Genomic DNA, 72,089 nt, shown 5'->3' with positions numbered 1-72,089 from the left:
TGACTAATGCCACACAGATGGTAAGTAATTGAGCTGAGACAGAGTCATAGGTCTTTCTGACTTTTAGAGCTCTCAGAGCTTGGCAATGCCCTTGTTAGCTACGCATCCCTGGGGTTGATGTGTTCTATTAACCAGCTCCATAACTTTACATGAGTCAGGCCCCTTGGTTGTTACTCCAACCTTGACACTCACTATAAAAATTGCAGCCTCCTGTCTGATGGTTGTTAAGCACCACTATCTGGTCTTTATTGTTTCAAATCTTATCCTCCCAGTTGCTATCATGAGGCCAATTCCATAATGGCCTCTTTTACAAATCGGCCCTAATGCAGAGAGCTACCACTGAAATTCTCATGGACGTCAGGGCCTCTCTAACCTATGTTACATTTAGCCAGCCTCACAGGGAGCTCTAGAGCAAAACAGGTCCTGTCAAAGTTGTCCCCCACTGGAACTAAATAACTCTACCTCCAACAGCTGTTAGATATGGGCTTTCAGCTGTTAGATTTTGACCCTTAGTAAGGCAGCTTTCTGCAGATGAGATGACTCTGAAAAATTCAACAGCTGAAGGGTCTGGTACAGGATAGCTGTACAATTAATGTGTAATAAATGAATGAATGGGTAAAGAAGGTGTCATGGAGATTTTTCAGTAAATACAATAGATTAAGAAAATATTAAATAAAATATTAAAAGTTAGCATGCCATCTCTACCAGTATTTATTCATCAAGTGCTTATTTAAAATGTCAAAAACATTTCCAAACTAATTCAACCATAGCCAATATAATGACATAACAATGAATACAATGAAACATTTAGTGAGCATCTGAAAGCTTGTCAAGTACCTCACATCTGGCTACTTGGGACTCTGTAAATTCTGTGTTGAATGTAACTCTTCATCATGGTGTTTTGGCTCAATGTAGACACAGCTGTGTAATCCTGCTGGCAAGTCCCACCTGTGAACACTAGATAGTGAAATCCTTATTTTCAAATAAAATACTAAGATTTATGCCAGCACTTCATAAAGTTTCTAGGTGATATTTTAATTATTAAGACTTTTTGCAGTCATTTTCATCTTCATTCAATTTCCTTTCATTGAGAATAATAAAAGGGAGAGGAAAAAAACTCTCTGAAATTGACAATGATCTTCGTTTACACCTTGTGTTTTCTTTTAGAGGCCGCAAGCTCAAGTTCAAGGTACTGGCAGGGTCATGCTTTCTGTAATGTCCCTAGGAGAAGATCCTTTCTTGCCTCCTTCTTGCTTCTAGTGATTGCTAGTAATTCTTGTCTTATAGATACATCACTCCAGTATCTGCCTTCCTGTGGGCTGAAAGTTTGTGTTCCCTCAAAATTCATTTGTTGAAACCTAATCCCCCATGTGATGGTATTAGGGGGTGTGCCTTTGGGTGATAATGAGGCCATGAAGGTGGAGTCCTCATAAATAGAATTAGTACCTATACAAGTACCTATACAAGCTGAAGGGGCTAGAGTTCTTTTTTTAATTATACAAAGACAGAGAGAAGGCACCATCTATGAGGAAGTAGGCCATCACTAAATTGCCCAGTATCTTGATCGTGGACTTCCCAGCCTCCAGAACTGTAAGAAATACATTTCTGTTGTTTATAAACCATGAAGTTTAAGGTGTTCCGCTGTAGCAGCACAGAGGGACTAAGACATGTCTCTGTCATCACATGACACTTTTTCTGTTGTGTCTAAATTCTCCTCTTCTTATTAATATGCCAGTCATTGGGACAGGGTTCACCCTAATCCAGTATTGTTATAACTTGATTACATCTGCAAAAACCTATTTCCTAATAAAGCCACATTCACAGACACTGGGGTTAGGACTTCAACATCCTTAGGATAGGGGATTGGACACAGTTAAACCCACAATAGTGGGCTATTCACATTTATACTTGAAATTCATACAGAGTTCACAGACAATCCATCTCAACTTTTCCATTTCCTGTATATTTTTACTTTTAGTTATACATACAGTTGTACATAAATAGCCTTTAAACAGCTCTTCCATTTTATTCTAAAATGTTTCTAAAATCAGAACAAAGACTGAAACTAAACTTCTGTGGATAAACAAATTGCATTGTGGAAAGAAAATCCGATCCGCAAAGCTTCAAAATTGTATTTTTTGTACATGAAAAGAAGAATGTATTAGCTTATTCATGTTTTCATTCACTTCTTCAAAATTTACCTTTGAATAATACTTACTGGAAGCAATAGACTCTCTCATGAAACTTCCAATCTAATTGTGCAAGACAGTAGAGATCTTTTTTTTTTTTTTAAAAAGAGATGTACACCTACAAATTGTGACTAAACAGGGAAAAGAGCATACACTGTGGGAATAATGTGCAAAATCTTCACAATGAGAAGGAATATGCCACACTAGATGAACGCAAAGAAAGTTATTGGAGGCAAAGGAAGTTTGGGTGAGCCGAGGAAGGGTGAAGAGGCAGGATTATGGAGAACATTCAGAGCCTAAGAAGGCTGAAGTGTCACCTACTCAAGCCATTATCTGGCTGATAGTTGATAATGATAATGACACAGGAACCTGTAATTAACTCTTACGAAAATGGTAGTATATGAGTTATTATGACACAATGCAGGCCTCTTTAAATGGAACATTAAATCAGAAATTATAATACAAATAAACTTCCATTATGCTAAACCTGGAATGTTTCCTTCAGTGTATCCTGTATTTTTTAAATATCCTTCGATTAAATTTTAATAAACATTTCTAGCGCAACTACCAATCATTGCCAGCAATGTTTTCTTTATTTTTAAGCTTTGATGTATAATTGACAAAAAAGATATATATACATACACACACACACACTCAAATATACATATATATACACATATATGTATTCAAGGTGTACAACACAATGCTTTGATAAAGGTTCACTGTATCAAGTGGATTATCACAATCAAGCAATTAACATAGCCGTCTCCTTACATAGTTTTCTTTGTGTGTGTGTGTTAAAAATACTTAAGGTCTACTAGCTATTTCAAGTATACATTATTAACTGTAGTCACCATGGTGAACATCAGATCTCTAGAACTTACTTACCTTAGAATTGCAAGTTTGTACCGTTTAATCAATATCTCCCCATTTTCCCCACCCTGTGACCCCTGGAAATTGCCCTACTAATCTGTTTCTATGAGTTAGACATTTTGAGATTTCACATATATGTGAGTTAAAAATGAAATGTTTGGAAAGTACATGATGGAGTAAATAAATGTCATATATATTTTGCATTTTACATCTAGAAATACATGGTAGAAGCTGTTTTTATTGCTTTATTTTTACATTAGTATAGAAATCTACAAGGTTATGATGAACTAAGTCTACTTACTTTTATACACTTCTGTTTCATTACAAAGTCTTAGAATTATTTTCATATTCATACTGCTAGATTTTATTATTTACAGTTGAGAATTAAAGTCCACTATGACTGAAGTGAGTTTCACAAGGTTGTAAAAGATATGTATCAGCAGAACCAGGCCCTCTGCTAGCCAATATGCCACCTTTGAATGAATTAGGAAAAGGCATCCTGCTTCCTAAGAGTTACAGGCAAAAGGATGGGTGGAGCTGAAACCTAGTATACACACCAGTCATCAAGCACACCTCCCAGTGCAGGGGTGCATTTGTATTCTTGCCTGTGACACAACCTACCCAGCTAGCTGGGTATTCCTAAGCAGAAGAAAAATGAGAACTCAACTGTCCCAATTATAATCCGACATGGTACCCTCATTTCTGTAACTTTACTAAGGAAAAGTGTTTTTCACATAGAGGATAAATAACAGTGGTCATTGCCAAAGTAACTAATAATTTGCTAGGCACTTTGGTCAATTTTTTAAAACAAAGCATAACTATTGCAACCATACTTATTCCTGCATTCATATCTACGTACATTCCTTCAACAAGTACTGTCCTAGATGCTGAATTAAATGTATGTGACTCTAAATCTTGTGAGAAATATTGGAGAGACTGTACACCTGAGAATTACAAAATAACTCTAGGCACATAATTACTTCATCCAACTCCTGCACCAAGAGACTTGACCAAACTTTAACACGGTTTCTAGTAGCCAAAGGTTATCCACCCAGCCTTTTTTTGAGTTTGTACTAGACCATTCTTTCATTGCTATAAAATAACTGAGACTGGGTAATTTTTAAAGAAAAGAGGTTTAATTGGCTCATGATTCTACGTGCTTTATAGGAGTATGGAGCTGGCATCTGCTTGGCTTCTAGGGAAGTCTTAGGAAGCTTATAATCATGGTGGAAGCTAAAGGGGGAGCAGACACATCACATGGCAAAAGTAGGAGCAAGTGAGCATGAGAGAGAGAGAGAAAGAGAAAGAGAGAGAGAAGGAAGAAGAGGAGGAGATGCCACACACTTTTAAATGACTAGATCTCTATAGAACTCATTCACTATTGCAAAGACAGCACCAAGCCATGAGGTATTTTTCCCATGATCCAAATATCCTAATGCTGTCAGAGCTCCTGTCTAAAACAAACAAACAAACAACAAGAACAACAAAAAACCTCAAGGCTGTCAAAAAACTTTTCTGTTTGTTCCAGCCAACACCTGATGATAGGCCCCTTATTTCCCTTGCTCAGAGCACTTACTATAAAAGTCTTACAATTATGAACTCTTCCCCCATCTCGTTCAGATGTCTATATATCTCCTACCCCTCAGGAGTGTCTTTCTCAAGGACTTGAAAAACTATTTTAAGTGTAATCATAAGGAAAGATGGGGTCTCTGTCTTCCAGCGTCTGTGAGAAGACAGGATTACCAGCTAACAGACATGGTTGGCCTAACCTCGCTTACACTGAATAGCCCTTTGTGCATGTTCACTTTTTTAAAGCTAATTCAGCTCCTGCTTCTCTCTTCCTAATCCCCTTTTCTCCCTTTCAAATGCCCTATCACCTCCGTGCAAATTGGAATGGAGTTCAAATATTTCACTGAATAAAGTCGGTTCTCACCACTTTAATACCTGGCTTTTCTTGTCTTTGAAATACCCCAACAGCCTTCTGAAGGAAGCAAACATACTTTGAAACATGTGACCTTACCATCCTGGCAGCAGATACTGGAACCGGAGGTAATATACCTGGTGCCACGATAAGAATCTACTGTATATGTTCAGGGGAGCCCATGGTTAGCCTAAAATGAATGCTCTTCCCGAAAAGGATGCTTTATTTTGGAAGGAGATGATGACCGATCACATCCTCATTTTTTAGAAGGCTGAACGTAGATACAAAAAAAGTGGGGCCCTCTATGTAGAGCTACACAAGGAGAAAACAGTACGTTGAAGCAAGGAATGGGAGGAAGTAAGTGAAAAAGTAATGAAGCCAAGAGAAAGAAAAAACCATGAGGGTGGAAAAAAAAGAAAAGGAATAAGAGTTAATTGCGATAGGAAGGAAACATGGCAGAGAGAGAAGCAGGGAAGGAGTGGGGAACTGGGTCATGTATGACTCAGCATAAGAACGAGTTTGTATCCTGAGATGAAATCCAGGGAAAGTGTTCCATGAGTTCAGGACGCACAGTTCTTCCTAACCTTTTACTTCTCCACCTGTCCTGATAGTGTCTGTTCCAAACCAAAGAAACTAGATGATTTTAAGACTTGCATCCTGACAGAAGCTAATTAACACACTCAGAAGGTAAGTACAAATAAAACACATCTCCTGCCCAGAGGAGCTCTGAGGTTAATCAGTGAGAAATTACCCTAATTATTATCAATAGCTGAGTCCACATCGGGATCTCTGGACACTGCAGCAACTTGTCATTTTGTCCTTCCCAGAACAAAGTTCTCAATTCTCATTCATCCATCAGGATTGCTACGGTGCAATCGCTGATTTGGAGTTGGGTAGACAGGAGGCCTGATTGATTATGCAGAGCAGTTTATAGCTCAGATAAAAGGTCAGTCTAACTCACAACAATTATAAAGTCACTTTATATAGCCTTCATGGTTTATTGCTGATTTTAAAAGTATGACAAGAGCATATGAAGATGTCAGAAACATGCAGATTTCATAATTTAATCACTTGCTTGCCTGCCTAACCTGGCCAAGTTTTTAGAAAAAAAAAAGAAACATTTAAAATGTCCATCTACTCAAAACAAGGAGTACCAATCTGAAAGAAACAAAGAAAGAAAGAAAGAAAGAAAGAAAGAAAGAAAGAAAGAAAGAAAGAAAGAAAGAAAGAAAGAGTCTATTGCTTGAGGCAAGTCTTCAGGATTTGTTTCAAAATTATATGTAACAAAACCTACATGTTGTGCACATGTACCCTAAAACTTAAAGTATAATAAAAAAAAAAAGAAAATATAAACATGATTTCCTCAGCTGGAGTGTAAGTCTCCTGAGAGCAGAGGAACTATGCAAGCAAATAGGAAAGGTGTAATGGTTGTGACAAAACTAACATATATATCTTGTTGTTTAGATGAAAATGTACCTTTTACAACAATAGCATGTATTTCCAAATTGGGCCCCAAACAATACCTTTTGTGTGAGGTTGATAGTCATCTTTTAGCAATAAATGCATGATTGTACTCAAAAAAAAAAAAAAAATTACCTCAATCCCTTTTCAGTCACAACTGCTCAAGGTAACGGCCCCAAATTTGACCATCCCACTTTCTTTCAATAAAAACTCATCTGCCTTATTTCTTGTTCTTTCAGAGAGTAAATAATTGGCTACTATTAGCATTAAACAGTTTTGCTTTATCTGTGAATTTAAACATCCTAAGTCCTAGAATATTAGTAAGAACTTAAACCACCAATAAAAGGCATTGTTAGGCTGGGCATGGTGGCTCACGCCTGTAATCTCAGCACTTTTGGAGGCGGAGGTGGGCAGATCACTTGAGGTCAGGAGTTCAAGACCAACCATCCTGGCCAACATGGTGAAACCTGTCTCTACCAAAAATACAAAAATTAGCCAGGTGTGGTGGTGGGTACCTGTAATCCCAGCTACTTGGGAGGCTGAGGCTGGAGAATCACTTGAACCTAGGAGGTGGAGGTTGCAGTGAGCCAAGATTGCGCCAATGCGCTCCAGCCTGGGTGACAATAGTGAAACTCAGTCTCAAAAACAACAACAAAAAGGTATTGTTAGGCAGGATTTGAAAACATTGGGTTGAGTGATAGCTGCTGCTTGAAAAAGCATATCCAGAAATAATGTCTCATCTGCCCTTTGACTACAGAGAGCAAATTTAACTTCTGATTTCTGTGACAGACATTTTCACAAGTACCCTATTATTATCATTATGGTCAACATTAGAGAAAAGACCTATTTTTATTTTTCATAGTTTTCACTACTAATTATATTTCATCCGTGTGTGTGTATATATATATATATTTATATATATACACACATATATATACATATATATGTGTGTGTGTTTGTGTGTGTGTGTGTAAATTCCCATTTTGGAAAAACTCAAATTGGATCAAAAGAAGTTCAAAGTTTTTTGGAGGTCGCAAAATTAAGAGTTAGATCCATAAATCCAACTTCTACTTTTCTGGTATTTATGACAATAGAAGGTTTTATCAGGGCACCATAACTTCGCTCAGGCTTAAAATTAACGATCTAATAAAGTTGGAAGTATATGCTCCTTTTGTAAGGGCAAACAGAAGCTGTTCTGTAGGAGAGAGATAGGCAAAACAAAAGATTATATTTTAGTTATTTTTATGTTTTCAGATGGAGTGGATAAGAGAGACTTATGTACTGCTACGAATAACTAAATATTTTTTAAACCCCATTTTAGAAACTATCCCTACTTTGATCATTGATAAGTAAAAAATCTATCAAGTTAATACAAACAAAATAGTAAAACGAAAATCCAAAGTAAGTTCTCATTGTGAGCTGTTAATTGATCCACACTGTATTATCCCAAAGGGTTTCATGAACACATTAATGCAACCTTTTTCAGGTTACAAAGCATTTTTATATAAGCGTTTATTTTATCCTCATAGTTTTTATGAGGCAGAGGCAGAGATCTGAATACTGTATTGTAGAGATGAGGAAATGAACTAAAAGAGGCTGAGAAAATGATTCAATCAGGTAACGACAGAGGCATGGTGAGGACCTTGGTCTCCAGACTGCTTGTTGGTAAATGGTGACCCAGGAACCTGCAGCAGTGACGCTCACACCTTCTGAAACCTGCTGCCTTCTACGTATAGGGGTGCCCACTCCGCATCTACACATTCTCTTCCTTCAAAGTCAGAATTGTTTTTTAAATGTTTCTCCAGCTATTCTTCATTTTGAGTCTGTGGTTCCAGCCAGATGGAGCACTCCACTTTGTGGTGATTTCATTGTCCCTGAGTTGTCAAATAAAGGAAGATTTTCTATGCAGTGGAAGCTGTGATGGACCTTCCAGGCCACATCCCTTCAGGAATGAAATACTTGCTACCCCAGAAACTGGAATTGTCATGAGCAGACTTCCTTCATCTCTTAGACCCTTTCATAGTGACCTCAGCTAAACAGAACTTCTTAGTCAAAGTTGTTCCACCATTCCAGGCCAATGGCATTCGAGGATTATTCAATCAAGGCTTATAAAGGCCTGGCCTTCTCCTTAGGACATCTATGAATGATTATCTGTCTTCAGAGACTCCTCTAGTGTTTGCTGAGACTACCATTGAGAGAGCATTGAAGCTTGACCTCTCCCACTGCCCACTGTTCTGCCTTCTCTTCCCTAGTCATTGCTCTCAAGAGTCTCCCTAATAAATTTCTTACACTTTAATCTCTGCCTGAGTTTGCCCTCCTTGGGACCCAACCTATTTCAGTACAGTGAAAAGCAATGGGCAGTGAGTGAAAGCAGATGATCCATACATGAGGATCTGCTGCAATTCACTTGATTTCTCTGAGTCTACATTTTCTTATTCATTAATATACTCGTTATATCATATGAGTGCTAATTTTATATGGTTCAGAAAAACTATAAATGTTTGTTCTGTTCTGCACTATGAGCAAGACCAATCATTAGCAAAACTGAAAAATATACACGTCCCATGTTTTATTTGGGCCAGAGAATGGGGCAGTAGGATCCTCTATATTTTATTTTCCTTTCCGCTTCCTCTCCCTGGTATTCTCAAAGTCTGCCCAGTTTGAACAGTTGTCTCTTAATTTTTATTTCCATTCACATTGTGCTCCCACCTGGGTCTCTGCCAACCATGGTCTTTGGCTTTCTTAATTGCGCTTAGCCACCAGCCCTGGAGACCAGCGCAGACTCCGTCCCTTCCAGTTCAAGAATCTTTAAGAACAAACCTGGTGTTGTATTGGTTACTCTAGTCTTGATTTGGGGTTAGACTGGGGAAGGGATGTACATACAATGAGTCTGAGTAAGCTATTCCCTTTCATACTTTCTTCTTACTCTGTCTCCAGCACCCATGTTCCTGATTTTCTCTTTTGTTTCTATGATGTATATCTCCTTCTCCCTCCAGAAATGAAGCTTTACTCATTCTGGTTTAGCTGTCAGGAGCCATGATAACCATACCCAGAAGCACTCTTCACTAGGGAGATGATTTCTGCTCTTTCTCACCCCATTGAATTGTATTAGTATGTAATATTAGTTAGCTTTTTATAGATTCACTGAAATTATGAAGACTATTCTAAACCATGGATCTGATTCTGAGTCTCATCTTTGAATACAAACTGTCACATTACGTGTACCTACCAGCTCAGACCTACCTAGATTTAGTCCTGGTCATTCTACGATTTGGATAGCTGGCTTTGCCCCTCCCAGGGAGTATTCCTATAGTCAGGTTAACTGTTTGGAGTTCTTTTCTCTTCAGTCAATTGTTTATAGTTAATTTAGTCACATTAAGGGGGTAATATTTCATAACAAAATGTAAATGACTGGTACAAGCTTCATCCATTTCTGCTTTTAACCAGGGAACTATTTTATATGGGATTGATTAGACACTGGTACCTGAAAAAATGCCTTTCATCTTTACTGGTAAAATTTCACACACAGTGTCATTTGAAAAAATAAGTAATATTGCAATATGTGTGGTTTACTGCATACCTGGGACCAACATAAGCTTACAGTGCCAAAAAAAGAGGGTAAAATACAAGTATATGCCTGACAGAACTACGTATGGAGAAGAAAAAAATCTCTAAAGTTGTAGCTCAAATACAAAATACATCAATAGTCAAAACAGTATAGTTACATTCAACTAACAGTGCCAGAAATCCAAAGTATTGTAATATAAGGACCAGATACATTTGGAGTTAGAGATAAAGTAGATAAATGTAGCTTCATTTTTCAGGGAGGGTTTTGGCCAAGGAAGCTGCTAAAACAGACAATAAATTTCTTACTTTGATCTGCTGAAAATGTCGGTCAGTATCTTTAATCAACACAGTAGAGATGTTACTTCATACAGGCCTAAGTTGGCACTTCTGTGACTTCAGGTCAGAGGCGATGCTAAATTTAGAGAGAGCAAAAAATTCTCTTTCTGTATGTACTACCTATCTCTGCTATAGATAAGAAAATGATGGCTAGAAATATGGGGACATTTGTAGAGTATGAGCAGTCGCTGCAAATATATTGATGATAATCTTATTTCTTCTCTTAGAAAATGAAAGGAAGAGAATACTCTGTCAGTACTGACCTAGGTGTATCCATTAGTTTGAGCAAAGACTTTGTCCCTTAAATAAAAAACAGACTAATCTTCAGTTAGAAATATTGAGTACACCACAGGAGCTGATAATCAAACATTGTTCACCATGTCAGTTTCAGGAGTGGGAAGTATGATCTTGAGCTTAATCCAGACTCCATCCTCAAGAAAGCCTGATTTTGCATAATTACACAGGCTGGAACTAGGGAGCATAAATGTTAAGCTTTTTTATTATGTTGCAACTACTGGCTAGGGATAGATATATATTTTCTGTACAATAACTGAGAAAAATTCCCCCATTATCTGCCTGGTGCATTGCAAAAAGCTGAGGGGGAAAAAAAGACAGAACATTGTGTGGATAAGAGAAAGAATAAGAGAACATAATATGGAAATCATTTCAGTAACAAAACGATAGATCATGAGTGAAACTCTATAGCAGAAAAATCTCAGTTCCTTTGAAAAATGCAGTACTAGAGAAAAAATGCAGCCTGAGTGTGCATGTTAAAAAGATAGAGAATCCCAGCATCACACAGCCACAACTAGCATTGTGAAGAACATATTAGAAAGAAGAAAAAACACACACGCACGAAACAAAGTTATTTAAAGCAAAAGTGTAAATAGGGACACAAGCTTTCACCAAAGAAGCAAATACCTTCAGCATATACGACCTGCTCAAAAGCAACTCAATGGAATTGGAAGCGAATATTTATATGTAGTTGGATTAATATCTGCCATGTTCATACTGTTTTCTATTCATTTCACTAGTTCTTTGTTTATTTCTTATCTTCTCCTTTGTTTTGTCTTTTCTGAGTTTAACCAATCATTTTATATGAGTCCATATTCTTAGCATGTCAATAATAATTTCTAAAAATTTTAATGGTTGTGTAGTTTGCAATATATATTTACAGCTAATTAAAATCTACTTTCAAATAACACTATACCACTTCACAGGTAATGAAAATATCTTATAACAGAGTATTTACATTTCCTGTGTCCTGCCTTAAAACATGACTGTCAATCAATCTATACAACATGTGCATGGTCTCAATAGACCAATTAAAAGACTACCTTCATCACAGATATTGTGATTGTCTATATAGATAATTCCAAGGAATTGACAAAAATCAGTTGGAATTAGTGATCACAGCCAGGTCAATTGCTTTTTTTTTTATACCAACAATGAACAACTAAAATTCATAATTAAATCATAATACCATTTGCATAGCATAAAAATACTTTGTTGTGAAACTAACAAAATATGTGTATGGATCATCTGCTTTCACTCACTACCCATTGCTTTTCACTGTACCGAAATAGGTTGGGTCCCAAGGAGGGCAAACTCAGGCAGAGATTAAAGTGTAAGAAGTTTATTAGGGAGACTTTTGAGAGTAATAACTAGAGAAGAGAAGGCAGAACAGTGGGCAGTGGGAGAAGTCAAGCTTCAATACTGTCTCAATGGCAGTCTCAGCAAACACTAGAGGAGTCTCTGAAGACAGATAATCATTCATAGATGTCCTAAGGAGAAGGCCAGGCCTTTATAAGCCTTGATTGAATAATCCTTGAATGCCATTGGCCTGGAATGGTGGAACAACTTTGACTAAGAAGTTCTGTTTAGCTGAGGTCACTATGAAAGGGTCTAAGAGATGAAGGAAGTCTGCTCATGACAATTCCAGTTTCTGGGGTAGCAAGTATTTCATTCCTGAAGGGATGTGGCCTGGAAGGTCCATCACAGCTTCCACTGCATAGAAAATCTTCCTTTATTTGACAACTCAGGGACAACGAAATCACCACAAAGTAGAGTGCTCCATCTGGCTGGAACCACAGACTCAAAATGAAGAATAGCTGGAGAAACGTTTAAAAACAATTCTGACTTCGAAGGAAGAGAATACGTAGATGCGGAGTGGGCACTCCTATTCACAGAAGGCAGCAGGTTTCAGAAGGTGTGAGCATCACTGCTGCAGGTTCCTGGGTCACTGTTTACCAACACATACTTTACTGTAGATGGGCTGTAACAAAGAGTCTGGAGACCAAGGTCCTCGCCATGCCTCTGTTGTTACCTGATTGAATCAGTTTCTCAGCCTCTTTTAGTTCATTTCCTTATCTCTGCAATAGAGTATTAAGACCTCTGCTTCTGCCTAGAAGACTTGTCTTTTCCTCAAGTATGAATTTCTTCAATCACCTATATCAGGAAAGGCTCATGGGTATATTTTATACTTTGGGTTATTAAGATTGGGTTGTGTGTACATGTATATTATATATTAGTGTTATTTATATACATATATGTGTATGTGTGTATACATATATATGAAACTGAATATATATATATGCATATACATATATATACCCCACAGTCTTAATATTTGTCTGTATGCATATAAATATATAGAGAAAGTGAAATGAAATATAGAACCTAGAATTATAATAGCACAAATAAAATAATTTCATTTATAACAGACAACCCTGCAACTTAAGAAAATTTTGTATTTTGCTTTTTTTCTTAGTAAGTGATGTTGGGGCAATTGGAATTTCATGCTTAAAGGAAGAACACTGACCTTTTCATGAAAATAAATAAAATAATAATTTTGGTTTGGATCATAGATTTAAAAGTAAATATAATTAAATGCAAGGAGAAAACACAGAATAGAGAATTTATATAGCATGAATCCCAAAACAAGTAATACATTTGATTTTGTTAATATCATGAATATATGTTTAGAAAAAGTTTGTTAACACAGTGAATTAGAAAGCCAGAGGCTAGAATAAGATATGTGCAATATACACATTGATTTATATACAGAATTATAAAAAATCAGTAATAAGAAAAATCAATTTATAAATGGTGAAATTTTTTAAATAGCTAATAAGCATGTAAAAATAGACTTAACATTATTACTGATGCAAACCGAATGCAATTTCAAACAATGAGATGCCATTACATATCCAACAGAACAGCAAAAATTCAATTGTTGAGGATGTGGAACAACTGGAATCTTCATTCACTGCTGGTGGGAGTGATCATTACTTTAAGGACTTTGAAAAAGTACCTGACATGTGGGCTAAACCTAAGCATGTGTCTTCTCTATGACAAAACTATCCACTTCTAGGTATAAACCTAAAGGAAATGGGTCTGTTTAGTTGCAAAATCCAATCACAAGAATATATATATATATAGCAACTTCATTCATTACTGTCAAAAATCTAGAAATAGCCCAGATGTTTATCAATAGGAAAATGGATAAACAATCTATGTTGTATTCATAGACCAGAATATTACATAAAGATAAAACAAAAACAAAGTTAAGTTACATAAATGGATTTCAAAAAATATTAAGTAAAATGAGTGAGAGACATAAACAGTCATAGTTTATGATTTCTTTCACATGAAGTTTAAGAGCAGGCAAAACTAGTCTGGAGTAAAAGAAGTTAAAATAGTGATTACTTCTGAGACAGGAATATTGACTTCAAAGAGACTTGAAGGGAACCTCTGGGGTTGTGGCAATTTTCTTTTTTCTTTTTCTTTTTTTTTTTTTCTTTTTTTTTTTGAGACGGAGTCTTGCTCTGTCGCCAGGCTGGAGTGCAGTGGCGCGATCTTGGCTCACTGCAACCTCCGCCTCCCGGGTTCAAGTGATTCTCCTGCCTCAGCCTCCAAGTAGCTGGGAATACAGGTGCATGACACTATGCCTGGCTCTTTTTTTTTTTTTTTTTTTTTTGTATTTATTAGAGACAGGGTTTCACCACGTTGGCCAGGATGGTCTCGAACTCCAGACCTCGTGATCCACCTGCCTTGGCCTCCCAACGTGCTGGGATTACAGGCGTGAGCCACTGTGCCCAGCCGGTTCCAGCAATTTTCTATACCTTCATCTGGGTGATAGTGTACATGTGTGTATAAATTGGTAAGTATAAATTGGTAAGTATTCACAGAGTTGTATGTTATTGAAGCACTTCACTTCAATAAGGATATAATTAGAAACAATTAGTATCCAAATGCTGGCCAAGAGCATCATTATGGTCAAGTTTAAGTCACATCCACCTCCCTGCCCTCCTGAGGTAAGAAAGAATAATATGGCAACTTTATCTTCTGAGGTGGAAGTGAAATTGCCTTTCACAGGTAGAAGGGACAAGGTCATTCACATACAAAAAAAAAAAAAGAAAAAAAAGAATTGCTTGGTCATTAAAAATGGAACGCAATTCTAAGTAGTCAAAGTTATAAGGTCTCTGTAGGTATTCTGGAAAATTACCCCAGAAAAGGCCACACAAATTATTTTGATTTAGGACACAAATACCTTTTCAGATAGTAAATTCATTTTCATAAAGACTGAAATTTGGTGATCTTTCTGAGTAAAGACTTACTGGAATTGTGCTCTGAACTTGCATTGGAGATTAAATTAAACTGGCTATTGCTGATAAAACTATCTTCATTTTGGAAGTCTTAAAAATGGTTTAACCACTGTGAGAAATAAACTGTGTCATAAAAAAACTAATAACTGTGCTAGAGAGGGCTAAACAGAGTTAGAATATATATAAAATACATAATCCCCAGCCATGTGTGTGTGCGTATATATATATATAATATATATGTATAAGATATAATATTCCCAGCTATATATGCTATCACATTTCCTTCTACATCTTCTTTGAACTTGTGTTTGACCTATTCTACAAGAAACCTGGAGGAGAGCAGTGATAGTTATTTCAAGTGCCTAGCACTCATAGTAAATAAAAAGGTATTATGTGAGCACTTATTATGAGTACTGATTTCTAACCTGAATTCTTAGTTACTGAAGATCTCATATACAAGACAGAGGAAATTCTCTTTGCTTATCTTTATTTTTACCCCATGTACAAAATGTGCAGTGATGTCCACTCCTGCTCAGCATTATATACTGGCATGATTTGGATTTGCCAGCTAGACCCTTGGGGTGTATAAGTTACACACAGTTTCATATAATATGTCTCATAGAGACAGTCGACCTACAATGTGTCTCCTGAAAAGCTGTTGCATAGTACAATTCTCTGGGCTTGATTTTTGACATATTTTCAGGGGCTACAGATAAGTTCAGTTCCTACTGGGATGCTAATTCCACTACGTCCTACATTAAAAACATAATCTTAATGTAAAACAAAACTTTTGTAATGTATAGATCTAATATTTACTTAGAAATAGATACATTGATTTCCAAGTTTCCACATTTTAACTTCCTACATATCTGACACTTTCATTCGTAGAATATCTTTCGTCTCCTTAGTGAACTCCTTAGTAAACAATGTTGACAATAGACGTTGCTTCAACCTCCTCGCTGTTTTATTTTTCTTGCTTATTCAACTTTCTCTGTTATAGCTAATTTCCCTGGGGCAAGAACATTTGTTTTCTTTCAAATCCATTCTTTTCGGATGTAGGTCCACAGCTGGATTCACTACTTGAATTTCTCATAAATTTATTGATTGTTCACACACATTGTTTCTCTTTCACAGTTCTTGATAGAAATACTTTTTTTTATTTCATTCTCTAAGTAGTAGCAAAAAATATTTTAGTGACACACTACCAAGACATACATTACCACTACTGTGTTTAAAATTCTTCAATGGCACAACAAACATCTTACAACGAAGTAAGTCTTTCTTAATATGACCATACTAGACAGAGTTTTAAACATCCCCTCCCCTTTACCTCACAAGTTTCCATCTTCTGATTCTCAGTGGAACATTGACTAGGCACCTCTGTAGGGGACTTTGCAGATGTAGTTAATGTCGCTCATCAGCTGACTTTAAGATAGAAACAGTGGTGTGGATTATCCAGGTGGGCCCATTGTTACCACATGAGCCCTTAAAAGCAAAAGAAGATGGCAGAAACCTTAGAGAGATGGAGCTCAGAGAAAAGCTGGGGAGTTTCAAAGCATGACAGGGCCTTAACCCATGGTTTCTGAAAGGTGGGGTGGAAAAAATGAGAAGAGTTGCAGATGACCTCTAGGAGCAAAGACCAACATCCAGCTGACAGCCAACAAGAAATGGGACCTCCATCCTTTAGCTGTAAGGAACTGAATTCTGCTGGGAACCTTAATGATCTTGGAAGCAGATTATCTTCCAGAGCCCCTGGTAAGAAATGTAGACTATCTGACACTGATTCCTACTTAGTGAGACTCTAGGCAGAGCACCCAGCTAAGCCCACCAGACTTCTGACTTAAAAGTCTGTGAGCTAATAAATAGTCACTGTTTAAAGTTGCTAAATATATGCTAGTTTGTTCTGTAGCAGGAGAGACTGATAGGGCATCCTATAATTAGAAGAAAAGTCTGGCCCTTACAGCACCTTGACCTCTTCCCTCTCTCTTCTAGAGCCACTCCAGTCATCTTTCTGTCATTCTCCTCTTAGCCACAGAGGTGTTTGTTTGTTTTGAATGAAATATTCTCTTGACTTCTTCATATGCTTAGCTTCTGTCCATTCTACAGATGAGATATCAGGGTTAGAACCTCAGGAAGGAGATATTGTTAAATTGAACCCTAAAAATTTGAATCTCCACATTATATTGCCATGTAATCATTCACTCTCCTTCCCAGCACTTTGAGAAGTTGTCAATGTGCATTTACCAGGCAGTTATTTTATTGATCGATTACCACAACTGGAAAGCAGGCCTCAGAGAGCAAAGATCGTCAGCTTTTAATCACCATTACACCTTCAGCATTGCATTGGGCTGGAGAAATCTGAGGTGAATGAATGAACGAGCTGAAGAGTTGGAGTACCACAGATAAAACTGGCAAAACTAGATCCAGGTAACACCAATTTAAATTGAGTTCCTACCAGGGGTAGTCATCATGTTAGGGAAGAGAAAAGTTCTTTTTGTCTGTAATCTGATAAACTTTCTGTCATTCAGGTTATATAATTTGAAAAGTATACCCCGACACAAATTTAAACAAACTACATCAGATATTTCTATTTTTCTTAGAGAGATGACAGTGCAGTCAGAGGCAGAACATGGATTAAGCACAACCCTAGTTTATCAATACCAGATTAATATTTATATCCCCTACATAGTCCCTAAAGACAACAGTGGAAAAAGATTTCCATTCTGAACAGAGAGAGAGAGAGAAAGAATCCAAACCAACTAAGATAATGAGTCATGTATTGGCCAAGTTCTAACAAACCAACCAGCAGTGATTCTGTGTATATTTAACAGAAAAGGGGGGAGGGGGAAACAACGAGGAGACAGCAGGTAGCTCAGAAATCAGCAGCACCAGACTGGAGGAACAAAAATCATAGGCAGCATTAGTGGGGTTCTGGGCCTCAGCTTACCTGGCAGGGCTGCAGCCGTGGCAGGATATGCCATGGCAGGATCTAGAACTATGACAGTGTTGTCAATGCTCTTGAAAATGCCCACAGGAGAGGAAGAAATGCCAGGTTTGCCTATTCTCCCAAATTCCAGCCTTCCATTGGTACCTTTTATTGACCAATCTACTTGAAAGCACGTTGACAGGCCCGTGGAACTCAACCTTCCTACAAAACAAAGCAGAGTAGAAGGAGGAAGAGAAACGGATTCACTACAAAGGGGCTCAAGCATGAAACAGCTGACCACTCAACTCTAATGACAGGATCCTATTTGAATGCAGGTTCATGGCTACATTCACTACTTGAATTTCTCGTAAATTTCTTGTTTGTTCACACTCATTGTTTCTCTTTCACAGTTCTTGGTGGAAATATTTTTTACTTCATTCTCTATGTAGTAGCAGAAAATATTTTATATGACCACACACAGGAAAATCTCACATAGTCCCTAAAGATGACAGTGGAGAAAGATTTCCATTCAATTCTTATACTTTAAGAGCAACAGAGATAGAGTTAACATGAACAGTAATATTTTTCCTTGGGAAGAATGCACTGTAATTCATTATTTCTTCATTTCCTTGGGAAGGATTAACTGGAATCCACCAGCTCTTAATGATGACACATTGCTATTATTAAACCAAGGTTTGATTAACAATAACTTGATTCACTAGAGTACATTTTGAACTCTCATGAAATGAAATAAGCAGGAATAACTCCCAGGAAAACTGGAAGTTACTACACTAGATTAGATATGATTAGTACTATCTCAAACGGATTATATGAATAAAAAAGTTCATTTAACTTTGATACTTACAATAGCTAGTGTGTTTCTTTGGCTTGAGAAAGAAAGTTTTCTAGCATTAAGAATAAATTGAAGTAAAATGAGAAGAAAGTAAGGAAAGACTTTTTCCTTAGTCCACGTTTTTACTATTCTCTAGACTGAGTTTCGTCTCTTAATGCTCATATGCATTGTATAGTATGAAATGTAAATGCCATTGTATGTTAAAATATTTACTTTTAAAACAATTTTTGGGAAAGGAATATTTTACTTAGATGTGAAAAAATGTAATAGAGATCATCTCCCTTATTTTACTTGCCTGCGATACCCAGTCTTATCATTTGTTTGCCACTTTCAAATCCTAGAGTGGATTATTCAAATTTTTTGAATCTAACCAAGTGTGTTACAAACCTAAGCCTCATAATCTTTCCTGGCTGACTAATCAGGGCCATAACTTCCACATTTGACCTTACCCTGGGTCCACTTCATACACAGCAGCCTGAGTAATCTTTCAAGAATGCATATTAGATCCAGTTGCACCCTGGCTCAGGCATCTTCAGTGCATCCTCATTGTATATATGCCAAATCCGGAATCCTAACCTGGCTTGTAAGAACCCATAACTGGCTCCTGCCTACCATTCTGTATCTTGCTCTCTGGATCCCACCCATTTTGGTGGTTTTCTTTTCCTTCAGCATGACGGTTCACTGTACTGCCTTGGGGGCATTGTAGTAGCCATTGTTCTACCTGGAATTCTTTCTTCAGATTCTAGTTTCTCTGTTGATGAAGAGTAATTAAGTACTCTCCATAGTACTCTCCACAGTACTTAATTAAGTACTCTCCGTAGTACTTAATTAAGTACTTTCCATAGTACTTAATTAGTCTCAGTCAATCCCAATTGTGTTACTATATTTTACTTTGTATCATATTGTATCACTATGTTTTTTAATGTATTATATTTCAATATTTTATTTTTATCATAGTGCTTCTGAATACCCGATAATCTCACAATAAAGGAGAATGTGTCACACAAAAAAGGAGAGTAAGAACTTTATATGTCTTGGTTAAATTTTTATCTCAGTTGTATCTCAGCTGCCAGAACAGTATCTGGCATACAATAGGCTCTCAGTAAATGTTTGTTAAATAAATAAATACATTAAAAATCCTAGTACTCAACTTGGGGTGATTCATCAAGAGATTTCACCAAAGAAATTAATTCATAAATCTGAATTTCAATATAGGGTCCTTTTTACTTTTATCCTGAATTTGATTTTGAGGTAGAAGGGAAAAAATCATTATCAATTAATATTGGAAAGCTGCTAGAGTTTACACAAGCCTTTTTATGTTTGAACAAAGCTATGTTGTAACACCATTATTTCTGTTTATTAGGGAAAACAGAACAATACACATTTCCTAATAATATTGGTACGATCAAACTGACCTATCATCTCTGGACACCTTGGGATGAGACAAAACCAAACACTTTCTGGTAAAAATGAATAGATAATTAAGCAACATTTTCTTCTTCTTTCTCTTTTTATCCCCACAAAAATTAAGGCAGTTTTCATGACACTTCTGGGAAAATGAGAAAAAATATAATGCATTACACTCAGATAAAACAGAGATACTGTTCTAGTTCTCTAGGAAAAGCTGCATATCCATGACTCTCTCATCCTAACATTTGCCTATAGGAATTTTTTGAAGTTGATATATATTTGATTTGCTACTTTGCTACATATTAAAATGTTCGGTAATTTCTCTCACCAATACATCAAAATGTATTTGTTTCAGACATCCTGCCTACTTCCAAGAGAACTTGAAATAACTTGTAATTTAAAACAGTACTCAGAACCAGACAAGTAGGAATAAAATAGAACTCCTCTATTTAAAAAAGAAAAAGTACTTAGAAATTGCTAGATTTCTGTGATGAAAAGAATAATGTACATGGATCCTGGATGTACACTCAGTTTTCCAGCAAATAAGAAAATCTTTTTGTCTTAACCAAGGAAACCTGTTGGTTTACAATGTTTGTCTTTTCTGACAATAGATAGCCTGCAAGTCCATAATAAGCTCAGCAGAACCAATATTTTCTTTTAGCTCTGCAATTCAAGCAGGAAGCTGAGCTCTGCAGTGTATTGAATTATTGAGCTTGATTTTGCACTCTTTTATAGAATGATACATCCATATGGTTTCCACAGCCTCTTGGTAGGCAGAATATACTTCTCTGTATACTTGACATTGGCCTTAGCTTTGTAATATGCTCTGTTCAATGGTATGTTAGGACACCACAGGAGAAGTGTTTGGGATTGCCTGCTTGTGCTTCCATGACTATTATGAGAACATACCCCACATAGGAGCTAGTTCATTACTGGTTCCAGAAAACCATGAAGCATAGCCATCCAGCCAGCCTGCAGCTTAGAGCAGAGCAATCCAATGCATGATGTATAAATAGAGCATAATTCTGGCAATAGCTAATACCAGTTCCTTCCTCAAGGCAAAAATGGAAATCATGCAAGGGAAATTGAGTAATAAAGAACAATCTCTTTATCTACATATTTTAAAACTACAAGCTAGTGTCTTTAGATTAGCAAAACATATATATGACATTTGTGTGTTTATTCTTCTCTTCCCATGTCAGTGTATGATAACAGTCTCTAAATTGCATATTGATTATATACAGTGGTTCAATAACACCTTTAATATAATTTTCTAGTGCAGAATTAATGAATACATATATGCATGTCACACTACCTCTAAAGATTTGGGAGTTTTTTAATTTTCAAAATATATTGAAAACAAGCTTGTGTATATCTTATGACAAATATTTACTTCAAAGGTATTACTTGTAACAAACCTGTGCATGTGTATAAAACCTTTACAAAGGGGGCCAATTGTTTTTAATGGATATAAAATTGAAAAAACAAAAACAAAAAGTCCAACAGCGAATAAATGTTTACATCATAGTGCATGCAATAAAAACAGAAAAATATAAAAACTTAATTTTTATATTTTTCAATTTTCTAAATTTTTTTAATGAGCATAAATTAAATTTTAAAAAACTTTAATTAATTTTATAATTCAATTTTTTAAAATTAAATTTTGTTCAATGGTATAAATTAAATTTCAAGAATTGCTCAATGAGTATGAAATGAATTTTAATTTTAAATTTTAATTTTTTTAAATTTAATTCATACTCATTGAACAAAATTTGGAAAATTCAGAAAATATATGAGGGAAAATAATTGTCAATATTTTTATCTTTCAGTCAGTCAATGTCAACATGCTGTTATATTTCCTTTTTGGCTTCTCTTGTGGTCCTTTGGGCAGTTAATGAGCATACTGATATAATGGAGACTCATCAATCATAATATTAGATATAATTTGTCAAATTGCCTTTTACTTAAAATGTTAGCATTTTTTTTTAGTCAACAATTTTTAAATACTAATTTTAGATGTCAGGGGATACTAATATATTTATTTGATCAGGTTAATCTCTTATCCTTTACTATGACTGTTTCAAACTTTCTTCATTCTCTTCAAATACCTGGCCCTCACATATTTTTTCTCACCTGTACGTTTTGCAAATTGGACTCCTCCACTACCATAGTACTGAATATGTATGGGCACCCTGCTTATCATTCTTTTTTTTTTTTGATTTATTTATTTATTTTTATTATACTTTAAGTTTTAGGGTACATGTGCACAACATGCAGGTTTGTTATATATATAAACATGTGCCATGTTTGTGTGCTGCACCCATTAACTCATCATTTAGCATTAGGTATATCTCCTAATGCTATCCCTCCCCCCTCCCCCCACCCCACAACAGGCCCCAGTGTGTGATGTTCCCCTTCTTGTGTCCATGTGTTCTCATTGTTCAATTGCCACCTGTGAATGAGAACACGCAGTGTTTGGTTTTTTGTCCTTGCAATAGTTTGCTGAGAATGGTGGTTTCCAGCTTCATCCATGTCCCTACAAAGGACATGAACTCATCATTTTTTATGGCGGCATCATTCTTATATTTTGCTATGGCGAAGGTGCTGTGGGTAAACCTATCTGATGTTGATCCCTCTTGGCTTTTCTTGCGTACACTAGTAATTTTGGTTATCTCCTTCTTCCTTGTCTATTTACCCTCACCTTGGTAATAGATCTTTCCGATGGCTGTTTACAATACTCAAATGACTCATATTAAAGTGGAAAAAATTCTTTATAAACTCATCCATGTTGCTACTGCATCCCCCACACTCTATGTATGCCTTTCACAGACAAACAGAAGATCAATCCATACATGTGATTTCCTTTTAATCAAAACCATTCAATTTTCAAGCCTCTGCAATCTAGCTCCTGGCCCCATCCCTTCCTGAAATGACTGTCGAACTAGTCTGATTAGCTAAATCAAATATGTTCCATATTTAACTAAGTCAATAAGCACATTGCTCCAACTGTTCAAAAATACCCTGTGACACAAACACTCTTTGGAGCCATTTGGGCATCAAATGAAATGAAGTAACTTGGCATTGCTGAATTTCTTTAAGGCCTTTCCTAGAGTTCAGAAATTTTCTGACAGCTATTTAAAAAAAGGAATACTATATATTTTAGGGATTGACACCCTTCAGTCCCTCAACCCTGGTTCAGTTTATTTTCAGTTGATAATTTCCCTCCTTAATCTCAAATTAGGAATAGAGCAAATTCTTTACTGTGGAATATGAGGCCCTCCCTAACCTTGTGAGTCACAGTCTTTCTAGACTTTTCTCTTTCTGAATCCTGAGAAGCCCTATTTAGTTTTTATTTTTATTTTTTTTCTTCTAAGTAACAAACAACTGGTTGTGGTTACCCACACATACCATATTACTGTGAACATTAAGATTATCAAGTCCTATTTTGCTTTTTTTGTTGTTTGTTTGAGATAAAGTCTCGCTCTGTCATCCAGACTATAGTGCAGTGGTGTGATCTCGGCTCACTGCAATCTCTGTCTCCTTGGTTCAAGTGATTCTCCTGCCTCAGCCTCCCCAAGCCTGGGATTACAGATGTGCACCACCGTGCCCAGCTAATTTTTTGTATTTTTAGTAGAGAAGGGGTTTCACCATGTTTGCCAGGCTGGCCTTGAACTTCTGACCTCAAGTGATCCACCTTCCTTCGCCTCCCAAAATACTGGGATTACAGGTGTGAGCCATCATGCCTGGCTCAAATCCTATTTTGGATCTATTTTCTCATGTTTATCATTAAAACTTGGGAATATTTCTGTTCTATATAAATGCTTAAATATGTATAAATATATATAAAGTATTTACTATATAAATAAGTAAATAAATGAATATTGAATTAAATTCTGGATGAAAGCAATTGCATAATTTGATTAAATTTATACAATATGGGCAAACAGATTCATAAAAATAAAAATGAAGTTAAGCATTTGAATCTGTTTGCATTGATATTTTTACAAACCATTCTTATCACTAGATCCTGTCATTTGCTCCTCGGCCCTTCTGCAACTTTTTTCTGGGATCTGATTTATTAATATTGTATTTAGTAGCCATAACCCCTTCTTTTATACAACAGGTCATGAAGGTAAGCAATAAGAAGAAAAGGAAATATTTTGCATTCATTTTTGTACTTAATAAAAAAGATACAGCATAGTGATTGAGCATAAAATTTGAAGTTAAACTGCCTAGGTTTGAATGCCAGCCCTACCACAAATTAGCTGTGTGATTTTTCTAGAATTATCTGTTTCCTCTCTTCCCCAGTTTTCTCACTTGTAAAATGGGAGATGTTGGAGTACTTACTCCTCAGGTAATTAAACTTAGTGCAGAAATAAACAATAGTAAAAACAATAAAACGAAAACCACCTGGTATTATTTGCATTCCCATCTTTTGTGAACTGTATACTAAACTAAAATGAACCAATGAAACATCACCTGAAAGACAAAGGCTTTTGGTTGACAGGGTCTCATTTAATTTTCAGATTATATACAATTTATAACTGCTATTTAAGTCTGGCCTTTCTGGAACACTTGCTTCTATGTAGTTTACAAAATCTCTATATGATGAAGAATTGATGTTTAACTTTAATAACTTCATAGGAAGCTATGACTGAGAAATTGGAAAATTAAATAAAGTAGAAATACATGGTTTGCTCTGAGGGAAAGAGAGACAGGGAGGCCCCTTTGAGAGCAAGACCATAAAGTGCCTTTGTTTCACCCACACCTTATCTCTAGGGTGAGTAACTCACAGTTTTAACAATGATCAGGTTTCTTGTTAATTCATGCTATAGGTGAGTCTGCTTTTGCTTTAATTCATCCAGCTGCAGCTTTTGAAGAAAGATACAAATCATTTAATATATAGTAAGGATCTCTTCACTTCAGACCCAAGTGAAAAGTCAAGCAATAGCATTGGCTTTTATGCTGGAGAAAACAGTTATTTGTAGTGCCATGGTTCTTAACAAGCAGATTCTTCTTTTATGCCATTAAAACAAAAAGAACTGGGTTAGAAATTGTAACAGTGGCCCCATAATGAGACCCAAAGTTCCGTATTTGCAAAAATGTAAATTAACATGTTATCTAAACTGTGATGGGAAGTATCTGTGTTATGTTAAATTCTTTTAATGCTGCCAAGGAGGTTAACCAAGTAATAATGATAGAAGTGTTTCTATCATATAAATAAGAGTGCCTCAATAGCTCAGACACCTGCATTTATTTTGTTGAAAATGTTATGGCTCCTTACTCAGCTTATACCTACTTCCATAGGTATTAACATCTAGTAGATGACAAAAGAAAATGTGTATATTTTCAAGAAGATCATTAATGCATTGCATATTCTCAGCACATTCCTGTTTGTTATTTTATGTATTTCACTTTTTCTTATAACAGATTGCATAATTTTACCAAATTATTTTTCTTTTAGCTGAGGGAGCAAAGGACACATGAAAGGATGTTTGCTGTATTTTTAGAGCTACTACTCATATATGAATTCCCAACACTAGAGAAAAAGTAAAATGTTGCTGACTAATAGGAGTGAAGGCAAAAAAATAGGAACATGGCCATAGAATGCAGTGGCTTAGTTTTAAAGCACACACTAGCTGTATGATTCTTAGCAAATCATTTCCTCATGGGTAAAGTGAGAAGGACACTTACAACCTCATTTCTTAGAGTTTTTATTATGAACATAAAATTAATACTTTTTAGAATATCCAGAACTCTTTCTGAAATAAATTTTTGCTGCTACAAAACTCAGAAAGAATAGACACCAAAGGCACTTTTCCTTCTCTGGCACCACTGCACTAGATGTTAATAATTACGCTAATGAAAACAATTCAGTCCAATGTTAATTGAGTCCTTGCAATGTGCTGGTTAGTTTATTAAGTGCTATGCAAATATGAATTAATTAATTCACATAAAACATGGCTTCGTATTTGCTATTTCTATCGCCATTTTCCTAATGAAAAAATGACTACCTAGAAAATTTAGCTAAATTGACATCTGACAATTGTCCTACATTAAATTAATGGTAGATATAGAATTGGTACCCTTTTCTAAATGCTCTCACCTGCTCCCCATGTTTATAATAAATGCAACCCCATCAGTCTCTTGATATAGCTGATATTTGACTTTAATTATATTTTCATCAGCTTTGTTCTTGCATGTGGGACTTTTTGCTGGAGGAGCAGAGAGGTCGGCAATTCTCTCATTTATGAAGTTGAGACGGGGAACATAAACTTTCCATTTTTCTAGACTACTGCTTTCTCTGTTCACTGAGCTGGGGGGCAGAGTGAATAAGGGAAACATTAACCAGATGTATCTCTACCTTGAAATCACATCTTTGACTCACTGTTACAATAAATATTTTCTAAGCAAATTCTTTGTGTTTTAAACTGTGCCTGGCAGAAATGTGAATTGTAACAATATGACTCATGAGACATAATCAATATGCCGTGTAGTAAGGAAAATGATAAGAAATGAACACAATATTATGGACAAAAAACATTCAAAAATCTAAGGTAAATATAACGATCAGGGGAAAGAGTAATATTTGAGGTTCATCTTGTCAAATAAAACATTTGTAAATGATACAATGTGAGAAAAGCAGCAAAGAGAACAGTTCACCCAGAGACCTGGGACACTGGGTATAAATTAAGTAATTTAGGATGCTAAGGGATTGCGCTCAAGTATAGTTGAGAGGCAGAGGGTGGACCAAGGATTAAACCCTGGTAGAGAGATGGGCTAGAGAAGTCAGCAAGTACAAAGGATGGCTAGCCATAGATAGCACACAAAGATTTTTTATTTAATTCTGTAGACTATGGGATGTGAATGAAGGGTGTGGGGTAGTGAAATAAAGTGATCAGTTTTAATTTTAGAAATGTGATTCTGGTGAGAGAGTTTGGACATGCAAACATGGAGGTAATGAAGTGTCAAGGGTCTTTAAAAATAGCCTATTTGCAACAAGATAAACACATTAGGTGGTCAAATATATTGGTTGGGAACAGAAAACCCTGCAGTTTACTGTGGCTTGTCTATGTGATCAGTCAGGGCATCTCTGATCTGGAAGTTCTATGGTCTTTTCAGATACTGATTAATCACAAACTGCAACAGAGAAGAAATTTCTAATTTTGTCTACAGGTGCATGGGAATAGAACTTATTATGAATTATTTCAGACATATACTTGATATTATGAATAAATATTCAACACATTTAATTTTAGAAAGCAGGTTAATACATACACAATTAATGTTACTGTGTAGCCCTTGCTGATATATAGAACCCTCCCTAATAGACATAAACACTGTGCTGGTTTTCATCCCCATGCATGTCATTCTATTTTGGGCGCATATGTGTGTTTTCATAGAAATTAATATTTTATTACTCAGTACTATGTTTATGGTATTTATACATGTTATTAATGTTAAGTATAGTTCTAATTTATTTGTATTTCTGTATAGTATATTCCATTTCATAAACAAATGTAAACTTATTTTCTATTTTTCTGTTGTGGCCATTCATATTGTTTATAAGCTCTCATTTTATCAAATCATGCTGCTATGAACAATCATGTACATGTTAACTAGTGCAATATTCTAGAATGTTTTAAATGTATATGCCAACAGGTATAATTCCTAAACCATAGAGTATAACTATCTTGCAATTTACTAAGTATAAACAAATTTCCAAAATGCTTCAACAAGCTCAGTCTTCCTTGAGCAACATATAAATGAGTGACATTGCATTTTTGACAGAACTTACCATCATCATCACATTTTTAAGTGTTGCTTGATCTCATATGTGAGTATTCTTGTTTATTATTGATATTTTAAAATTTTAATTCCATTTAGCTACCATTGAAATGAGTGTATTCATCAAAATCTGGTTAACATTTATCAATGCATCATTTCCTTTAGCAAATGTCCCTTTGTCATTCCTCTTAATTTTTTTGTGAAAGAAAAAGTCAACACGCAGTTGGATGTGAAATTCATTCAGGCTGTTACTCTTCAATTCATATAACAGCACTTTAGATCTACCTTTTATTAAGAAAAAAATAATAGTATGGTGCTGGCCAGGGAGTGCTGGGATTTATTTAATGGTAATATCTAGTTCTCAAATATTCATTTTAACCCATTAGAAAAAAGTCAGATCATCCTCCCATGAAACATGATCTATGTTTTTATTATTGTGGGCTTCAGATTAATATTTTGTAGCAGAAGCATCAATCTGATTAAACTGAATGAAAAAGCAATGATGCATGCAGAAGCAGCAAATTTCCACATACAGATGGTGTATTAGCTTGAATCTGGGATAATGGTGATGATTGGGTTTATTTTTTTGTAAGATTTGCTGCTATGCTTATGAGTGCTGACATTTGTGTACTCTGCTTTATATTCTGAGGTTCTTTTTAAAAAGTGATTCAATATTTACCTATAATACATTGTTCTACCATTATCCCAGCATGTGGCTACTGACCAGTAACAATTTGTGTGTGTGAGTCTGTGTGTGTGTGTGTGCATGCTATTATCTTATTTTAGGCAAAATACTGTGATGGTATCTGAATCTGTAACATGACATGTTTACTCAAAATACGAAAATTTGCTAGAGTCAGCATTGGTTGGCAATTAGCATCCATTTTTTCCCCTAGTAGGAAGAGTTGCCTGAGAGATAAGGGATAAAGATAGAGAAGAACGCGACTGACTGGATATGGAATTCAAATGACTAACCATCGGGGTTACCTCTGGCAACTAATTCAGCATCTATTGCTTTTCTGAAAATGAGAATGATATTGACTATACAAAATGTTGTGATGTTTCTTCAGTGCCTTCTTCATGAGCAGTCAGCTGTATCTATAAGTTCAATGTGAGCTAATATTGTTTATAAGCAAACAACAAAGCAGAAAAAAACTGTGACAAAATGCAACATTATGCCACATAATACTTTAGAATTCAACATGATTTATGTACCTCAGAAGTTTAAAAGTTAATACTTCTTAAACAGGCTTTCTAGACCCCAAAAATCTGCTAATGTTTTCTTCTTTTATTTCTACACAAATTTAGACCAAAATTTAATAATAATACAAGTACATTCTGGATCATCCAAATAACTCCCATACATGCTCATTTAATTATGCTGGTTATATGTATATCTTTGGTTTTGCTTGTGTTGGATATAAGTAGTACTAATTTTATTGGCAGAGCTTAATAATATAAAGAAAGGGTAAACACTGTATGTATATGAGCTGAAGATTGCCTAAGTGATTTCATAAAGTTTGAATTGCACCAAGATACTTTTGAAAGTTTGAAGGAAAAAAATATGTGCTAGGAGAATTGAGTGTCACAAACCATAAGCCAAAATTGGCATATTAAACTTTGAGTTTGTTTGACAATCTCAGTCAATGCCATAATCACATTTGCATATAAACTTAGATCCAACAAAGCAGCTGAACTATTTCATTGAAAATGTAGTATTGCAGGAGTCAGTTTGAAGGGGATTACCATGGTCAAATTTGGAAAAACTTGAGCACCAAAATAATTGAGTACAATAATAAATTGTAAGTCAATAAAAATTATGAAGTTGTAAGTCTATACTGATAAGGTAATAAGTTAATAGAAGAGAAAAAAGATTATTGCATTATAGTAGGATGCTGAGTACTGGAGTTGGAGCCTCAATGGTTTGCATACAATTATTACATCTGCCACTTATATTTAAATGTTTCAATTGAACTAAAACTAACTTTTACCGCAACCGTGATAGTAAAGTTTGGATCACAAAGTAATCATAAATGGATGCTTAATCTAGGGGAAAATTTGGGTGAGAAACTTAGTATTTGCACAGTTCAGATCACTTTAAAATTAAAATTTAATATCATAATGGGAGTCAAGCATGTTTTAGACAGTATTAAATGAGGGTTGTGTTAGATAAACTCAGATCAAAATAATTCATTTTCATTCAGCCATTTACTCATTTGAAAATATCTATTGGGCCAGACACGGTGGCTCACACCTGTAATCCCAGCACATAGGGAAGACGAGGTGGGTGGATCATTTAAGGTCAGGAGTTTGAGACCAGCCTGGTCAACATGGTGAAACCCTGTCTCTACCAAAAATACAGAAAATTAGCCGGGCTTGGTAGCGCATGCTTGTAATCCCAGCTACTTGGGAGGCTGAGGCAGGATAAATGCTTGAATCCGGGAGGCGGAGGTTGCAGTGAGCCAAGATCATGCCATTGTACTCCAGCCAGGGCAACAAGAGTGAAATTCTTTCTCAAAAAAGTGTGTGTGTATATATATATATATGTATACATATATATATACACACACACATATATATATACGTGTGTATATATATATATATGCACATCAGGATTTTGCCCTTTTTATACCCTACTTTGTAACAAAAGCCTGGCTCATGATCAAGAACATCCTGTTCAACTCCTTCACCAAATACTTGAGAATATATTATTTGGAGGAGGGATTGTATTGATAAGTTTTTTTTTAAGTTTGTGCCCCATAATTCTTTAATTGGAGAGAGGAGACATAAATCTGAGGCAATATATTAATGCTTCCCAATAAATTGTGAAGATAAAACCAAAGCAAAAAAAAAAAAAGAAGCTAATAATGCTGATAGAATAAGGTGATCTTTGTTGACTATAGTAGTGATATCACTGAACATTTGGGTAAAGAATAAGCATGACTATGCCTAAATAGAGCTTGATACAGCCCCTGAGACTGCAGGCCATGATGACCGGTGTGAATGGGTTCAGTTCATATGAAGTGGCCAGCGTCAAAGCTGTCTACTTGTGCTTGCAATTCCCAATGTTGTCCCACAAAGCATGACCTAATTTGGAGATGTCAGAAATCATTAATGATTCTGATTGCAGGCTAATGTATTGGATTTAAACAAAAATTACCACAATGCGAAGTTCTAAAAGGCAATATTCTTCTAATCAGTCGTCATATGTAAATGTGAATGATGATGATTGACCCTCAAGTGTAAAATTTGCTACTTCCTGAGCACAAAATTCACAGAAAGGTTGGTGAGCCTGTTATCGCCAGCTAATATAATTAAGCAGCACAAATAATGTAATAGAAGACACACCATGAAAGCCATAATTACATTTTATTTTTAATTTTGTTCATAGAAACCAGTATATAGTTTCCTGATTTGCCAGGAAGGAAAGAAGTTGAGTTTTCTGCTGTTTAATTTGTGTTCTGCCTATGACCTTTTAATTTATATTCTTAGTTCATCACCTCCACATTTTCCTTCCTTCATTTTTCTTCACTAATAATCTACTAGAATACATTTGTCATCTTACAAATTACACAAAATCATAGTTTGATGTCTTTGACATTTTTGTAGTGGTTTTAAATATTAACAATGTATCAGATTTCTTCTGAATTATGTGTAATGAGTAATGAAATATTCTAATCTTTTTTACACATACAGGTTTAGTAGAATAAATTTACTGACTGTAATAGGACTAACCAAATGATAACATTACTTATAAATGTGTCACAGCCAAAATGGTATAATCATATACACTCTACATATTTTCATATATATCGTCTATTTATATGTTATTTAAAATTATTTGAAACATTTTAAGAGTTATTCAGTCATGTGTATTTTTTCTTGTCCTCTTTGACCCTGTCATCTACTCCAGGACTTCTCACCCCCAAAGAGAAGAACCTTCCTCTGTTCTGCAGCAAATTTACTGTTCAATCTGGTTTTATACATAAGCCACAGAGATAATGATTCCTTGGTAATAATATCTTTATTTCATATGCATTCTCTATAGCAAACTCCCTCATATATGGTTATGCCTCAGATAGAAAAAAAATTAATAAAGCAATTATAAAACAAAACTATTCTTTCTCATTCAATAGAAATCGACTTTTAGCTTCTGGAAGTAGAAAACATAGGATGAATAAGGAATTAGGAAGTCCAATTACAGATTTTGGTGGCTATGACCCTATATATTTATTACAAAGTAAGAGTCAAAGAGGCTTTATATATTTCCACTGAGATACCACATCTAAACCTCCAGAGAAATCAGCTAAATAGCTGTATGATGGGTCTGTTTTTAGTTTTAAGTTGTATATACTAAAAAAATAAAAATCAACATGAACAGATATACAATGCAAAGCAAAGGTTTGGCTTCAGTAAAGACTTAATAAAGTGACTCCATCGTGCTACTTTAAACCTACATTCATTCTGCTCTGTGTGTCCCTACATAGACTCAAGGTGGCTTTTATTAAATTCAGTGGTACATGCTTTCGCATTCATATCCAGAAGGACAGAGAAAAATATTTGTCTTCACATTGCCTTCAACAATCCTATGATTGACTGGTATAGAATGAGCTTGTTCTGTGCAGTATCAACACAATCATCAGCCAGTGTAATGGAGTGTATTGATTACTTTTGTCCTAAATTCCTTCCTCCCTATTGGAATTGGTGGGTTAGGATTGTCTCCTCTAGAACCACATGAGGCCTGCAATGGAAATTTGAATTGTTAGGAGGGAGGAGAGTATGAATACAATAAAAATATTTCTACAATATGCACCATTTAACACGACATACACTATTTTGAAGCAGCCTAGTGTCACTGCAGCAGTCTCATTGTCTGAGGTATTACCTAGAGTTCTTTGTCTCACAACCAAGAAAATTAAGGAGTGTGGACACCAACAGAGAGGTTGGAGTGAAAGTGTAATAAGAAAAAGAGGTAATCTCTCCACAATGGAGAAAGGACCTGGGAGGGTTACGCTTTCACAGTTGAATGCAAAGGCTTTTATAAACAAGCTAATGGGATGGGGTGTTTCATTTGCATAAGGTAAGAAAAACTGGTTAAGGCTGGTGTCTTATTTGCATAAAGTGTGAATTCTTATAAGCTCCACCCTGTCTCTCTAGTGTGCATGTGGGCCCTTAGCATGAGTTACTCCATGTTGTTGTATTTCCCTTACTGTTCATGTGTCAGGAGATGGATTTTTCCACTGCAGACATGTCTGATTCTGCATAGATTTTCTTATCTATATAGCTGCAGGTCTGACTTAGGCAAGACCCCCTGTGCAAGTACTATTATCTGTGTATGCCTGAAAAGGAAAGGAATGTGCTCACTGAAGCCCACTGTGTACAGGCAGAACTCACTGGTTACACAAGAGACAAAGGCGTTGGGCCTTGCTTCCTTATCTGCTCTTGCAGCTTGATTTCTTCCAGGCTGCTTTTTTGTTGGAAGGACTCCTATTGAGAACCTTCTCCTAACTATCTGCCTAACTGGTTCCTTACTATCTCCTCTCTCAATTTGACCATGCTCACTTGCAGAAACCAAAGCACCTTTAATTCATGAAAGAAATGCTCAATTCGCAAATTCTTTGTGCATTGTACCGTGTAATGTAGTCCAGGTCAGAGGGATAAACAAGATGTCAGTGATCATCTAAACATGTCACATTACAGATGAGAAAAGGAATTAGGGATACGGAAAAATAAAATGCTTTGCTAAAGCCGCAAATCTAGTTGTTGGCAGATCAGAAACTAGGTACTTTTTTTTCCCAGTCCATTACTCCTTATATTAATTACTTTCTGTTGAGATTTTTCTGGGAGTAGTCAGTTCAAGATAGAAATTTTTTTCTAATGGAAATGGTAAGAGCAAAAACGTATCTTCTTATTACTGGCGGGAACTGGAATTTCAAAGTCGCTCATATAATAGGTTTCCTAGCTTAGAAAACGCTCTAAGTATAATGTCCCAAGTTAAGAGCACCCAATTAAAATAATGAAACCAGATGCACTTTTCAAATAAATACAAGCAATCATTAAGGAAACACATTGCTCCATAGTTACGAATTAGCTTGTGCTAGTAGGAGACACATTATAAAAATACATTGGTTTTTCTTTGATGATTAACTAGTATAAGGAGAAGAAAGGATTTTTCATTAAACTGCTTTCTTTAGTAACTGAGTGTAAGACTATCACTTGGGAAAGTCACATACCATTTCAAAGCACAAAGAATTGTTAGTTAATAAATGATTCTCTTGAACAGTGATCCCCAACCTTTATGGAGTTGCCTGAAGATAATTTATCATAATTTGTTTGATTTTGTGATTTTCTCTAGTCTTTCTCTCAGGTCCAGCTGAAATTCTACTTCCCCATGAGGCTTTCTTTTATCTTTTTAATGACACTTTCAGAGCTTTCTGATCTCTCTCATATCTAAAATTTGAATACACTTAGATTCAGTGCCACACAGCATGGCATCTAATTTTTCCCTAAGGACTTGATGGGATAAATTATTGTTTCTAGTATACCATCACAAGTCATTCCATTTTAGAGAAAGTGAATTATATGTATTTTCAATCTGACAGGTCTGAGATTTGCAGAGTATTTAGTATTTAATATATAATGGTTATATGGTGGAGGAACATTAAATACAGAGAAAGGGAAAATTCTCATCCAAAAAGCTACTAATAAATATTTATTATATGATAATTATTTCTTATTTTGAGATTTTTGTGACCCGAGAGACATGAATAAGTTTACTGAGTTTTCACAAGAATGGAAGACAAATTTTAATTAAAAACTTGAAATTGTCTTATAAGTGTGTATGTATGTGTCTATTTAATGTATTTTTCAAAATTGGGAAGTATAATACACACATAGCAATGTGCATAAAATATAAATGTAGACTTTAATGAATCATTTAAGACTGAATGCTTGAATAACAATCTCCCTTGAGAAGAAATAGAATATTGTTGGCATCCTCAAAGCTTTACCTGTCCTTCCACATCATAACCCTTCCCTCCCTACTAATTTTTAAATTCTATTTCCCCCTCTCATTTTTCTCAATACTTTTGCCAATGAGTATGCATGACTGAACAATAACAGTACTTATTGTTTTGTGCCTCTCTTCTTTTGATCAACATTATGTTTGCAAGATAAAATCCACGTGTTGTGTGTAGCTGCTGTTTATTCATTTTTCTGGTTGTATAAAGTACTATACAGAGAATATATCACATTTTATTTATCTCTTCTATTGTCATTAAACATTTGGGTCATTTTCAAATTTAGACTATCATAAACATTCAGTATTCTCCTACATGTCTTCTGGAGTGTGTTTACAAGCAATTTTGTAAGTTTTATACCTAAGACAGATTTTCTTAACATAGGCACATTGGGATATTTTGAGCCCTCTAATTTCTTGCTCTCATGGTTTGTCCTGTGAATTGTAAGATGATTAGCTACATCTCTGGTCTCTACTGACAGGATGCCGGTATCACTATGCTGTCCACACGCTGCCCTCACAGTCATGAACAATTATTGCCAAGTGTCTCAGGGAGAAAAGTGTCAACTGCCCATGGTTGAGAAACACTGACCTAGGAATATTTCTGAATTCTGTAAATAATGGCAAACATTTTTCAAAGCAGAACTTATAATTTTCATTTACACTGGAGACTTTCCATTACTCAACATTATCACCAACACTTGGTGTATTAGTTTGCTAGAGCCATCATAACAAAATACCATTGACTAATGGGTTAAATAACAGATTTTTTTTTTTCAGGTTCTGGAATCTGTAAGTCCATGATAAAGGGGTTGGCAGGTTTAGTTTCTCCTAAGGCCTCTTTTCTTGGCTTGAAGATGGCCGTCTTCTTGCTGTGACTTCGCATGGATTTTCCTCTGTGCACACCAGTTCCTGGTTTTACTTCATCTTCTTCTAAGGACACAAATCCTAGCAGATTAGAGCCCCATCCTCTGACCTCACATAACCTTAATTTTTCTTTAAAGGCCCTATTGCCAAATACAGTCTCATTGAGGATTGGGGCTTCAACATATTGAATCTGAGGAGCACAAAATTAAGTTTATAACAATTGGCATTATCAGTTTTCAGTCTTTCCAATTCTGGAGATGTATATTGTATGCCTGAGGTTTGACAATTAATGAGGTTGACACCTTTTCGGATGCCAACTGGCCATGCAAATCAACAAGTATGCAAGGTTTCTATTAAAGTTTTTAGCCAATTTTTTTCCTTCTTGGTTTAAATTATTTTTTTCTTTTTAATTTGTTAAAATTATGTAAACATTTATTGTGTTAATTATTATCATTACAGGGGTCTGTCCCCATTCTGAGGTTTTGCTTTTCACTCTCTTAAGGGTGTTATAAATGAAGTAAAATTTTTAGGTTTATTGTAGTTAAATCCATCAATCAATTTTCATTTTGGTCTGTAATTTGTGTATGAGGCACACAGTGTAAAGCTAAGGTCAAGTTTTAATGTTTCCTTATGGATGTCAAATTGACCAACATTATTTAGTGAAAGGCCATCCTTGGCACGCTGCTCTGTTGTACCAACTTTGTCATAAATAAAGTTGAAATCAATTGAAATTGCTCTCCATCCTATTTTATAAACATACTGTAAATTAAATTTCTCTCAAAGAGAAATTCTCTTCACTTGCTTTAAAAAAAATTCAAAACAGTGCTATGCAGAAGCATTTTAAGCTGCATAATTAAGTGGAAAAATTTGATAAATTAATAAGAGATTGTCCCTACTTATTTTACATGCTCGGTCTCTGAGCTCAATGTTCTGTTTTATTTCAACATGATTGGACAAAAGTTAAATCCCTAACAATCAGAAACAGTATGGAAATTCCATCCTAGAGGACAGACCAAATCATTATAGCTGAACTTACTTGTCACAAAAGACCTTAATTGAGGAAAATATCTGGAGATCATATCATATCAGGTATTAACAAAGTAAGAAGGATTTAAAATAATGTTAACATTTTTAGGCACCTACTTTGTCTCAGGTTAGTTCTTAGTATACATAAATTTTTCTCTTAATTTTCAAAGTAGCCCAGGAAGTCAGGTTGTCATTAGCCCTTTTTATCTTGTGAGAAACTTGAGTACCCAAAGTTTCTCCACTCATCAATGCTAGAGTCTTTTCTATGTGAGTCCAGAGCCTGTACTCTTGAACAATTAGTTACATTGTATCTGAAATCATCAATAAAAGACTAAGGGAAGTCATACTAAGTGATTTCAAAAATTTGAAGCTTTGTCAGTGAGATGCAGAAGACACATACTACAGGACTCCAAGACTCGAGGACTAACTGATAAGAGTTTTAAGGAGCTAGTTTTTGTCTCCATATTGGTAAAAAATCTACACTTCATGGAACAGCCATTCTGCAGAAAAAAGAAAAAAAAAAAGAAAGAAACAGCTCTCTTGGAGCTCAGAATCTTCCTAGCACTGGTAGTATTTTAGTTAAAAATCTAGAAGAGAGATTTCTGCACTGGATGAAATGTTGAGTGAGGAGACTTCTAATTGCTCCTCCAGATAAAATATATTGTAATTGTTCATTACTAAATTTCTACTATGTATACATTATTCTACTTAGTTCAGTTTTGTGCATGGGAGAAAGAGTGTATAAAAGAAATTTAAGACATCCAGCTTCCAGTAGTTTATAATACATAATTGCAAATACAATCAATATATTAAACTGAAAAAATTTAAAGTATCTACTGTACTTCCCTTATCAATGACAATTTTTAAAAATTATATTTTGTGTGAATGAGAGACAATGAATTCTTATTGCTTCTGTTTTGTGCAGTTTACAAAACACTTATTCTTAAAAAAAAATGTAAGCCAAAACTCCATGCCATTATCACCATCCCTGTAAAGCTAGAAAAGATACTTTAATTAAGGCTGTTGATCAACTGTTGATATTCTACAAAGTAGAACTATTGTTCAAAGAAGTACAATAAAAAAACTGCCCCAAACACACATAGGTTTTAATCTAACCTCCAGGTCTGTAAGATATCTAACCTGATGCTAATAAAGTTTTAGACTCTCAAGCATTTCAGAAAATTGATAATTGTGTCTCATTTTTCTAATAATTACAGTCTGCACATTTATCTCATATTGGTTATTCTATCATCTGCAACAAATATACAGAAGAACATTGGTAGAATTAAAATAGACTATAGTGTTGTAACAAATAACTACTGAATCTATGTTTTTAAATGTAAATGTATCACTTATGCAAGGACTGTCATAGATTTGGACTTCTCTTTGGGGCAGCTGTTCCCTTTGTAGCAACTAGACAATTGAATTGGTCTCCCCTTTTTGGTTCCATTATGTCAAAACATAGCCATAGTAGGTAAAGTGATAAAAATTCCCATCAATTATAATTACATATGCAATTCAATGATTAATGCTGCAGCATGATAATAGCATTTTATAAAGGAGGACGCATCTAACTATTCCATATCACATTGCTAAAAATGTGGTCACATCAAGGATTTTTACTATTTTAAATAAGGCAATAAATCTTCATCTGTATCTCAAGTACTGTGCTTGAAAACTAAAGGAAAATACAATGGTCTTTAACAATTAAACTTCATGCATTAAAAAGAAAATGATCACATTAGTGGCTGTGTTATGCACGCAATATATTCATTAATTCTTAGGAATGGCATACTATTTAGGGTTATGTTCATGAATTTGTACTTATGCTAAACAATAATGACATCCATTAAAGGCAGAATCATTAGACTAAATCTGCACATGCTGGTTTGATAAAACATTTAACTGTTTTGTCAGGCAGAGTTCCATTAAATTGACATTTATTTTTAGTTTTGGGTTTTTTTTTTCATAATCTCATAGAGTGGTAGTTAGATAATAAGCAATTAATGTAATTTAGGTACACCTCACTTTTATTCTGGAGGAGACAGATTATTTAGATTCATGGTAGGCATGAATGTTGAATGTGCCAACTGAGGCAATGATTTGAGAAATTATTTTCATAAAGTATCATTTCATTAGAATAAAACTTAACAGAGGAGGAAATTGACAAAATACTAGTTCACGATCCAATTGTGGAACTCAGTCCTAATATGTTTCAGAATTTAGATTTTTTCTGATTTGAGAAAACCAATATGTTACAGGACTCCACAACCAGACACTCCGAAATTTCTCCAGCAAAAATGAGAATATTCCATCTAAAAGTCATACATGGAGAATATGTATAGCTTCTATCGGAGCAGCACAAGTTTCTCACTATGAGTACAGCTCCAGTCAAGTTTGCCCAACAAATGGGTTATTTTAAAAACCTGTATTTTCTGAGATTTTTGGATTTGGGAAAGATGGATAAAAATTGTAGACCTATATGAATGAGTTTTTAACTGCTGTCCATCACATATACAACTAAATGCATACATATTCTTTCAGGCATCTCAGAGAGTCGCGATCAACTCATGCACCTGGTCATGAGCTGGACCATTCTTTGTGTCCCTCAACATCACCTCCACTTCCGTCTCCGAAATTAAACACTTCCTTGCTTCTTTCAGAAGAGAACCCTGGAACTACGCTTTCCAGAATCCTTTTCCTCTGACTTTGAACTAACTTCCTGCCACATTTGGAAGTTGTAAGGAAAGGAAAGGCAAAAGCCAAAAACTGAGTGGACCAATGACAAAGACAAAGTTCAAAGTGATTTGCTGATGAGCATCTGAGAATGAGACCTACTGGTGCTGCAAGCTGACGGTCTAGTGGCTTCCTAGAGATTTTGGGGATGGGTGATCAGAGGAGTTTCTGTGTGAGCTCTTAAGAACAGCTCCGCCCCTTTGATGCTGTAGGTTGGCATCCCTGGTGAGAGCGTTTCTGAAAATCTGGCAAAAATTCTTAATCAAAAATACCTAGAGGGTTTGTTTTTCTGAGTGAATCTTGAGTCAAGACCCCACAATGAAGAACCAGTTCTCAAACTGTGTAAAAGTATGGCAATTGTTATACTTGCCTTTGAGATTTATTCAAAAACAAACAATGGGCAAGGTAATAAAATCTACCAATAATAAGTTCCTAATTTTCTATATCTAACCTTGTCTAAACTGTTTAAACAAGGGTATTTGCATTGAGCATCCTTTCATACATGGAAAGATAATTTGTTGTAAGCTCATCCCTGCTGTTCACAAATAAATCTAATATGGCATTTCAAACAAATAAGTAAGAAGTAATTAGGCTTATAAATATCCTGCTTCTCCAAGACACGTCTTTATTATTATTGTTACTGTTATTGCTATTATATAACGAATCCATCCTTTTGTGATTTACCTTTATGACTAAGCCCAGTGAAATCTAAATCAAAGATCATTGCTTTTATTTTTAGGTTTTTTAGGGTGGTCATTTAAAAAGAGTGTTATTGAATGTCATATTTTATTAAATAGCTGAAAGTTCAAACATGTGTATTCTCCATATTTCTTCTGTAATCTTTTGAATTTAGGCATTTATTTGAACCTGATCCTGCATTTCTTACCTACTTCTGTCATCAGAAAAGACACTTTATGACAATGTATTTCTCTGGGTTCCAAAAATGGGAGTTTGTGAAATAGAGTGTTATCATTCTGAGTTAAATGCTTCCAAAGGCTTCCATGTGATTTTACTGCTAATTTCAAAATTTATGTTACTAAATATGTGCTGGCTAATAAAGCCATTCTTGAATGATAACTCAACAGACTATTTGGCATAAGCACAATTGTTCACAGCTGCATGCAAGATGTTACTAAATGAAAAACAACAGAAGCACTTATCTTTTGCATACCGTTAACCACCGCCCCTCAACAAAACAAAATACATCTACTCATTTCTCTTTATTCTATTCCTTTAGGAGAGAACAAGAATGGAAGAATAAACTATAGCTGAATAAACATAATAATATGCAAAATATAAGCTATACAGACATATTAAAGAGACTGACACATCTGTGTGTCCATTTTTATTTATTTTGATTTTGTTTTGGTAGTTGGGAGCCAACCTGAGGTAATCTAGTTTCAGGTAAATTAACTCATTGGGAAAGATACAAGTTACAGCTCTTCTGTTGTGATATGTCATCAACTTTATTACTTACTTTTAAGAAGTTGATAAAGATGGAAAAAGTTTAATGTTATGGGTAACATTCAATCGCTTCCTCTCATAACTAATAATTGCTTTTGATACAGAAGATTGATTATCACTGGAATGTTGAGTTATTCTTTCGAATGTTTCCATATTATCCAAAATTCATATATTTGATGTGAATTAATTGCTAAGAAATACTTAGACTCAATTACATAAATTACATTTATTTGATAAGCTTTTATACACCTTGGACTGTTAAATATATATGCAAGAAATTCTCCTTGCATGTCATGTAGCATTAGATCCCACTTACATTTGCCAATTTGGTTGTGTCTCTGGAATGTCAACTTAACTAAGCTACTTGCTTCATTCATTAGGTCATGTGCATGTAAAAGGTGAAGCTGATATGGAAGGGTTATCTAAATAATTTAGTTTAAGCTTGCTCTTTTAAAATATTTATTCCTCTATTGGAAATATCTTAAATAATTTCCTTGCTAATCTTGTTAGTTGTCCAAATCTGTTATTTTGATTTGTCTATGTAGACACAGTCTCTTTCTTAGTTTAATAATATATGGTAGATTCATACCCACAGGGGTGCAACTGAAAGCTGACATTAGGGACTTGATAAAATGGGTAAATGAGTCCTTGTGTTGTACACAGAAATGCCACGATCATGTTATACATGCACATTTTTCTGAATATAGAGAACAAGCTGATGTTTTCGAAGCAATCTCTGACTCACAAAATCTTAATTTATTCCTACAAATTCTTTTATATTCATTTAACAGCTTTTTGCTAGGTATATTAATTATTATAGTAACTTTCGATTGATTATCTCATGATGCCATCACATCCTGTTGATGGATTATACTCAACATATATAATCCTCAAACCTGGACGCTTTCTTTTCTCACATTATCTACGTATTCCTTTACTCACCTATAAATTTTACTGTGATGTTTTAAAATATATAGTGGATTTTCCACTGCCAAAATGTTTGGACTGTAGTGGTTTGTCATCATTGTTTCATTTTGAATTGTTTTAAACATAAGATTGGAGAATAAACTATGAATTATAGTTTAGTAGTCATTTAGAAGAACTTAAAGCCTAGTGAAAGCCAGCTGGTACCTTTGAAAATACACTAAACAAACAACCAAGTATCAAATGTCTAGCTGTCAGTTTCAAGCAATGAATGTATTCCAAGGAAGAAGATGGCCTTTGAAACTTAATTCTTTTAAACATCTTACAATCTATTAAATGGCTATTAATTACTCTAAGGCAAATGACTCACTCTTTAAACATCATGTCACTCTGAAAAGCTCAACTAAATATTACAGTTACCAATTTAAACAGTACTGAACAATGATGACATTCAATTATATTTCTATATTCTGAGCACTTACTTTTCTTCCAATAAGCTGATCTTGTGTTTGGGGAAAAAATAATATAAAAACACACAAAATGCATCCTGATATCTTAAACAGTAAAAATAAAATAAGTCCTATTAAAATCAGCCACTTTGTATTATATTAAATTAACAGAACACGTTAAGTAGGAGTTGGCAGTCAACGAGCTGTTAGAATTTTATTTCTTGCTGAACTTAATGCCATTCTTTACCTGAGATGAACTCAATGAAAATTGCATCTTAAAAAAAAACAGCATAGCAATTAAGCAGACGTAACTCCAGATCCAAATAAGATTTTATATTTTAAGTGGTGGTTTCAAATAAATAAAATAGACAACATTGCACTTTTTTCTGCCAGTAGCAAATATTTATCCCAAAAAAGTCATTTTTCAAGAAGATTGCCTTGTGCAGAAAATAACGTTTCTCAGGATTTGATTTAGGTGAGCTTTTCTTATCTTGCATTGAGAAAAGCAGGAAGAGAAACACGGAATATTAGCAAAATACAGACTTTATCAAGTATGTTTCCAGCTGAAAATGATTTTCTCAAGACACAGGATAATTTCTTCAATTGACACTGAGTATGAGATGAGAAAAATGTGTGACTATTAATTTCTTTTCGTAGGCTGGCCATTGTGGCTACTATGAAGTGCCTTTTGCTGCTGGCAGTTTACTGTTGAGAAAATGTTCCTTCTCTCAGAGTGCCTAAACCCAGCATAAGTCTCCTTTTCTTTTGTGAAAGTGGATTCCTATAAAAGCTAGTTGCTTTGCATATACAAAGTTGATCACTTCTTTTTGATTATTTAAGAAAATAAAAAAATAATGTCCGTGTGAGCAGGAAAAATGCAGGCAGGTGGCACCAACGTTGTTTACATTACCAAATGTTACTATATTTTTCTTTTTATTCTTATATACTAAAGATGAATAAGCATAAAAAAGGAAAATTATTAAAAACTCCTTTACTAATAATTGATCTTGGCTAGGCTCTATTATAAATATAGATGCCATATATAATGTTTTTATATGTCCATTGTTATGGTCTAGAAAGTGTGTGTCCCCCAAGGCGGTAATAAGAGTCTTTGGGAAGTGATTAGATCATGAAGGTTCTGCCCTCATAAATGGGATTACTGCCTTTATAAAAGAGGCCCAAGGGAGGTTGGGCCATCTTGTTGATTTATCAATTGAAATATATTTTAGAATATCAAATGTCTTAGGATATTTCTATGAAAAACTTTTCATATTCATTTAAAGTTGGAACAGTATTTGTGATAGAAGATTATTTTCCCAACAATTTTGTTGTAGTTAACCTGCTGACTATAAGTGCTGACTGTTATATAATAGTACAAAGATTTTCTTAGATATATATATGATATTTTCTCTCAGCTATATATATACACACATACATATATATGTATATACACACATACATATATATGTATATACACATGAACATATATATTTTTATTTCAAGCAAATTGGTTTTTGCATTGTTTTCCAATCAAAATAAACACAATTCTAGTTATTTAATACACATTGCAGAATCTTCATTACCTACAAAAGTCATTGTTGGCTGGGAATTATTATGATTTTGGTTCTGTTGTCAAGTATTCTAGGAATCCTTTCTCATTTCATTTCTGTGCAAAATGGATTGGCATGAGAAATGAAGAGAGTCAAGGTTGCCAAGATTCATTTGTCAGCATGCATTGAGTCTAATCAGTCAAATAACTAACTTTTTACAACTGGACTATCATTCACCCTAGATTAATCCTGCTGATTCAATATTTGGTAATGATTTACTTTATAAGATACCTTGCTGAAATGAACATGAGCTATATTTGTCATTCTTCTAATAAAACAATTTTTCAATAAAAATTTGGTTAATTTGGCTTTTTAAAAAATGAATCAATAACAACTCCAAGAAATTGAACTTTAATTCTAAGCCATCATAAAATATTAGTCCATGGTCCATTTCATAATCTTGCCCAGCTTTATGCTCATTGAATTACAGTGTTCTGTAGTTGAAGGGGGAGTCACTTCTGGTCTGCCAGTGTAGTAAAAACTGTTCAAATGCCCACAATCCCCCTTTGGGAAGAAAAAACATAATTCTACCATGGTCAGTAGTGTTATGAGATGATAGTTTCATTTTTCAGCTTTTCTTTGAGAATTGCCCTTAGCTGAAGAAGAGAAACTAGTCCAAAGTCATGCCCCCATTTCCAGGGGCAGCATGTTTCTAATAACTGGTTGATGTGGGTATATAGAAGCCTAAATTTCTGGACACTTAAACCCAAATGGGCTCAACTTGGAAGGACGATACCTCATCTTCATAGCTGAAATATCTTCTGTGGCTTTCAGAGGACCAGCTACTCCCTCTACCCAGCTAAGCCTTCTTTCCTTCCACAGCAGGTACTAATCTTAAAAGCACTCCCTAATTAATCTCTGAATGTTATTCTCAGTCTTAATGTATGCTTCAAAGAAAACTCTACCTAAAATCACCACCACTTCTGATTTGCTATGATTATAAATTAAGTGACCTGGACCCGGAAACTGAAACTTTTTTGATGTAGTAGCAAATTATAACTATGTCTATTCTTAACTTTATGATTTCAAGTTAATTTTACTTTATCTTGAACATGAAAGTAAAAACTGGGTTAAACTGCTCTACCTTATTCTAATGGGAATATTTCTCTTTTCTCCTTCATGCACTTTATAAGGAGATTATTTTTAAAGACATAATTGGTTAGTTTAATATTTGAAAATCAATGCATTTCAGCACAGTAAGAGAGTAAAAACAGAAAGAGATCATTTCCACGCATGCACAAAACAGCATTTGTTAATATCCAGTGTCCATTTCTGATAGACACACATACACGCCAACAAAAAAAATAAACCTCTCATTAAACTAGAAATCAAAGTAAAGTTCCTAAATTTGATAATTACAGCTATAAAAAAATCTACATTAACATCATACTTGATGATAAAAGACTGAATGGTTGTTTCCTTTTACAATTTGGGAAAAAATACAATATTTGTTCTCACTATATCTATCATTCTATTAGTATTTCTAGGCATCAAAATAAGAAAAAGGTAAATAAAATAAATTCCTATTTGCAAAAGAAGAAACAGCATTGTCATTAATTTTCTGTTTAGAAAATTTTGTGGAATCTAAGAAAAGCAACTTAAGCTAATAATTGTGTTTATCAGAATACAAGGCTATTATACAAACAAATCAATCCTATGTGTATATACTTGCAACAGACCACTGGAAGTTGAAATTTAAAAATACCATGTAGAACTGAATCAGACTATGAATTTTTTTTTTTTTTTAATGGAGTCTTGCTCTGTCACTCAGGCTAGAGTGCAGTGGGGTGATCTTGGCTCACTGCAACCTCTGCCTCCCAGGTTCAAGAGTTTCTCCTGCCTCAGCCTCCCGAGTAGCTGGGATTACAAGTATGCACCACTACGCCAGACTAATTTTTTGTATTTTTAGTGGAGACGGGGTTTCATCATGTTGGCCAGGCTTGTCTCAAACTCCTGACCGCGGGTGATCCGCTCGCCTCGGCCTCCCAAAGTGCTGGGATTACAGGCGTGAGCCACCATGCCCAACCTAAAACGATGGTCAGATGCCACGAAGTAGGTGGCAATGCCTTAACCGTATGCGTGTTGTCAGGCCCAAGAGCCTCTTCCATCCTTGTCAAGGGGAGGGCTATGAAATTTTAAGACATAAATCTGACAATGAATGAACAAGAGCTCTGCACTGAAAACTTTAAAATTTGCTGAGAGAACTTAAGAAGATGTAAATAAGTGGAGAGAAATACCTGTACTGTGTTTATGGGCCAGAAGACTCAATATTGTTAACTTGAAAATTCTCTTTAAATTGATCAATAGATTCAACAGAACTTTAATTATAATTCTAGCACAATTTTTTTGTTTGGTAAAAATGACAGACTGACTATAAAATTCATTTCAAAGTACTTTGAAAATGAAGGACAACTTTGCTGAACTTACACTCCTGAATTTAAGTCTTATCATAAACTTACAGTATTCAAGAGGTTTGGTATTGGCATCAGTTTAGACAAATAGATCAATGAAACAGAAGAGAGTTCAAAAATAGACCTACACATAGACGGTTAATTGACCAACATAGGTGTAATAATTTGCTGTGGATATGAAATAATATAAACTTTGATCCAGGTCTCACATCATTTTTTGAAATGAACTCAAAATGATCACATCAATATGTAAAGTTTATAACTATAAAACTTTTAGAAGAAAAAATATTTTGGGCCTTGGGTTCTTATATATGATAGTATGATGCATAACAGATAAATCATAAATTGAATTTCTCAAATTTGGAGATTTCTGGATTTTGATTTACACTGGTAATGGAATAAAATGACAATCTACATATGGGGAAAACATTCGTAAACCACATATCTGGTAAAGAATATGTGATTCAGAATCCATAAAAAGCAGCCAATATTCAAAAATAAGACAACAAAAAACTCAATAACAAATTGTCAGATGATTTGAACAGACAGATAACTAAGTAAGATATAGGAAAGGAAAATGAGCAGTGAGAAAATGTTCAACATCATTAGTTGGTAGAGAAATGCCAACCAAAACTGCACAGAGACACTACTATATGCCTATTAAAATGTCTAAATTTTCAAAGATTGAGCATGCCAAATATTGGCAAGTAAATGGAGGAACTGAAATATTTATACTGTTAGAACATAAAATTGTAAAACCACTTTGCAAAAGAGTTTGGCAGTATAAAAGTCAAATACTCTATTTTTTGTTTGATCAAACACAGCTTTCAAATCTCACCCTTTCCTTCTCCCCTTTGCTCCACCTCTTGGGAAGCCAATAAGAAAGTCAGATTTCTCCCTTCCTTGGAGCGTGCAGAAAGTTTAAATTCACTTGTCTTGTATCACTATGGACTGATACTGCCTTATTTTCCTTGGGGGAAATGTTTGCCATTTTCTATATGAGTAATAAACTATATTTCATACCCATTGGTCCTATGTGTCCTTTGTCTCAACAACTGTATAAAGCCTCAAAGCTGGTGGTGGGGAGGGAGTGATGACGAGTGTGCAATAGGGAAAAGTGGTGTCCAATTAAAAACTTAAAAGAGACAATTTCTTAAATAGGTAAACAAATATTATCATCTCATTCATTCCAATAAAATGACCGTGTGTATCTACACAAAGACTTGTACATGAATGTTCATAGAAGCTTAAATTTTAATAGCCTCAAACAGGAAATAACCATCAAAAGGTACATGGGTAAACACATTGTGGTAGAAGCATGTAATAATTATACTGAACAAAAGAAATCCTACAAAGCAATTGTATATACTGTATAATTCAATGTATTTGAAACTGAAAAAGATGCAATGAATCTGCAGTGGCAGAAAGCAGATCAGTGGTTCCTGGGAATGAGGGAGTGGCTGTAGGAAGAGGTGGAAGGAAGGTGATATGGCTTGGCTGTGTCCCCACCCAAATCTCATCTTGAATTATAACTCCCACAATTCCCACGTATTGTGGAATGGACCCAGTGAGAAGTAATTGAATCCTGGGGCAGGGGGCTGGTCTTTCTCATGCTGTTCTCATGATAGTGAATAAGTCTCACTACTACTTTTGGGACTGAGGTGGGAGGATCGCTTGGGTTGAGGCTGCAGTGATTCATGTTCATGCCACTGCATTCTGCCCTGGATGACAAAGTGAGACCCTGTCTCAAAAAATGTTTTAAATATAAAAACCAAAAATAAAAGACTTATAATAAGAATTTGGTTCACGTGATTATGGAGATTGACAGATTTCAAATGGGTGAGTCAGGGAGCTGGAGACCTAGAAGACCAATGGTACAGTTTCAGTCTGAAGGCCAGCATGTTCAAGGCCCAGGAAGAGCCAATGATTCCATTTGAGTTAGAAGGCAGGAAAAAGCCAATGTCCCCGTAGAAAGCCAGTCACTCATCCAGTCACTCACGGAGAGTATTTTTTACTTGAGGAGGGACAGCTTTTTCATTCCTTTCAGGCCTTCAACTGATTAGAGGAGGCCCACCCACATTAGAGAGGGCAACGTGCTTCACCCAGTCTACCAATTTAAATATTATAATCTCATTTAGAAACACTCTCACAGAAACACCCAGAATGATATTTGACCAAGTTTTGGCACCTGATGGCCCAGTCAAATTGAAACGTAAAATGAACCCTCACATTGGCATTTCTGGGGACTTCCATGAAATCTGCCTCTCTCATCCCAGCAGGAAGCTGGCAAAAGCTTCAGGATTATCCCTGAATGACCCTTCTGTGTGTTGTTAACAAGTGCATGCACACTAAAGAATAATGTCATATTGTTATCATCATTTGTTTCACAACAATTTACCTTGGGCAGGTGTTCTGGGATTTTTTTTACATAGTATATAACTTTTGTGATCTATTCAACCTATGACACAGTGTTATCTCATGTCCTTGGATGACAAAATTGAACCATCCTGCTTTTGACAGCCTCACTAAGCCTCACTGCTCTTACACTGAGTTTTAGCTTTTCCATCGGGATACAATAAAAAGCTACTATTGACATGATGTGATAATTTAGTGAGAAAGTAGCTTTTTAAACAATTTTACTTAAAGTGCTAGTATATAAAAGGGCAAATATATTGTTAATCTAAATTTTCTGACACACCCTTTTATCTCAGTTATAAATTCAGTACAGATGGTGATGATGAAAGCATATGTGTTTCAGATCCATAGTTTGTACAACATTGTTACCCAGTTCTATAGAGTACTCCTTGAGGAAAAGACTGTTCAATAGTATTGTATTACCTTAATTTGTCTCCAATTCCCTTAAGGAATACTCATGGTATATTATGCAATTTTTAAAACAAGCTTTCTACTGGATACAGATGAAAACTTCATTATTTTGAAAAACTGGATAAATAGAGCAGAGAGTACATTATAATTTCCCTTGCCTTTTGCCTTAACTCCACAACCATGTGATACAATTCAAATTAAACAGCAAATAAATGTTTTGTTTGTGTATGTGGGTGTTTGTGTGCTTGTCTAAGAAGCATTTAGATTTCCGACAAATAAATAACAGGGATGATAGCTTTCCCTTACCTGAATGAGGAAGAGAACAGAATTTTGAGTTTCTTAATTGTTTATTTCAGGAAAAAATAAGTGTACAACTCTCTTTGTGAATCATTGTCAAAGATGTGGAAAAGACTATGTCTAAAAAGGAAAAACACATCCAATTAAGAGTATCCTCCTCTCCAATTTGTTCGTCTGTTTACTAGGAAATAGAGCAACGTATCTATTTCATGTAATTATTCAAGGCTAAATAATTTTAAATGATGTTAATGCAAGGGAAACTGACAGGTACAGTTAGCGAACTCCTGGATAATATGAGTGATCCGTCTGTAAAACCCAGCTGCACCTAGAAAAAAGCAAGAAGTACCTCTCCTCTTGCCACCATTTCAGTGAATGATCTATAGCAGACTTTGGAAACATGGCAGCAATATTCAGCTTACTTTTAAAACAGATGGCATACTGAGAAGTAATCATAGACTCAACATTCACATTCTTTGCTGGCATTATAAAAGGCCAATTGCAGGAAAAGCCTAAGATCTCTTTCTCTTGAATACTCTAGCTAGTGACAAATATTCAAGATGGTTCAAACTAAAAAACTAAAACCCCTGCTCACACTATCCACAGGATAGGAAGTTTGCGTCACAGCTAAATCTTAGAGTACATCATAGAAGCTCGTTGTCTGACTCTGGGCAGGTCATGAAAACTCTGTTAAATCTTGATGGCCTATCAGGCAGTATCTTGCTCAGTTGAGCCGAGTAGAAAAATATGTCATTTGCTCTTATACACTTTTAATTCATTTTGTGCATAGGGTTTTGGATTATCTCAGAGAATAAATTTTAAAAACATGGAGAATAAATTTAAAAAACATTGCTAGTAAAAACAAAACAAGAAAATAGAGGATGATAAAATACTATTTTCTTGACAGTTTCACATCCTGTGAAAAGACAGTCTGTTTACTTTTGTTGTGAATGTGGAGTATATATTTATTTTGTTCAAATCCTCTTTAAAATATATATTTTTTTCTAAATAGAAGGTCAACAGTGAATTCCTTTTTCTGTATTGGACAGTTGATAAGAATAAACGTGTCTATTAGCTAGTGAGGTCATTTAAAATCAACCTGACTGGTAAATCTCTTTGAAAAAAGGTTGACTGTAATGCAGGCATCATTACTGTACCTCAATCTAAACTGCTCTAAAACAAGTACATATTAAAACAGATCTACAGGAGATGAGAATCTGATAACTTTGATAAGAGTGTCTATTTAATTTATTTCCAATTAGGTAGAGTTTTACCATGTCAGATTTACTTTACTCATAAATAAACTCTTATTATTTTAAATTGTATTAAAAGATGAGCTGAGCAAGGATAGGCTAGACAGAGCCAAAAAAAGTGAAGTTGGTTTTTTCTCCAAAAATAATTACTATTTTCTATTTTCAACAAAAGCCAAAATTTGCTTTTGTAATCTCGATCGTAAATAATAGTTTCTGTCTTCCCCAATCTGTTTGAAAAGGGGTATTTGACATAACACTATAGAAAACTTCAACTATTTTATTAGAATAATAAATATAATCTTTATAATACTTTCTTATGGTTAGAAGTTTGTCATTTCAATCTGCCATTCTAATTATCTGAGGTCATCAGTGATCTGCTGAAACAATATGGCTCATAGAGAATAATAGAGAAGAAAGAACATCCCTAACAGTACCCTGAGTCCCCCAGTTTCATGTGATAGGGATTTTCGGTACTTGAATATTCAACTCCCATAAGAAAAAAAAAGTTAGAATCATGATTATGTTTGATTACTGGTCCAATCCTGTCTCTTACAAAGTGAAATTCAATGAATACTAATGGAGTACCTTTTTTCTGAATAAGCAGGTTTCCTTGTTGTTACCTCTGATTCATCTTCCTGGAAATGGATCCATGTGAGAATTCAATGCTAGTGTAAAATGCTTGGCTGCTTAGCAAAAAAAAGGCAAAATTTAGAAAATGTCTGAACCAGAGATTACTTAGCGATTAGTGGAATTCAGGATGATGTTACATTAAATACAGTAAAATAAATTCTAAAGAAATCATGTAAATATTTTTTTCAAGGATGTGAGCTGGCTTTCACCTGAGACTGCAGAGGGGATAAAAAAAAGGAATCTTGCAGTAGATTAGACTGAATCTAAAATATAAAATTCATTTTTTCTATTAGCAGAAATGATTGTACCTTTCTAAATATCACCATGTATTTATATCTTTCTAAATAAGGGAAAATAGATGAGTTGTGAGCAAGAATAAATATAATTAACATCAAAACCCATGAGCTATTATCAAGTAAGTTCCTGAAATACATGTACATTTACAATTGATCAATTTATCCTATTGAGGAGGAATATTAACTGCTACACAAGTTATTTTTTCAGATTTCATGATCAGTCATTTGCAATGGATTATTTCAACCAGAGAAATTTGGACCACCGTGGAGGTCAGAGGAAATTGCAGTTGCTTCTACCTCCCCAGAGCAATTTTAGCAGCAAAGTTGCTACCCAGGGAATGACATTTTTATGTTCCATTAGTGATAAGTGCTATTTTTATACTGCTCATGACCATTTCTCACTCTGCTGATACATGTGCATTTATCTACCCCACATTCCAATTATTTCCAATTGCAAGAACTATGCTACACATCTCAGAAGTTCAAAGGTGGTTGTAGAGTGAAAAGAGGACAATGTGAAGGCTATGAATTCACATAAGTGAACAAATATGTGATCATTGGCATTGACTATTATCCAGTACCTTTTGTGCCCAGAGTTTAGTAGTGAAGAGTCATTTTCAAGATATGCTAGGCTCTCACTATTAGCTTGAAAATCAGTTGCAAATATAGAATTATCTAGTGATGTAAATAATACATTTTTCACTTCTAATGTATCTTAAAATATAGATTTATCTGGATAGAATAATACAAATAATGCTTTAAGTAGGATTTAAGTGAAATTAAACTGGCTGTAATTATGAAGCATTTACAGTAGTCCAGGCTTTGTGCTAGGAGTTCTCCATGAAGAGATTTCTGATGTAGTCTTCCAATTCATCTGGAGCATCTTCTCCATACTACAAATGAGACAAGAATGGCAAAGAGATCTTCATGAACATACCATCTGAAGGGTGTTTAGTGTACATTATGAAAAAGAGAAGACTCAAGAAGCAGCGGCAATGCTAAACCTTACATGCCACCATGTGCCTAAGGATGGAGGTTCTATCTCAAGGAGTTAATCAACAGGCTCATTTCCTCCCTGAAACTCAAAAAAATTATACTGCCAAATTTACATTTTAATAAGGCAGATATGTTTTAAATTTATTAGACTTTGTTATATGCTCAATCTCATAATTTGCTACTAGTGATATTCTAGTTACTTCTAGTTCAGCAATTGTTAAACTGACCGCTTGTTGTTGCCTTTTTAACTCTGTACATATTCATAATTCTGAAAGTAAACAAGTCGATAAGGTCCTTAGAATGCCTGGCTGCTGAATCAAAGGAAATATACAAAATTCTGAAGCAAAACTCAGATGTGTAGTGATAATAAACTCACAGTAGGTGTTATCAAATGGATTAAAGATTAAGTTTAAGCTTTTCTTTTTGTTGACATATTTATAGATAGTATTATGTATAAAGCAGCTAATCTTTTAATATATGACATAAACTTTTATATATATCTTAAAATGTCTTTTCACAATTCCAAATACAGAAAAAATTGAAAGTCTATTTTAAAAGTCATTAATTTATCCTATCCCATGTAACTAGATTTGGAAACAGAAGAAAGCAAATTAGTATCTGTTGGGTGTCATCTAAGTTCTAACTACTTTGGTAGGAATTCACATATATCACCTCGTTAAATTAAGTTTAATGATCACAGCAATGACTTGAAGTAGGTATTTGTAATCACGTTTCTCACCTGGGAACACAGGGAAGCCTAGTGGTTAAGTTGTAACCAGTAATAGCACTGGTAAAAAGAAGAGGCTCTGGATTCAACTCGCCAGGGTCAAATCTCGGTTTTCCTCCTTTTTAGGTGTAGGTACTTTACAAAGTCATTTAATTTTCTAAGCACAATTTCTCAACTTAGGAACTAGAAATCACACCTGCACATGCACATGGCATACTTAGGATAAATATTTTCATGCCTGCCTGTTTACATACTAACTATAATCATCATTCTTATCATCATTGTCATCCCTGTCTCCCTCGGTTAAAGGACATGCAGTAATCTGAGATTTGAACACAAAGTAACTTGACCCTCAAAAGCATATTATTTCATCTATAAACACTAAATTGTTACTACCTATTAGACTATTGAAATATAGGTTCCCATTTTTCTAGGACTGACATTTAGTATTGATACAGTCAGTCATCCCATTGGTTTGGTTAGAGCATGTGGTATTACCACTTTAACTGCTGCTTAGTCTCTCTCATGGGTTAATGCTTCTCAGTTTGTCTTTTCCATAGAGAAACTCCTCTGAATTTTATTTACAACTCTCTATCACCTTATAATATACATGTTCCCCAGGTTTCCAAATGTATTGTCCATGCTTCAATTAGCAGAAAACTATTAAAAAGTGAAAAATGAAAATTCTCTGTTACCAGACAGTATCCCGGAGCATAGAAGCACCACTAACATAGATTGTGCCGGAAGTGGTTCTTCCTGAGGTTGTGCAATATGGTAGCCCTAAATATTCACCACTGTTTATCGGACTTCTCCACCTAAATATACCACAAGCAACTCAGCATGTACCATACTAAGCTCAATATAATTATCCTCAGATATATCTTACTTCTCATGATGCTTAACTTGGTAAATGGGTGACCAGCCATTTCCAACTTGCCTGAAGCAGAGACTTGCCCAAAGCAGAGGTATTTCTGGGCTTGGTCTTTACACTTATCTTCATATCTAATCAACTCCTTTTGACATTGTCTCTTTACAAAAAGAAATCACTGCCTCCCAAAAATAATTCAAAAGCTATACCAAATACTTTACATGTATTATTCCAAATCTTGTAACAATCATATGACATCAATATTATCAATTCTATTTTAGGTAGAAAAAAAAGAATTGCAGAGAAGTTAATTACCTGAAAAATATCATATAGCTAACAAGTGGTGGAGCCAAGACTTCAACTGAGTCATCCTGACTCCAGATGACATGTACTTTATCTCTAAATATAAAGCTTTCAGGACTTAGTGATGGATTATTAGTAGAAGCTGTAGGTCACACAAGACTCAAAAGTACCCTGACAGTTTTAGCTTCAGTAACTGGATAGACTTACTAAGATGGGGACAACTGAGAGAGTAAGTTTTGGAGCCAATGAAATCAAATGTAAAATTTGACATCTTTATTAGATAACCATATGGATATGCCAAATAGACAGATTTATGAATCTGAAGTCAGCAAGGAAGTCAGGGCTGGAGGTAGGCATTTGGGAACAATTGACATATAAACAGTACTTAAAACTGTGGAACTGGATGAGAACTTTTAACGCTAGCATGAATGGGAAATAACTTTTTGCACTGTTAGCATTTATTCAGTGACTAAATCATAGTAGGTGTTTCACAAATATCTGCTGAATAAATAGATAGATACACGGAATCCCATTATGTGTGAGGAAGTAGACCAGCATTCGATATAAGGAAGGATTGAGGAGCTCATTATTTTAGCTGTTTCCATTACAGGTTTACAAGGAAACTGGGCAAAATAAAATGTGTCAAAATGTGAAATAAACAGAGCGAGGCGACAATGTTACAAAATTCCAGTTTAGGGCTCAGATTTGGCAATTTTGTCTTAGGCAAGTCAGTTAATTATAAACACTCTGGTTTTGGATCAATAAGTTGATCTGGATGGTTGGGCCTTCTAACTTTAATAATCTTTGAAAGAAGGAATTAGAAAATATAATATCTCTAAGGTTAAATAATAAAAGTACATCTAAGTGGTCTATAACACAATGCAATGAAGTGAATGAGATTAAGTTAAGATTTCAGAAGTTAGTTGAGAAACAAACTTTGGTTTACATACAAGAAAAGCGATAGGAATTTCAAAAGAGTAAAGAGAGCTTTCAAAAAAGTAAAGGGAGATTTTGGGCTGCAATCTGCTGATCTTGCCAGTTTATCAACCATATTTCTTGGGATGTATGCCAACAAAAAATCTTTTATAGCATTAATCACTGGTGAGAAACACCGTTATCACAGAGACATGTCTGCATACCCTGGAGGAAGTTTTACAAACGGACAGCCACCATCTTTGCCTTCACGGTTCTTAGATTTATGCAACAAGACATTTTTTAGGATGAGTTAGCATTCATCATACCCGATGAGATTGCTACCAATTTATTGTGTGTGTTACTAGGGTGAAGAAAGGGTTCCCCTGTGTTTACTTTTCAAAAATCTTTTTTTTTTTTTGCAACATCCAGAAACCAGTAAAAAATTATATTTAAAAATGTATAATTTTCTGCTAGGAAACAGTATTAGTCTTTTTTTATATTTATCTGACATTCGCAATAGCAGAATTTTGTGGCTATTAGAAAAGAAAATTTCCTCCCACTCCTTCAAACATCTCACCCCAACTAGAAATCTCCCATTATTGATTTGGAAGAGAAGATTGAGAAGTTGTCATTATTCCTTTCCAGCTATGTCTCTTATCTATTTAGATTTTTAAAAACCATGTTGTTTTTTACTAAACAAACAAGTTACTACTTTTTAGGGGTCAACTAGGTGAGGTGTTAATTCGGAGAAAGAGACCAGAAATATGTGTTTTTTGTTTGTTTGTTTGTTTTTAAACGCTTTCATTCGGTTACCCAGGCTGGAGTGCATTGGTGTGACCACAGCTCACTGCAGCCTTAACTTCTCGGGCTCGATACATTCCCATGCCTCACTCTACCAAGTAGCTAGGACCACAGGTGCATGCCACCATGCCCGGACAATTTTTTTTTTCCATGGAGACAGGGTCTCTCTATGTTGCTCGAACTCCTGGGCTCAAGGGATCTTCCTACCTTTTCCCCTCAAAGTACTGGAATTACTGGCATGAGCTACTGCACTTGACTCCATTCTCTTTATTTGGACCATAAGTTAATAACAATTTAAAATGAGGAAAATCTCAGTAAGGCATAATATTTGAGTACAAACTTTCCTATTCATCCCTGCTGTCAAACTCACCATAAATCTAAAATAAATTACTTATAATAATGTAATTTGCTGTTTAGTTACTTTTTCAATATTATTAAATGGTGAGTAAGGTCTGTCCTATGATTTGTGTAAACTTTGGCTAGATATAATTAGATGTTCATGGTGTAGACCATCTAATTATAGAAGTTAATAGGTAAAATTTATATGTAATAATCTAACATAGGTGACTATATCTTAAATTTATTGTATTTCCTCAAGGAATGAATGGGGAAGGGAAATTGAAGAAAACTTCAAGGATCAGTTAAGTACTCAAGAGTCCCTTCTGCTCTTCTCTGAGCTCTAGAATGACTATAGGAATCAGAGATGGGCACAAATCCAGCTGGATCGAATTCTTCTGTATATATCTCAGACATCCATACCTCAAATGGGATCCTGATAGGCTAAGAAGGTATTCTAATATGATTTTTGTAGACAAGGTTTATAAACATATCAGATTTTGAAAAACAGAATATCAGTTGCTTTAATATTGCAACCACAAACTTTTCTTCTTTCAAAATTGCCATTTCTCTCTTAACACTACTGAAATTCATTATCAATGAAATAACAATTATTCTGATATAATATGTGATCCAACCAAATAGGAGAATTCAGGATGTATAATGGTATTTAGTAGAGCACATTTGTTTACCTGATTGTATTTATTCATAACTGTCTTGATTATTGGTTGATGTTTATAACACATATACATGTAAATTTAAAAGTAATCATAAGATTTCAATGTTGACCATGATGTTTTCTGCAGGTTTTTTCCCAGTTTAGGAAAATTCTCTTCTATTCTCATTATACTATAAGATTTTATCTTACATAATTCTTAAAATTTGTGCTGAATGTTTTATTCTGAATGTTTTCAGATTCCTATTTTTCTTCTTTATTCTGTTTAAGTAATGCAGTTCTTTAATCCATTATTCTATTGGTGAAATAACTTTACATTGTTAGAATAAACCCATCTTGGTTGTGATATTTTATTTTGCTTACAGAATGCTGGAGCTGGTTTCTCATTACAACTATTTTCATTTAACGTTTTACTGGAAACACACATATATATGTATACATAAATTATTTTATGTGCTTTGCTTTCCTCATTTTATTGTCAAGTTATAACCTTATAAATAACCTGGAGTACATTCTATCTTCTTTTTCTTTTTTTCTCAAAAAAGGATTTGTGTAAGATTATGGATAGCCAGTTCTTCAATAACTTTAATACAAGTCTCTTAAATCATCTTGAATTACAGTTTATTTTGGGTGAATATTTTAAATATATATTCAATTTTATATACTTTATAGACAATACAGCAGGTTTATTATTTTCTCTTGATTTAATTTTGGTGAGTTTATTGTTTGGTTCTTTGGGGGATTTTTACAGTCATTGTTAATACGTAGAGTTCAGCTAAGTTTTCAAATGGTTTGACTACAAAGTTGTCCTTTTCACTAAAAAATAATATTATATTATTTTAATTTCTGTTGAATTATGTTCGATTTTTAAATCCTTAATATTCATACATTTTTTACTTTATTTTACCTTCTTGACTCATCTTGTCAGAATTTGCTATTTTTCTCTGTTCCAACAATCAACTTTTGTCTTTGCTAAACTTCATTATCACTTTGTTTGCAATTTTATTAATTGCTACTCTCTTCTTTACTGTTTCTTTACTTCCTCAGTGTATTTACTTATTGATTTATTTATCTGATTTTTAAGTTGAATGTTTGGGTCTTTTTTAGACATAACCTTTTTAAATACCATACTTTAAGGATATATATTTTCCTCTAAATACTTCTTATACTCACCTGTACTTATATTTTTAGGTAGTTTAAATTTTAATCATGTCTAAGCATTTCTCACTTCCATTGTTCTTTTTATTTGTCTCATGAGTTATTTAAACATAGATTTTGAATTTTTAAAGTACTTATTTCTAACTTAATTGTGTCATGTTCAGAGAATGTGGGCTCTATAATATTGAAATTGGATTTCATATTTTTTTTGCCACGTAAAAACTCTACATTTGAAAATATTCCATATATCCCTGAAAGAATGTGTGTTCATTCATATGTTGTTTGTTGCAATGTTCTATACATTTCACTTTAAAAATAGTTTGCACTATCTAATTATTTTATTCTTATTAAGTTTTCCAATTTACAACAATAGGCATGCTGTAATGTGCCCTAGAAAGAGTGAATATATTTAAAGACTCATTTTCACTGGTTAACACTATTCGCCTTAAAATATATTTTGTCTAATGCAAAACTAATTATATAACCTTTCTTCAGATTAGTATTTAATTATTTATATTTTCTAGAATTTTAATTTCACTATTTCTGAGTCCTGATCATTTAGGCATGTTTGCTGTAAAAATCATAGATGTAGAATTATTTTCTTCATCCAATATGAAAAGCTTTGTCTTTTAATTTGACTTGTTGGTTCATATATATGGATTGCTATTATTATTTTGAATTTGCTTTCCTCATCTTATTTATTTTTTGTCTTACTTTTACTATAACACTTCTTTGTTCCTCTCTTGAGTTGGATTGATTGGATTAAATGGACCCATTGGATTGAAATATGTTTTGCTTATCTCGGTTTTTTTTTCTTTTTCCTCAAATAGCTTGACAAATATACACGTTATTCTTCTTGTTTATGGATTAATTTTTAAACATTCACATCGGTATTTAATTAAAATTTTATGCCAATCACTGAGTCACTTTGTCTTTGTAATCTTGCTATTTCACTTTATGTGTCTGGTGTAAATGTCATTTAATTTCTTTTTCTCTGTATTTATTTGTGTTCCAATGAAAGATTGATTTTTTAACCACCTTGGTAAAATATTTTATTAAATATTATGTCTCCTTCATTATTTCCATTGTCTCATGAAACTCCTACCGAGGCATGTGGAATTTCTCACACTTTTCCCTTGTCTCTTACAACTCTGGGCTCCATTTGCTATAAATATCTGAAATTATAGCTCTCTCTTCACTAGTTCTTGGTTCAATTGAAATTCCTTTTTTCTTTAACATTGAATTTAAAATTTCAATTATTATAGTTTTATGTTTATAGTTCTATTTTACTTTTTATATGATAGTCAATTTTGATAATCTTTTCATTATAGCTTAATAAATAGACATAGAATTATGTAGTATTAGATATGTTTTCCATATTTTATATTTAACAATTTGCATATGTCTGTAAATCTAACATTATACCAAACTTAACAAGTTTCAAAATAAATTCATTTAAATAACACAGGTCCTAACTTTTCCAGACGCCCTAAAGAAAACTCCAACACGATTTTATGTATTCTCTGAGGACAAATTTGCTAATTTTTTCTCTCTGAAGAATGTTTCTCCTTTCTCTTCAGCCTAGTTATGTGATAAAACACTTTAATATTCTTTTTTCTACTTAAAATGTTTAAATGTGCTGTAGATACCAGGAGTTTTTTTTCTAATTATCTTTTTCACTATACTGTATAAAAAAGAAAGTTTCTTAGAAGTCATTTCTTTATTTAAATTTCATGTATTTGTCTGCTTAGTTTCTGATGCTCATCTGCTTTCTGAATAGTTGAGGTTTACATGTAGTATAATTCTAGATATGGGAAGTGTTATTTTAATAAAATATTTAAGATTCTTGCTTGAGTTGGTTTTCTCAAGATCCAGAGTGATTTATAAAAGCCTATGCTGTTCACAAGGTAATTTGAGAGGAAGCCAATGAATCCTCCCCAAATATTACATATTACAAATCTGCTTAACATCAGCTTATATACATATATATAATTTTATGATATGGTAAGATATATATAACCTAAAATTTACTATTATAACCACTTTTAAGAGAACATTTCAGTGATATGAAGTACATTCATATTGTTGCATAGCCGTCATTACTATCTATGTCCAGAGCACTTTTACACTTACAAAGCTAAAACTTTATGCCCATTAAATAATTCCCAGTCTCTATTTGTTGCTGGTATCTTAAAAAGCAATTTGTTTTTGTATATTGATCTTGAATCCAGTGGTCTTGCTGGATTGTCTTATTAATTGTAATTCCTTCTTTTCTATGTACATCCTTATGCCTTTTGTGAATTGTGTCAGTTTTATTTTTTCCTTTCAGATCCTTATGAGTCTCTTTTTTTTCTTGACTTAACAACTTCACTGACTGGACTTTATGGTATATTCTACTCCATGTCTTTTAGTGCACTTAGGTGTGCAACAACAAATAAAAAATGAAATTAAAATTATATTTACAGCAGCACTATCCATAATAGCCCAAACTGAAGATTACGATGATCAGGAGGAAAGGTAAAGTGTGCTGCATACACAGCATGGAATATGCAGCACTGAGAATGAATAAAGGGCAACTATACACAACATAGATGAATCTCACACACAGAATCTCCAGTGAAAGAAGCCAAACACAAAATTGTACATATTGTACGATTTCATATGCATAAAGCTCAAAAATCAGCAGAATTAGTCTATGCGTTAGAAGTCAAGATAATGGATTGCCTTGTGGGAGGGAGACTGGGAAGTGAGCGGAAGGGGCAGCCCAAGGGCTATGCCAGCTCTGTTAATGTTCTGTTTCTTGATGAGGGTGCTAGTTATGTGGGATGTGTTTATTTGGTGATAATTAAGCCATATATTTATTTAAGACATGTGATGTTTTATGTATATTTATTATACTTTAATAACAATTTCTTTAAAACAATAACTCCCCATCTCCTTCACTCCCAGACCCTGACAACCACCATTCTGCATTGTCTCTATCAATTTGACTACTTTAAGTACCTTGTACAAGTGAAATCATATAGTATTTACTTTTTTGTGACTGGCTTACTTCACTTAGTGCAATATTTTTTCTTTCTTTATTCTTTTTTTTTTTTTACATAAAGTTGTTTTGTCTGATATTCATACAGCCTTTCCTGTCCTCTTTTGGTTACTATTTGCATGGAATGTATTTTTCTATCTGTATTAGTCTGTTCTCACGCTGCTGCGAAGAAATACCCAAGACTGGGTAATTTATAAAGGAAAGGGGATTAATTGGCTCACAGTTCCGTATTGCTGGGAAGTTCTCAGGAAACTTACAATCATGGCAGAAGGCGAAGGGGAAGCAAAGCACTTTCTTCACAGGTGGCAGGACGGAGTGAGTGCAAGCGGGGGAAATGCCAGACACTTATAAAACCATCAGATCTCATGAGACTGAATCACTATCACAAGAACAGTATGGGGAAAGCCACCCCTGTGATCCGATTGCCTCCACCTGATCCTGCTCTTGACATGTGAGGATTATGAAGATTACAATTCAAGATGAGATTTTGGGTAGGAACACAGCCAGACCATATTACCATCTTCTCCATTTCAGCCTATTTGTGTCTTTGGATCTAAAGTGAGTCTCTAGTAAATACTGTACAATTGGATCATATTTTTATATTAATTCTGCCAATCTTTGTCTTGTGATGTGACAGTTTAATTTACTCACATTGAAAGTAATTACTGTTGAGTAGGAACTCACTTATGTCATTTTGCTGTTAGTTTTTTATATACCTTACAGAATTTTTTCCCTCATTTTCTTCATTGCTATCTTCTTTTGTGTTTAGTTGAATTTTTGTGGTGAAACATTTAAATTGCTTTCTCATATCCTTTATTGTATATTCTATAACTATTTTCTTTGTATTTACCTTGGGGATTATATTTAACATTTTACATTATAACATTCTAATTTGAATTTACACCAGCTTAACTTTAATTTAAACATGCAAAACCCCTGCTCTTTAACAGTTTGGTCCCTTACCTTTTCAGTTTTTCATGTCACATGAAAACACTTTATACAATTTATGCTGAGATGCAGGGCACCAAGTCCCTAGGCTGCACACACCAGGTGGGCCCTGGGCCTAGGAAACCATATTTCCCTCCTAAGCCTAGGAGCTTGTTATGAGAGGGGCTGCCATGAAGGTCTCTGACACGCCCTGGGGACATTTTCCCCATTGTCTTGATGATTAGCATCTGGCTTCTCATTACTTATGCAAATTTCTGTAGCCAGCCTGAATTTCTCCTTAGAAAATGGGTTTTTCTTTTCTGTAACATTTTCAAGCTGCAAATTTTCCAAATTTATGCTCTGCTTCCTCTTGAATTCTTTGCCACTTAGAAATTTCTTTCACCAGATATGCTAAATTTTCTCTCTCAAGTTCAAAGTTCCACCGATCTCTAGGGCAGGGCAAAATGCCAACCGTCTCTTGCTAAAGCATAACAAGAGTTGCCTTTCCTCCAGTTTCTACCACGTTCCTCATCTCCATCTGACACCACCTCAGCCTGGACTTCATTGTCCACATCACTATCAGCATTTTGGTCAAAGCTATTCAACAAGTCTCCCAGAAGCTCCAAACTTTCCCACATCTTCCTGTCTTCTGAGCCCTCCAAGTCTCTAGGAATTTCCAAACTTTCTCACATTTTCCTGTCTCCTTCTGGGCCATCTCAGCTGTTCCAGTCTCTGCTTGTTACCCAGTTTCAAAGTCACTTCCACATTTTTGGGTATGTTTATAGAAGCGTCCCACTACTCCCAGTACGAATTTACTGTATTAGTCCATTCTCATTCTGCTATAAGGACATACTTGAGACTGGGTAATTTACAAATGGAAGAGGTTTAATTGACTGACAGTTCCACAGGGCTGGGGAGGCCCCAGGAAACTTGGAATCATGGTGGAAAGGGAAACAAAAATGTCCTTCTTCACATGGTGGCAGCAAGCAGAACTCCCACACAAAAGAGGGAAAACTCCTTATGAAACTATCAGATCTTGTGAGAACTCACTCACTATCACGAGAACAGCAGTATGGTGGTAACCACCCCCCATAATTCAATTTCTTCCCACCAGGTCCCTGCAATAACACATGGAAATTATGGGAACTACAATGTAAGAAGAGATTTTGGTGAGGACACAGCCAAACCATGTCACTAAACTTCACATTGTATGATAGAAGTCCACCAAAGTAGTCAATGCTGTTGCATCTCTCTACTGCACAACACAATTTCATCTCTAGTAATAATAAGATGTTGGAGACCTAATGAGGCAATGTACAGCCAGATAATTTAGCTGGGAGATTTTATGCAGTAGGACTGATTTTATAAGCACTCTAAACAAAGGTTGGATCTATGGAACCCAGTACAAAGAGTAAATGGTCCTAGTTAAATGATAGAAAGAAGTGTCATTAAAGGTAGCAGAATATAATGCTTTCTTTATTATTCTATGGTCTCTGTCTGTCAACTTGACATAGTGTTTTGTGTTTACTATTTAATATCATTCTTATTTAAAAAATTTTACATTTTTTTCCAATTTTATTTTAGGTTTGATGTTACATGTGAAGTTTTCTTACATAGATAAACATGTGCCATGGGGATTTGTTGTACATATAAATACATCATCCAGGTATTAAGCCCAGTACCCAATAGTTACCTCTTCTGCACATCTCCCTTCTCCCTTCCTCCCTTCTCAAGTAGACCCCAGTCTGTTGATTCCTTCTTTGTGTTCAAAGTTCTTATCATTTAGCTCCCACATATAAGACAGAATATGTGGTATTTGGTTTTCTGTTCCTGAGTTAGTTTGCTAAGGATGATAGCCTCCAACTCCATCTATGTTCCCACAAAATACATGATCTTGTTCTTTTTTTATGGCTGCCTAATATTCCACAGCATATATGTACTTTTACTATTAATTTTGATATTGCGTGTTTGTTTTAAATGCAAATATAAAAGTGTTTAAATTGTATGTAGAATCACTGAAATTGCATAGTTCATATATCACAGCTCATACATACATATTCCAGAATGGTGAAAACACTGCATCATACTGACTTAACTCTTTATTTGATTTATTTATGCATGCATATTCTAGTAACACTCACTACTGTTGGCTTACTGAATGAGTAAGGAAGATTAAAAAAAAAAAAAACTATAGGTTGTCATATATCCCTCTCTTTCCTTCCTTCCATGCCATCATTTTCAGGATAAGCAGTTTGTTACTACATAGATGTAACATGGATAACAAAAATATATGCTAGGATTCCTTGGTTGTCATATTATACAGAACACTATTTTCTTCTTTCCACATTCAAAAAAAATTCCTCTTCAAAAAAACTGTGGTCTCTTATAATATCAGAAAGTTCAGTGTCAAATTAAATTCTGGACTGTTTACTCAAATATTTCTTCAGCTTACACATTAAGGCACAAACATAATGAAATTATGAACTTTCCAGTAAATGAAATCTTCAGGATTTTTCTATCCTCTATAGATCTGTGAAGACATAATATTTTAACATTTGCTAAAATCATGACACAAGTATTATCTGCAAATTTAATTTGACAATTATTTAATACCTAGTCACATTTTTAATTGGTTCATAAATTGCTCTTTAAATCTTTAAATAAAAGTTTTACTTCAAAAAAAGAAGCAACTCTTCTTCATTTAATATCTGCTTAAGAGATTCTCACTCTTAAAATCCTGAGAAATAAACAACAGTATATATTCCCAAAACAAAATTTAGTGCCCAATATTGGTAGGCTAGAACCACCAATACCCCTGATCCCATTCTTTCCACTTAGATTGCGATCTACCAAAAGTCACTCGGAGACACTGATAAGGCTTGGCTCTGTGTTCCCACCAATATTTCATGTTGAATTGTAATTCTCAATGTTGGGGGAGGGACCTGGTGGGAGGTGATTGGATTATGGAGATTGATTTCCCTATGCTGTTCTCATGATAGTCATTGAGTTCTAATGAGATCTGATGTTTTAAAAGTGAGTGACACTTTCCCCCTTACTGTTTCTCTCCTGCCACCATGTGAAGAAGGTGCTTAAATCCTCTTCACCCTCTGCCATGATCATTAGTTTACTGGGGCCTCCCAGTCATGCTTCCTGATAAGCCTGTGGAATTATGAGTCAATTAAACCTCTTTTCTTCATAAATTACCTAGTTTTAAGTAGTTCTGTATAGCAGTGTGAGAAAGGACTAATAGAGAAAATTGGTACCAGAAGTGCGATATTGTTATAAAAATATCTGAAAATGTGGAAGCGACTTTGGAATAGGGTAATGGGCAGAGGTTGAAATATTTTGGAGGGCTCAGAAAAAGACAGGAAGATGAGGGAAAGTTTTGAACTTCCTAGAGATTTGTTGAATGGTTTTGACAAAAATGCTGATAGTGATTTGGACTATGAAGTCCACAATAAGGTGGTCTCAGATGAAAATTTGGAACTTATTGGGAACTGGAGTGAAGGTCACTCATGCTATGCTTTAGCAAAGAGACTGGCAGCATTTTGCCCCTGCCCTAGAGGTCTGTAGAACTTTGAACTTGAGAGAGATTATTTAGGGTATTTGACAGAAGACATCTTTAAGTAGTAAAGAATCTAAGAGATGACCGGGATGGTTCTAAAATTGTATGCTTATATGCATAAACAGAGAGATTATCAGAAAATGGAACTTATAATTAAAAGGGAAGCAGTCATAAAAGTTTGGATAATTTGCAGCTTGGCCATGTGGTAGAAAAGAAAAGGCCATTTTCCGGGAGGAAATTCAATCTGCCAGCTGCAGTAATTTGCATAAGTAAAGAGGAGTCAAATGTTAATAGCCAAGACAATGGGGGAAATGTCTCCAGGACATTTCGGGGACCTTCATAACACACCCTCCAATCACAGACCTGGAGGCCTAGAAGGGAAAAATGGTGCCAGGCTCGGTGGCTCACACCTGTAATCCCAGCACTTTGGGAGGTGGAAGTGGGCAGATCATGAGATCAAGAGATTGAGACCATCCTGGTCAACATGGTGAAACCCCGTCTCTATTAAAAATACAAAAATTAGCTTGGTGTGGTGGCATGCACCTGTAGTCCCAGCTACTGGGGAGGCTGAGGCAGGAGAATCACTTGAATCCAGGAGGCAGAGGTTGCAGTGAGCCAAGATCGCACCATTGCACTCTATCCTGGTGACAGGAAAAGACTCTATCTAAAAAAAAAAAAAAAAAGGGAAAAATGGCTTCATCAGCCAAACCCAGGGCCCTGCTCCTCTGTGCAACCTTGGTACACTGCTCTTTGCATTCCAGCCACTCAAGCTCCAGCTGTGGCTAAAAGGGGCTTAGATAGAGCTTGGACTGTGGCTTCAGAGGGTGCAAGCCCCAAACCTTGTTGGTTTTCAAGTGGTGTTGGGCCTGTGGGTGTGCAGAAGATGGGAGCTGAGGTTTGGAAACCTCTGCCTAAATTTCAGAGAATGTATGCAAACACCTGGATGTCCAGGCAGAAGTCAGTTGCAGGGGCAGAGCCTTCATGAAGACCCTCTAGTAGGGCAATGCAGAGGGGAAATGTGGGATTGGAGCCCCCATATAGAGTCTTCAATGGGGCACTGCCCAGTGGAGTTGTGAGAAAGGGGCCGCCATCCTCCAGACCCCAGAATGGTTGATCCAACAGCTTGCACTGTGAGCCTAGAAAAGCTGCAGGCACTCAATGCCATCCTGTGAAAGCAGCAGTGGGGGCTGTACCTGCAGAGCCACAGAGGCAGAGCTGCAGAAGGCCTTGGGACTTCATCACCTGCATCAGTGGGCCCTGGATGTGAGATATGGAGTCAATGGAGATTATTTTGTAGCTTTAGGATTTAATGACTGTCCTGCTGGGTTTCAGACTTTCATGGAGCCTGTAGTCCCTTTGTTTTGGCCTATTTCTTCCATTTGGAATGGGAGCATTTACCCAATTCCCGTACTTGCATTGTATCTTGGAAGTAACAAACTTGTTTTTGACTTTACAGGCTCACAGGTGGAAGGGATTTGCTATGTTTCAGATGAGACTTTGGACTTGGAATTTAAGTTAATGCTGGAATGAGTTATGACTTTGGAGGACTGTTGAAAGTGCATGATTGTGTTTTGAAACGTGAGGACATGATATTTCGGCAGGGCCAGGAGCATTATGATATGTTTTGGCTCTGTGTTCCCACCCAAATGTCATATTGAACTGTGATCCCAAGTGTTGGAGGCCAAGCCTTGTGGGAGGTTATTGGAAAATAGGGGTGGTTTCTAATGGTTTAGCACTATCCTCCTAGTGCTGTCCCCATGACGGGATTCTCATGAGATCAGCTTGTTTAAAATTATGTAGTACTTCCCCTTCTCATGCTCTCTCCTACTCTACTCTGGTAAGATGTGCTTGCTTCCCTTTTCCTTCTGCCACGATTGTAAGTTTCCTGAGGGCTCCTGGCCATGCTTCCTGTACAGCCTATGGAACTGTGAGTTGATTAAACCTCTTTTCTTTATAAATTACGTAGTCTCAGATAGTTCTTTATAGCAGTGTGAGAACAGAATTGTACAGACACTTTCACTTTGGGCCTTGATGGCTTAACTTGCATCAGATTGATTCTACCATAAGAGCCATTAGAGAAAATGCACAAATCATCACCAATACAACTACCCTCACCCTCATCAACAGTGAAGGCATCAGAAAGTAACCAACGTGGTCAGAAGTTTATTAGCTAACATTTTTGAGCAAAGAAAATGCAATGATGAGAGTCCAGTATTTTTGATTCCTTTCCCTTTATGGTATTGACTGATAACAGTAAATTGTACTAGGCAATAAGTAGACAGAAATCTAATTGGTATGGTGAAAGAACTAAGTTTCAGAGATATAAAGGAAGGATGACTTTAGGACACTAAGACTTAAGAGAAAGAACAATGCAGATAAATCCAATATTTTATGCTGCTTTTTCTCTAGAACAATTTGCTGGTTCTTAAGCTGTGAGAGGACAAAAGGGCAAGAAATTTGGAAGAGAACCAGGAAGTAGTATTCAAGAGCAGTAGGTAAGTGGAGTATTTTCCTGTTTCCTGTTGTTGGAGATTTTTGTGTTTTTTGATGGAACTTAGAGCTTGTTGAGAAAAAAAAAAAAGCAACTCTATAAACGATTCAGGTTTTCAGGTGAACCTAGGCAAAATTCAGGTTTTCAGGTGAACTACACTCTAATAGTAAGGGCAAACTGGAAAAGCCAGAAGATAACAGGCAATGTGAATATCCGCAGTTAATTAAGACATTAGAGTTATAAAACTAGGACTTTACAATATTGATTAATATGTTCTGAAAATTGAGAACCTATATATTTATTTCCCAGTGAAATTAAATTAATAAAAAAGATCAAGTTTATAACTGAAATAATATGAATAAAATAAATTGAGTTAGAAGCATATTAGTCATAGCAGACGACAGGATTAATGAACTAGAATATAGTTCACTAGAAAATCCTGAGGAAAAATAATTTTGAAAATCTACAAAAACCACAAACATACATGAAAATAAACAAAACATATGTAAAAAGCAAAGAAAATTTATTTTTTCCTATTAGCAGAGAAATTAAAATCAAAATGTGAAGCCTCTATTACCTTCTCATGCTTCTATAACAGTTAATCGATTCCTCTATATGAAAGTTATCAGAAATTCCAGATAAATGAATGTACCCTTTAATTGAGACTTTAAAAAGTTTGGGGAAATAATTTAATAAAGAACTCGGCATTAGGTTTTACTGAGAGGTGTGTTGCTGCTCTAACAAATGCTTGAAAATATGGAAACAAATTTACCACTGGGTAATGGATAGAGCCTTCAAGAGTTTTTGAGATGTGTGCTACAAAAAGCAAATAGTGCCATAAAAGGACTTTTAAAGAAGATTTTTATGAGGGCTCAGAAAGAAGAGGACAGCTGAAGAGAAAACCTTCATCTTTTCAGATAATACATAAATAAGTATGCATAGAATGTTGCTAGAACTATAGACAGTAAAACCTGTTCTGATGATTTTTCAGACTGAAAGAAGGAACATGTTATCAGACAATGGAGAAAAGATAACCCTTGTTATAAAGTGGCAATAAACTTGGCTGAATTGTGTTTATATTCCAGTATTTGTGGAAGGCAGAAATAATAAGCAATGAAATTGTATATATGGCTGAGTAGGTTTCTAAGCAAGGCATTGAATTAGCTGCTTGGTTCTTCACAACTGCTTATAATACAATATGAGAAAAGAGAAATGTTTGAAGAAGAAATTGTTAAGCAATAATAAACCAGAACTTTAATTTTGGAAAATTCTCTTCCTATTCATACTGTAAAACATGAGAAAGTCTGCTTCAAAGAAAGCACTGAAGATGTGGCTTATAAAATTATGTAAGTATTGTCTTATTCTGTTTGGGCTCCTATAACAAAATACCACAGATGTGTAATTTATAAAGAACAAAAATTTCTCACCGTTCTGGAACCTAGAAATCCAAGATCAAGGCACTGGCATTTGGTGTCAAGTGAGGGCTGCGTCCTTCAGAGGGGAGGACTACTGTGTCCCACATGGAAGGAGATGGAAGGGCAAGAGGAGACAAAAGCTGTGTCCTCACATGGTAGAAGAGCAGAAAAGAGAGAACTTACTCCTGCAGGGCTTTTTTCATAGCAGCATTAATGTATTCATGAGGGCAGAGCCCTCATGACCTAAACACCTCCCAATGGTTCACATCCCAACACTGTTTTATTGCAGATTAAGTATACGTCATATGAGCTTTGAAGGACACATTCAGACCATAGCAAGTATGGACTGTTGATTTAATCAGACACCCCAAAGTGAAAGCTGTGTTTGAACTACAGGGAATGGAGATGGGGCAGAGTAAAGAAAGGTTCTTGGACTTCTTGGGTTTTACAAGATGTGAACACAGAAATACTTGGCTGCTATTGTCACTGTTCTACAAGACAGGAAAATAATGTCCCCAAAGGTGATTCAGAGATTTCAACACAGAAAATCTACATTTGTGTTGAACTGCGTTCAACACAAATCATGTGGATGGGTCTGCCCAGAGCCATGAGGGAAAAAATCCTACCTGGCATTGCCACAGCTTGGGTGCAACCACTGCAGAGCCATGGGGGTGACACTGCCACCCCAGTGTGCATGGAAACTAAAGCATTGAGCCGATGAGGATTATTCTCAAAGTTTTAGATCTCATGCAGTTTACTTTGTGAGGTTTTGTTCTTGGTGTCAAGTGAGACCCACCACTCATTCTTTCTTTCCTTTCAGAATGAAAATATTTCTACTACCCTTTGTTACCATTTTGTTTTGGAAGCACATAACTTGTCACATAATTCTGTGCTTCCAAAATATAGTGATGGAACAGATGAACAGCTGGAGAGAAATTTTTGCCTCAGGATGAATCATACCTCAAGTCTCACATGTACCTGATTTAGATGATGGTTAAATGAGAGTATTGATGTTAGATTTTAAGACTGATGCTGAAATGAGCTAAGATTTTGGGGGCTGTTGTGATGAAATGAATGCATCTGGCGTAGGAGGAGAATATGAATTTGAGGAGGCCAAAGGCAAAATAATATAGACTGGATGTTTGTTTCTTTTCAAAATGCATATGCTGACATCCTAATCCCAATGTGATAATATTTAGAGGCAGGAACTTTGAGAGATAATTAAGTCATGAGTGTGGAGGCTTTGTTCTGGGATTAGTACCCTTATAAGAAGAGACGGTAGAAAACTTACTTTATCTATCTCCGTCTCTCCCTCTCTCCCTTCCATGTGAAGATACAGCAAGAAGGTGTCCACCTGAAAACCAGGAAGAGAAACCTAACCACAGGGGAGCCTAAGAGAACTGAACTGGCCAGCACCTTGATTTTGGACTTTCTGGCATCCAAAAAGGCAATAAATAATTTTTTGTTGTTTAAATCACACACTCTATGGTATATAGCATATATGTATTTTGCTATAGCAGTTCAAACTAAGACAAGTTGTATTTTATGAAGATTAATCATAACTAGACCAGAAAATTAAGTGACTTTGCATAACCTTGTATATAGTATCAAAATTCTCCTTGCAACAAGCAACATCCAACATGAGAATTGCTAGCCATTAAGTAATTACTGGGGAATTCTGTCTTTTGATTGTCTTGTTTAATGTAGGGGGAAAATAGGCACGATGTTATTATATGTTGAGTATTTTTACTATTAATTCCTTTTTGTTTAATGTATACAGCATAATTGCTTGTATATTCAGAAATACTCATAAACTCTTTTGAGAATATAATTATTTCCCTTTCATTTTTGTTTTTTTCATGTATAACAATACTAGTTAAACAAGGAAAAGTGGGTATTTTTTATCTTTTACTAATAATTTTTGCTTTAATTTTTGCTTTACCAAACTTGCTGTGATACTGTTTAATTTCAGTGATGATTGTTGCATGCATGAATGCTTCATTCTTGATTTCAAAAATAATGACGATGATGTTTCATCAAGTATAATGTTTGTTATTATATTTTTTGTGAAAGACATTTTATTCACAGATAAATGTTGAATTTTTCAACATTTCTGCATCTGATGAAGTGTCA

At 35.0% G+C, this 72,089-nt stretch overlaps 1 pseudogene; it reads right to left on the bottom strand.

The window, feature by feature from the left end:
• Positions 1 to 46,051: 46,051 nt before the first annotated feature.
• On the bottom strand, positions 46,052 to 46,153 carry LOC115930717 (uncharacterized; annotated as a pseudogene).
• Positions 46,154 to 72,089: the final 25,936 nt, after the last annotated feature.

Source organism: Gorilla gorilla, chromosome 15, assembly GCF_029281585.2.
Source record: "Gorilla gorilla gorilla isolate KB3781 chromosome 15, NHGRI_mGorGor1-v2.1_pri, whole genome shotgun sequence".
Taxonomy (NCBI): Eukaryota; Metazoa; Chordata; class Mammalia; order Primates; family Hominidae; genus Gorilla; species Gorilla gorilla.
This window is presented reverse-complemented; position numbering and strand designations above follow the sequence as displayed.